The sequence below is a fragment of the Drosophila ficusphila genome, unplaced genomic scaffold (assembly GCF_018152265.1).
Source record: "Drosophila ficusphila isolate 14025-0441.05 unplaced genomic scaffold, ASM1815226v1 contig_84, whole genome shotgun sequence".
NCBI classification, from domain to species: domain Eukaryota; kingdom Metazoa; phylum Arthropoda; class Insecta; order Diptera; family Drosophilidae; genus Drosophila; species Drosophila ficusphila.
The window spans coordinates 1-52,810 of record NW_025064790.1 but is presented as its reverse complement, the minus strand read 5'-3'; the positions used below and the strand labels follow the sequence as shown (position 1 = coordinate 52,810).

The window sequence follows — 52,810 nt, the reverse complement described above, 5'->3', positions numbered from 1 at the left end:
ACCGGGTCCACGGTTCAGACAACTAAAACTACCACTGAGCCGACAACAACGCCAACGAGTACCACCGGGTCCACGACTCAGACAACTAAAACTACCACTGAGCCGTCGACAACGAAAACAACTACAGCAACGAGTACCACCGGGTCCACGACTCAGACAACTAAAACTACCACAGAGCCGACAACAACGGCAACGAGTACCACCGGGTCCACGACTCAGACAACTAAAACTACCACTGAGCCATCGACAACGAGTACCACCGGGTCCACGACTCAGACAACTAAAACTACCACAGAGCCGACAACAACGGCGACGAGTACCACCGGGTCCACGACTCAGACAGCTAAAACTACGACTGAGTCGTCGACAACGAAAACAACAACGGCAACGAGTACCACCGGGTCCACGACTCAGACAACTAAAACTACCACAGAGCCGTCAACAACGGCAACGAGTACCACCGGGTCCACGACTCAGACAACTAAAACTACCACAGAGCCGACAACAACGGCAACGAGTACCACCGGGTCCACGACTCAGACAACTAAAACTACCACAGAGCCGACAACAACGGCGACGAGTACCACCGGGTCCACGACTCAGACAACTAAAACTACCACAGAGCCGACAACAACGGCAACGAGTACCACCGGGTCCACAACTCAGACAACTACAACTACCACTGAGCCGTCGACAACGAAACCAACAACGGCAACGAGTACCACCGGGTCCACGACTCAGACAACTAAAACTACCACAGAGCCTACAACAACGGCGACGAGTACCACCGGGTCCACGACTCAGACAACTAAAACTACCACAGAGCCGACAACAACGGCAACGAGTACCACCGGGTCCACGACTCAGACAACTAAAACTACCACCAAGCCGTCGACAACGAAACCAACAACGGCAACGAGTACCACCGGGTCCACGACTCAGACAACTAAAACTACCACAGAGCCGACAACAACGCCAACGAGTACCACCGGGTCCACGACTCAGACAACTAAAACTACCACTGAGCCGACAGCAACGGCAACGAGTACCACCGGGTCCACGACTCAGACAACTAAAACTACCACAGAGCCGACAACAACGGCGACGAGTACCACCGGGTCCACGACTCAGACAACTAAAACTACCACAGAGCCGACAACAACGGCAACGAGTACCACCGGGTCCACGACTCAGACAACTACAACTACCACTGAGCCGTCGACAACGAAACCAACAACGGCAACGAGTACCACCGGGTCCACGACTCAGACAACTAAAACTACCACAGAGCCGACAACAACGGCGACGAGTACCACCGGGTCCACGACTCAGACAACTAAAACTACCACAGAGCCGACAACAACGGCAACGAGTACCACCGGGTCCACGACTCAGACAACTAAAACTACCACTGAGCCGTCGACAACGAAAGCAACAACGGCAACGAGTACCACTGGGTCCACGACTCAGAAAACTAAAACTACCACAGAGCCAACAACAACGGCAACAAGTACCACCGGGTCCACGACTCAGACAACTAAAACTACCACCAAGCCGTCGACAACGAAACCAACAACGGCAACGAGTACCACCGGGTCCACGACTCAGACAACTAAAACTACCACAGAGCCGACAACAACGCCAACGAGTACCACCGGGTCCACGACTCAGACAACTAAAACTACCACTGAGCCGACAACAACGGCAACGAGTACCACCGGGTCCACGACTCAGACAACTAAAACTACCACAGAGCCGACAACAACGGCGACGAGTACCACCGGGTCCACGACTCAGACAACTAAAACTACCACAGAGCCGACAACAACGGCAACGAGTACCACCGGGTCCACGACTCAGACAACTACAACTACCACTGAGCCGTCGACAACGAAACCAACAACGGCAACGAGTACCACCGGGTCCACGACTCAGACAACTAAAACTACCACAGAGCCGACAACAACGGCGACGAGTACCACCGGGTCCACGACTCAGACAACTAAAACTACCACAGAGCCGACAACAACGGCAACGAGTACCACCGGGTCCACAACTCAGACAACTAAAACTACCACTGAGCCGTCGACAACGAAAACAACAACGGCAACGAGTACCACCGGGTCCACGACTCAGACAACTAAAACTACGACTGAGCCGTCAACAAGGAAAACAACAACGGCAACGAGTGCCACCGGGTCCTCGACTCAGACAACTAAAACTACCACTGAGCCGTCGACAACGAAAACAACAACGGCAACGAGTACCACCGGGTCCACGACTCAGACAACTAAAACTACCACTGAGCCGACAACAACGGCAACGAGTACCACCGGGTCCACGACTCAGACAACTAAAACTACCACAGAGCCGACAACAACGGCGACGAGTACCACCGGGTCCACGACTCAGACAACTAAAACTACCACAGAGCCGACAACAACGGCAACGAGTACCACCGGGTCCACGACTCAGACAACTACAACTACCACTGAGCCGTCGACAACGAAACCAACAACGGCAACGAGTACCACCGGGTCCACGACTCAGACAACTAAAACTACCACAGAGCCGACAACAACGGCGACGAGTACCACCGGGTCCACGACTCAGACAACTAAAACTACCACAGAGCCGACAACAACGGCAACGAGTACCACCGGGTCCACGACTCAGACAACTAAAACTACCACTGAGCCGTCGACAACGAAAGCAACAACGGCAACGAGTACCACTGGGTCCACGACTCAGACAACTAAAACTACCACAGAGCCAACAACAACGGCAACAAGTACCACCGGGTCCACGACTCAGACAACTAAAACTACCACTGAGCCGTCGACAACGAGTACCACTGGGTCCACGACTCAGACAACTACAACTACCACTGAGCCGTCGACAACGAAACCAACAACGGCAACGAGTACCACCGGGTCCACGACTCAGACAACTAAAACTACCACAGAGCCGACAACAACGGCAACGAGTACCACCGGGTCCACGACTCAGACAACTAAAACTACCACAGAGCCGACAACAAAGGCAACGAGTACCACCGGGTCCACGACTCAGACAACTAAAACTACGACTGAGCCGTCGACAACGAAACCAACAACGGCAACGAGTACCACCGGGTCCACGACTCAAACAACTAAAACTACCACAGCGCCGACAACAACGGCAACGAGTACCACCGGGTCCACGACTCAGACAACTAAAACTACCACTGAGCCGACAACAACGGCAACAAGTACCACCGGGTCCACGACTCAGACAACTAAAACTACCACAGAGCCGACAACAACGGCAACGAGTACGACCGGGTCCACGACTCAAACAACAAAAACTACCACTGAGCCGTCGACAACGAAAACAACAACGGCAACGAGTACCATCGGGTCCACGACTCAGACAACTAAAACTACCACTGAGCCGACAACAACGGCGACGAGTACCACCGGGTCCACGACTCAGACAACTAAAACTACCACAGAGCCGTCAACAACGGCGACGAGTACCACCGGGTCCACGACTCAGACAACTAAAACTACCACAGAGCCGACAACAACGGCAACGAGTACCACCGGGTCCACGACTCAGACAACTAAAACTACCACTGAGCCGACAACAACGGCGACGAGTACCACCGGGTCCACGACTCAGACAACTAAAACTACCACTGAGCCGACAACAACGGCGACGAGTACCACCGGTTCCACGACTCAGACAACTAAAACTACCACAGAGCCGACAACAACGGCAACGAGTACCACCGGGTCCACGACTCAGACAACTAAAACTACCACAGAGCCGACAACAACGGCGACGAGTACCACCGGGTCCACGACTCAGACAAATAAAATTACCACAGAGCCGACAACAACGGTAACGAGTACCACCGGGTCCACGACTCAGACAACTAAAACTACCACTGAGCCGTCGACAACGAAAACAACAACGGCAACGAGTACCACCGGGTCCACGACTCAGACAACTAAAACTACCACAGAGCCGACAACAACGGCAACGAGTACCACCGGGTCCACGACTCAGACAACTAAAACTACCACAGAGCCGCCAACAACGGCAACGAGTACCACCGGGTCCACGACTCAAACAACTAAAACTACCACTGAGCCGTCGACAACGAAAACAACAACGGCAACGAGTACCACCGGGTCCACGACTCAGACAACTAAAACTACCACAGGGCCGACAACAACGGCAACGAGTACCACCGGGTCCACGACTCAGACAACTAAAACTACCACAGAGCCGACAACAACGGCAACGAGTACCACCGGGTCCACGACTCAGACAACTAAAACTACCACTGAGCCGTCGACAACGAAAACAACAACGGCAACGAGTACCACCGGGTCCACGACTCAGACAACTAAAACTACCATTGGGCCGACAACAACGCCAACAAGTACCACCGGGTCCACGACTCAGACAACTAAAACTACCACTGAGCCGTCGACAACGAAAACAACAACGGCAACGAGTACCACCGGGTCCACGACTCAGACAACTAAAACTACCACTGAGCCGTCGACAACGAAAACAACAACGGCAACGAGTACCACCGGGTCCACGACTCAGACAACTAAAACTACCACTGAGCCGACAACAACGGCAACGAGTACCACCGGGTCCACGACTCAGACAACTAAAACTACCACTGAGCCGTCGACAACAAAAACAACAACGGCAACGAGTACCACCGGGTCCACGACTCAGACAACTAAAACTACCACTGAGCCGACAACAACGGCACGAGTACCACCGGGTCCACGACTCAGACAACTAAAACTACCACTGAGCCGTCGACAACGAAAACAACAACGGCAACGAGTACCACCGGGTCCACGACTCAGACAACTAAAACTACCACTGAGCCGACAACAACGGCAACGAGTACCACCGGGTCCACGACTCAGACAACTAAAACTACCACTGAGCCGACAACAACGGCAACGAGTACCACCGGGTCCACGACTCAGACAACTAAAACTACCACCGAGCCGTCGACAACGAAAACAACAACGGCAACGAGTACCACCGGGTCCACGACTCAGACAACTAAAACTACCACCGAGCCGACAACAACGGCAACGAGTACCACCGGGTCCACGACTCAGACAACTAAAACTACCACAGAGCCGACAACAACGGCAACGAGTACCACCGGGTCCACGACTCAGACAACTAAAACTACCACCGAGCCGTCGACAACGAAAACAACAACGGCAACGAGTACCACCGGGTCCACGACTCAGACAACTAAAACTACCACAGAGCCGACAACAACGGCAACGAGTACCACCGGGTCCACGACTCAGACAACTAAAACTACCACTGAGCCGTCACAACAACAACGAGTACCACCGGGTCCACGACTCAGACAACTAAAACTACCACTGAGCCGTCGACAACGAAAACAACAACGGCAACGAGTACCACCGGGTCCACGACTCAGACAACTAAAACTACCACTGAGCCATCGACAACGAAAACAACAACGGCAACGAGTACCACCGGGTCCACGACTCAGACAACTAAAACTACCACAGAGCCGACAACAACGGCAACGAGTACCACCGGGTCCACGACTCAGACAACTAAAACTACCACTGAGCCGTCGACAACGAAAAAACAACGGCACGAGTACCACCGGGTCCACGACTCAGACAACTAAAACTACCACAGAGCCGACAACAACGGCAACGAGTACCACCGGGTCCACGACTCAGACAACTAAAACTACCACTGAGCCGTCGACAACGAAAACAACAACGGCAACGAGTACCACCGGGTCCACGACTCAGACAACTAAAACTACCACCGAGCCGTCGACAACGAAAACAACAACGGCAACGAGTACCACCGGGTCCACGACTCAGACAACTAAAACTACCACAGAGCCGACAACAACGGCAACGAGTACCACCGGGTCCACGACTCAGACAACTAAAACTACCACTGAGCCGTCGACAACGAAAACAACAACGGCAACGAGTACCACCGGGTCCACGACTCAGACAACTAAAACTACCACTGAGCCGTCAACAAAACAACAACGGCAACGAGTACCACCGGGTCCACGACTCAGACAACTAAAACTACCACTGAGCCGACAACAACGGCAACGAGTACCACCGGGTCCACGACTCAGACAACTAAAACTACCACTGAGCCGTCGACAACGAAAACAACAACGGCAACGAGTACCACCGGGTCCACGACTCAGACAACTAAAACTACCACAGAGCCGACAACAACGGCAACGAGTACCACCGGGTCCACGACTCAGACAACTAAAACTACCACTGAGCCGTCGACAACGAAAACAACAACGGCAACGAGTACCACCGGGTCCACGACTCAGACAACTAAAACTACCACTGAGCCGTCACAACAAAACAACGGCAACGAGTACCACCGGGTCCACGACTCAGACAACTAAAACTACCACAGAGCCGACAACAACGGCAACGAGTACCACCGGGTCCACGACTCAGACAACTAAAACTACCACTGAGCCGTCGACAACGAAAACAACAACGGCAACGAGTACCACCGGGTCCACGACTCAGACAACTAAAACTACCACAGAGCCGACAACAACGGCAACGAGTACAACCGGGTCCACGACTCAGACAACTAAAACTACCACTGAGCCGACAACAACGGCAACGAGTACCACCGGGTCCACGACTCAGACAACTAAAACTACCACTGAGCCGTCGACAACGAAAACAACAACGGCAACGAGTACCACCGGGTCCACGACTCAGACAACTAAAACTACCACAGAGCCGACAACAACGGCAACGAGTACCACCGGGTCCACGACTCAGACAACTAAAACTACCACTGAGCCGTCGACAACGAAAACAACAACGGCAACGAGTACCACCGGGTCCACGACTCAGACAACTAAAACTACCACTGAGCCGCGACAACAAAAAACGGCAACGAGTACCACCGGGTCCACGACTCAGACAACTAAAACTACCACTGAGCCGTCGACAACGAAAACAACAACGGCACGAGTACCACCGGGTCCACGACTCAGACAACTAAAACTACCACAGAGCCGACAACAACGGCAACGAGTACCACCGGGTCCACGACTCAGACAACTAAAACTACCACTGAGCCGTCGACAACGAAAACAACAACGGCAACGAGTACCACCGGGTCCACGACTCAGACAACTAAAACTACCACTGAGCCGTCGACAACGAAAACAACAACGGCAACGAGTACCACCGGGTCCACGACTCAGACAACTAAAACTACCACAGAGCCGACAACAACGGCAACGAGTACCACCGGGTCCACGACTCAGACAACTAAAACTACCACTGAGCCGTCGACAACGAAAACAACAACGGCAACGAGTACCACCGGGTCCACGACTCAGACAACTAAAACTACCACTGAGCCGACAACAACGGCAACGAGTACCACCGGGTCCACGACTCAGACAACTAAAACTACCACAGAGCCGACAACAACGGCAACGAGTACCACCGGGTCCACGACTCAGACAACTAAAACTACCACTGAGCCGTCGACAACGAAAACAACAACGGCAACGAGTACCACCGGGTCCACGACTCAGACAACTGAAACTACCACTGAGCCGCAAAAAACAACAACGGCACGAGTACCACCGGGTCCACGACTCAGACAACTAAAACACCACAGAGCCGACAACAACGGCAACGAGTACCACCGGGTCCACGACTCAGACAACTAAAACTACCACTGAGCCGTCGACAACGAAAACAACAACGGCAACGAGTACCACCGGGTCCACGACTCAGACAACTAAAACGACCACAGAGCCGACAACAACGGCAACGAGTACCACCGGGTCCACGACTCAGACAACTAAAACTACCACTGAGCCGTCGACAACGAAAACAACAACGGCAACGAGTACCACCGGGTCCACGACTCAGACAACTAAAACTACCACAGAGCCGACAACAACGGCAACGAGTACCACCGGGTCCACGACTCAGACAACTAAAACTACCACTGAGCCGTCGACAACGAAAAACAACGGCAACGAGTACCACCGGGTCCACGACTCAGACAACTAAAACTACCACTGAGCCGTCACAACAAAACAACAACGGCAACGAGTACCACCGGGTCCACGACTCAGACAACTAAAACTACCACTGAGCCATCGACAACGAAAACAACAACGGCAACGAGTACCACCGGGTCCACGACTCAGACAACTAAAACTACCACAGAGCCGACAACAACGGCACGAGTACCACCGGGTCCACGACTCAGACAACTAAAACTACCACTGAGCCGTCACAACAAAACAACAACGGCAACGAGTACCACCGGGTCCACGACTCAGACAACTAAAACTACCACTGAGCCGTCGACAACAAAAACAACAACGGCAACGAGTACCACCGGGTCCACGACTCAGACAACTAAAACTACCACAGAGCCGACAACAACGGCAACGAGTACCACCGGGTCCACGACTCAGACAACTAAAACTACCACTGAGCCGACAACAACGGCAACAAGTACCACCGGGTCCACGACTCAGACAACTAAAACTACCACTGAGCCGTCGACAACGAAAACAACAACGGCAACGAGTACCACCGGGTCCACGACTCAGACAACTAAAACTACCACAGAGCCGACAACAACGGCAACGAGTACCACCGGGTCCACGACTCAGACAACTAAAACTACCACTGAGCCGTCGACAACGAAAACAACAACGGCAACGAGTACCACCGGGTCCACGACTCAGACAACTAAAACTACCACTGAGCCGTACAAAAACAACAACGGCAACGAGTACCACCGGGTCCACGACTCAGACAACTAAAACTACCACAAAGCCGACAACAACGGCTACGAGTACCACCGGGTCCACGACTCAGACAACTAAAACTACCACTGAGCCGTCGACAACAAAACAACAACGGCAACGAGTACCACCGGGTCCACGACTCAGACAACTAAAACTACCACTGAGCCGTCGACAACGAAAACAACAACGGCAACGAGTACCACCGGGTCCACGACTCAGACAACTAAAACTACCACAGAGCCGACAACAACGGCAACGAGTACCACCGGGTCCACGACTCAGACAACTAAAACTACCACTGAGCCGTCGACAACGAAAACAACAACGGCGCGAGTACCACCGGGTCCACGACTCGACAACTAAAACTACCACAAAGCCGACAACAACGGCTACGAGTACCACCGGGTCCACGACTCAGACAACTAAAACTACCACTGAGCCGTCGACAACAAAAACAACAACGGCAACGAGTACCACCGGGTCCACGACTCAGACAACTAAAACTACCACAGAGCCGACAACAACGGCACGAGTACCACCGGGTCCACGACTCAGACAACTAAAACTACCACTGAGCCGTCGACAACGAAGACAACAACGGCAACGAGTACCACCGGGTCCACGACTCAGACAACTAAAACTACCACTGAGCCGTCGACAACGAAAACAACAACGGCAACGAGTACCACCGGGTCCACGACTCAGACAACTAAAACTACCACAGAGCCGACAACAACGGCAACGAGTACCACCGGGTCCACGACTCAGACAACTAAAACTACCACAGAGCCGACAACAACGGCTACGAGTACCACCGGGTCCACGACTCAGACAACTAAAACTACCACTGAGCCGTCGACAACGAAAACAACAACGGCAACGAGTACCACCGGGTCCACGACTCAGACAACTAAAACTACCACTGAGCCGACAACAACGGCAACGAGTACCACCGGGTCCACGACTCAGACAACTAAAACTACCACAGAGCCGACAACAACGGCTACGAGTACCACCGGGTCCACGACTCAGACAACTAAAACTACCACAGAGCCGACAACAACGGCAACGAGTACCACCGGGTCCACGACTCAGACAACTAAAACTACCACAGAGCCGACAACAACGGCAACGAGTACCACCGGGTCCACGACTCAGACAACTAAAACTACCACTGAGCCGTCGACAACGAAAACAACAACGGCAACGAGTACCACCGGGTCCACGACTCAGACAACTAAAACTACCACTGAGCCGACAACAACGGCAACGAGTACCACCGGGTCCACGACTCAGACAACTAAAACTACCACTGAGCCGACAACAACGGCAACGAGTACCACCGGGTCCACGACTCAGACAACTAAAACTACCACAGAGCCGACAACAACGGCAACGAGTACCACCGGGTCCACGACTCAGACAACTAAAACTACCACTGAGCCGTCGACAACGAAAACAACAACGGCATCGAGTACCACCGGGTCCACGACTCAGACAACTAAAACTACCACTGAGCCGACAACAACGGCAACGAGTACCACCGGGTCCACGACTCAGACAACTAAAACTACCACAGAGCCGACAACAACGGCTACGAGTACCACCGGGTCCACGACTCAGACAACTAAAACTACCACAGAGCCGACAACAACGAAAACAACAACGGCATCGAGTACCACCGGGTCCACGACTCAGACAACTAAAACTACCACTGAGCCGTCGACAACGAAAACAACAACGGCAACGAGTACCACCGGGTCCACGACTCAGACAACTAAAACTACCACTGAGCCGTCACAACAAAACAACAACGGCAACGAGTACCACCGGGTCCACGACTCAGACAACTAAAACTACCACTGAGCCGTCGACAACGAAAACAACAACGGCATCGAGTACCACCGGGTCCACGACTCAGACAACTAAAACTACCACAGAGCCGACAACAACGGCTACGAGTACCACCTGGTCCACGACTCAGACAACTAAAACTACCACTGAGCCGTCGACAACGAAAACAACAACGGCAACGAGTACCACCGGGTCCACGACTCAGACAACTAAAACTACCACTGAGCCGACAACAACGGCAACGAGTACCACCGGGTCCACGACTCAGACAACTAAAACTACCACAGAGCCGACAACAACGGCAACGAGTACCACCGGGTCCACGACTCAGACAACTAAAACTACCACTGAGCCGTCGACAACGAAAACAACAACGGCATCGAGTACCACCGGGTCCACGACTCAGACAACTAAAACTACCACAGAGCCGACAACAACGGCTACGAGTACCACCGGGTCCACGACTCAGACAACTAAAACTACCACTGAGCCGTCGACAACGAAAACAACAACGGCAACGAGTACCACCGGGTCCACGACTCAGACAACTAAAACTACCACTGAGCCGTCGACAACGAAAACAACAACGGCAACGAGTACCACCGGGTCCACGACTCAGACAACTAAAACTACCACTGAGCCGTCGACAACAAAAACAACAACGGCATCGAGTACCACCGGGTCCACGACTCAGACAACTAAAACGACCACAGAGCCGACAACAACGGCAACGAGTACCACCGGGTCCACGACTCAGACAACTAAAACTACCACTGAGCCGTCGACAACGAAAACAACAACGGCATCGAGTACCACCGGGTCCACGACTCAGACAACTAAAACGACCACAGAGCCGACAACAACGGCAACGAGTACCACCGGGTCCACGACTCAGACAACCAAAACTACCACTGAGCCGTCGACAACGAAGACAACAACGGCAACGAGTACCACCGGGTCCACGACTCAGACAACTAAAACTACCACTGAGCCGTCGACACGAAAACAACAACGGCGTCGAGTACCACCGGGTCCACGACTCGACAACTAAAACTACCACAAAGCCGACAACAACGGCAACGAGTACCACCGGGTCCACGACTCAGACAACTAAAACTACCACTGAGCCGTCGACAACGAAAACAACAACGGCAACGAGTACCACCGGGTCCACGACTCAGACAACTAAAACTACCACAGAGCCGACAACAACGGCAACGAGTACCACCGGGTCCACGACTCAGACAACTAAAACTACCACTGAGCCGTCGACAACGAAAACAACAACGGCAACGAGTACCACCGGGTCCACGACTCAGACAACTAAAACTACCACTGAGCCGTCACAACGAAAACAACAACGGCAACGAGTACCACCGGGTCCACGACTCAGACAACTAAAACTACCACAGAGCCGACAACAACGGCAACGAGTACCACCGGGTCCACGACTCAGACAACTAAAACTACCACTGAGCCGTCGACAACGAAAACAACAACGGCAACGAGTACCACCGGGTCCACGACTCAGACAACTAAAACTACCACAGAGCCGACAACAACGGCAACGAGTACCACCGGGTCCACGACTCAGACAACTAAAACTACCACTGAGCCGTCGACAACGAAAACAACAACGGCAACGAGTACCACCGGGTCCACGACTCAGACAACTAAAACTACCACTGAGCCGTCGACAACGAAAACAACAACGGCAACGAGTACCACCGGGTCCACGACTCAGACAACTAAAACTACCACTGAGCCGTCGACAACAAACAACAACGGCAACGAGTACCACCGGTCCACGACTCTACAACTAAAACTACCACAGAGCCGACAACAACGGCACGAGTACCACCGGGTCCACGACTCAGACAACTAAAACTACCACTGAGCCGTCGACAACGAAAACAACAACGGCAACGAGTACCACCGGGTCCACGACTCAGACAACTAAAACTACCACTGAGCCGTCACAACAAACAACAACGGCAACGAGTACCACCGGGTCCACGACTCAGACAACTAAAACTACCACTGAGCCGTCACAACAAAAACAACAACGGCATCGAGTACCACCGGGTCCACGACTCAGACAACTAAAACACCACAGAGCCGACAACAACGGCAACGAGTACCACCGGGTCCACGACTCAGACAACTAAAACTACCACTGAGCCGTCGACAACGAAAACAACAACGGCAACGAGTACCACCGGGTCCACGACTCAGACAACTAAAACTACCACAGAGCCGACAACAACGGCAACGAGTACCACCGGGTCCACGACTCAGACAACCAAAACTACCACTGAGCCGTCGACAACGAAAACAACAACGGCAACGAGTACCACCGGGTCCACGACTCAGACAACTAAAACTACCACTGAGCCGTCGACAACGAAAACAACAACGGCACGAGTACCACCGGGTCCACGACTCGACAACTAAAACTACCACAAAGCCGACAACAACGGCAACGAGTACCACCGGGTCCACGACTCAGACAACTAAAACTACCACTGAGCCGTCGACAACGAAAACAACAACGGCAACGAGTACCACCGGGTCCACGACTCAGACAACTAAAACTACCACAGAGCCGACAACAACGGCAACGAGTACCACCGGGTCCACGACTCAGACAACTAAAACTACCACTGAGCCGTCGACAACGAAGACAACAACGGCAACGAGTACCACCGGGTCCACGACTCAGACAACTAAAACTACCACTGAGCCGTCGACAACGAAAACAACAACGGCAACGAGTACCACCGGGTCCACGACTCAGACAACTAAAACTACCACTGAGCCGTCGACAACGAAAACAACAACGGCAACGAGTACCACCGGGTCCACGACTCAGACAACTAAAACTACCACTGAGCCGTCGACAACGAAAACAACAACGGCAACGAGTACCACCGGGTCCACGACTCAGACAACTAAAACTACCACAGAGCCGACAACAACGGCAACGAGTACCACCGGGTCCACGACTCAGACAACTAAAACTACCACTGAGCCGTCGACAACGAAAACAACAACGGCAACGAGTACCACCGGGTCCACGACTCAGACAACTAAAACTACCACTGAGCCGTCGACAACGAAAACAACAACGGCAACGAGTACCACCGGGTCCACGACTCAGACAACTAAAACTACCACTGAGCCGTCGACAACGAAAACAACAACGGCATCGAGTACCACCGGGTCCACGACTCAGACAACTAAAACTACCACTGAGCCGACAACAACGGCAACGAGTACCACCGGGTCCACGACTCAGACAACTAAAACTACCACAGAGCCGACAACAACGGCTACGAGTACCACCGGGTCCACGACTCAGACAACTAAAACTACCACTGAGCCGTCGACAACGAAAACAACAACGGCAACGAGTACCACCGGGTCCACGACTCAGACAACTAAAACTACCACTGAGCCGACAACAACGGCAACAGTACCACCGGGTCCACGACTCAGACAACTAAAACTACCACTGAGCCGTCGACAACGAAAACAACAACGGCAACGAGTACCACCGGGTCCACGACTCAGACAACTAAAACTACCACTGAGCCGACAACAAACAACGCCAACGAGTACCACCGGGTCCACGACTCAGACAACTAAAACTACCACTGAGCCGTCGACAACGAAACCAACAACGGCAACGAGTACCACCGGGAACACGACTCAGACAACTAAAACTACCACTGAGCCGACAACAACGGCAACGAGTACCACCGGGTCCACGACTCAGACAACTAAAACTACCACAGAGCCGACAACAACGGCAACGAGTACCACCGGGTCCACAACTCAGACAACTAAAACTGCCACTGAGAGCCGACAACAACGGCAACAAGTACCACCGGGTCCACGACTCTGACAACTAAAACTACCACTGAGCCGTCGACAACGAAAACAACAACAGCAACGGGTACCACCGGGTCCACGACTCAGACAACTAAAACTACCACTGAGCCGACAACAACGCCAACGAGTACCACCGGGTCCACGACTCAGACAACTAAAACTACCACTGAGCCGTCGACAACGAAAACAACAACGGCAACGAGTACCACCGGGTCCACGACTCAGACAACTAAAACTACCACTGAGCCGACAACAACGGCAACGAGTACCACCGGGTCCACGACTCAGACAACTAAAACTACCACAGAGCCAACAACAACGGCAACGAGTACCACCGGGTCCACGACTCAGACAACTAAAACTACCACTGAGCCGTCGACAACGAAAACAACAACGGCAACGAGTACCACCGGGTCCACGACTCAGATAACTAAAACTACCACTGAGCCGTCGACAACGAAAACAACAACGGCAACGAGTACCACCGGGTCCACAACTCAGACAACTAAAACTACCACTGAGCCGACAACAACGGCAACGAGTACCACCGGGTCCACGACTCAGACAACTAAAACTACCACAGAGCCGACAACAACGGCAACGAGTACCACCGGGTCCACGACTCAGACAACTAAAATTACCACAGAGCCGACAACAACGGCAACGAGTACCACCGGGTCCACGACTCAGACAACTAAAACTACCACAGAGCCGACAACAACGGCGACGAGTACCCCCGGGTCCACGACTCAGACAACTAAAATTACCACAGAGCCGACAACAACGGCAACGAGTACCACCGGGTCCACGACTCAGACAACTAAAACTACCACAGAGCCGAAAAACAACAACGGCAACGAGTACCACCGGGTCCACGACTCAGACAACTAAAACTACCACAGAGCCGACAACAACGGCAACGAGTACCCCCGGGTCCACGACTCAGACAACTAAAACTACCACAGCGCCGACAACAACGGCAACAAGTACCACCGGGTCCACGACTCAGACAACTAAAACTACCACAGAGCCGACAACAACGGCGACGAGTACCACCGGGTCCACGACTCAGACAACCAAAATTACCACTGAGCCGTCGACAACGAAAACAACAACGGCAACGAGTACCACCGGGTCCACAACTCAGACAACTAAAACTACCACTGAGCCGACAACAACGGCAACGAGTACCACCGGGTCCACAACTCAGACAACTAAAACTACCACTGAGCCGTCGACAACGAAAACAACAACGGCAACGAGTACCACCGGGTCCACGACTCAGACAACTAAAACTACCACAGAGCCGAACAACAACGGCAACGAGTACCACCGGGTCCACGACTCAGACAACTAAAACTACCACAGAGCCGACAACAACGCCAACGAGTACCACCGGGTCCACGACTCAGACAACTAAAACTACCACTGAGCCGTCGACAACGAAAACAACAACGGCAACGAGTACCACCGGGTCCACAACTCAGACAACTAAAACTACCACTGAGCCGAAAACAACAACGGCAACGAGTACCACCGGGTCCACGACTCAGACAACTAAAACTACCACTGAGCCGTCGACAACGAAAACAACAACGGCAACGAGTACCACCGGGTCCACGACTCAGACAACTAAAACTACCACTGAGCCGACGACAACGAAAACAACAACGGCAACGAGTACCACCGGGTCCACGACTCAGAAAACTAAAACTACCACAGAGCCGACAACAACGGCAACGAGTACCACCGGGTTCACGACTCAGACAACTAAAACTACCACTGAACCGACAACAACGGCAACGAGTACCACCGGGTCCACGACTCAGGCAACTAAAACTACCACAGAGCCGACAACAACGGCAACCAGTACCACCGGGTCCACGACTCAGACAACTAAAACTACCACTGAGCCGTCCACCGAGAAAACAACAACGGCAAAAAGTACCACCAAGCTTACGACGAAGACGACAACCATAAAACCTAAAACTCCAAAAACGACAACCGAAAGACATATTCACCATCATAGGCCTACTAGGCCCGGCCAGTCCATTCTTCCTCTTCCCAATTTGCCTCCCCTGCCGTTGCCTCCTTTCCCTCCTCCATTACCAGCACTACCCCGTCCCCCTCCACTGCCTCCACTACCACGTCCACCCTCACTGCCTCCCCTACCCCGTCCACCTCCACTGCCACCACTACCAGCTTTGCCAGAACTTTCACTTCCCAATCTTCCACCTCTTCCGCAACTACCGCAACTTAATTTACCAACAATAGAAATTTCAGTTCCCAATCTTCCACCTCCGCCACGACTCCCACAACTTAATTTAACGTCAATAGAAATTTCACTTCCTACTCTTCCACCTCCGCCACAGCTTCCACAAATAGAGATTACACTCCCGCGGCTTCCCCCCCTGCCAAATCCTTTTGCAGCTCTTCCAAGCTTCTTTTGGCGATCATTAAACACTACAAATGTTGCCACTCTTTCCTAATAAAGCTTTTATAATTACTTAAATTCAAAATTGTAATATACCTAAACATTAAAAACCTTATTTTTATTACATTTAAATTATAAATTTCTTACCAACTGAAGTATTACTAAAAAAAAAAAAAAAAATCAAATGTGATATGTTTCGTAATAAAACGACTATTCTGAGGTTGGCTACGATCTGTTTAAGCGGTTGTCTTTTCATTACATTATTGGCTTAGATTAGTCAAGTAAGGAACATTTAATATTCAAACATTGTAATCGTTAAAAAACGCAGTCGATATTGATTTCCAATTTTTTGGAAGGCCCTACATAATGATGTATGCAGTGAGCCAATATCTAAAAAAAGGTTCATTTGCAACATTCTTTATTTCACTATCAATAAAACAAATTGATTGAGTTATAACCTTTATACAAAGAATGCTGCTTCTTCCAAAAATATATAAAACTGTGTAAGTTATCTCATTACGCAACATTTAATTGTTGGAATATTTACAATATCACAAATTTTAAATTCCCCGCTATTCGATCATTGGAGTTTGTCGCTGCGAACCCGCTAAGGCCGGCTGCTTTCTTTGTTAGAAGAGTGGATTTAGTAGATTAGGAGGCTACATTCCCAAGGTTATGAGGGTGCATTCTCAAAATAATCTAAAGAGAAGGTTTTAACAACGCAACACTCTACTTGTTTGGAAAGCGTTGTACTCTGCTTACCCGTTTGGAAAAACCTTGTGCCTGTAAGGTTTATGTTAACCATGTTAAAAATAAGCGCCTCTAGCGGACGAGCTTGACTGACAATCGAAGATTACAACCAATGGTGGATGAATTGACTAAGGCCATTTTAAGCCCCATGCACTGCATAAATATACTCAATAGCTATCTCTTTCGCACCTATGAGAAAACACCCTTTCACTCGCACTCGAGACTACCTTACACTTATTCTACCATGGCCTCGGCCATTTCGTTTTTCTCTCCGACCGAATAAAGTTGATAGACCTACAAGTAAGAATTTTTGGGTTAAATAGTGTGGGAAATAGTTAATAAAATAATGAAATCAATTTTATAGTGCATAGCCATTGCATTCGCAAATGAAAACTTAAAAATTAAAATGAATATTCTTAATAAAGCGTATTTACAACACAATCAATTTTTCGCCTTGGTCACCACGTGTTTTAAAATGGCGACTGCTGAAAAAATACGTTTGTTAAATTATGAATAAGATGACAACCTTTTTGTGGTTGCCAGTATAATGCTATAACTTTAGCCCGGGAAAAAAAGAAAACTATATAAGAAAAAGAGAAAACTATAAAAGCGAAACTAACCTTACTCTTACTTTTTTCCTCCAGAATGGCGGACGCAGCTCCAGCCCGTAGTGGTTTCCGTGGCGGATTTGGCTCTCGTGGTGGTCGTGGTGGACGCGGTCGTGGCCGTGGACGCGGCGCCCGTGGTCGTGGCGGCAAGGAGGACTCCAAGGAGTGGGTGCCAGTCACCAAGCTGGGACGTCTGGTCCGTGAGGGCAAGATCAAGACTCTGGAGGAGATCTACCTGTACTCGTTGCCCATCAAAGAGTTCGAGATCATCGACTTCTTCCTGGGCTCCGCTCTGAAGGACGAGGTGCTGAAGATCATGCCCGTCCAGAAGCAGACCCGTGCCGGTCAGCGTACCCGTTTCAAGGCCTTCGTGGCTATCGGCGACAACAACGGCCACATTGGTCTTGGGGTCAAGTGCAGCAAGGAAGTCGCCACCGCTATCCGCGGCGCCATCATCCTGGCTAAGCTGTCCGTGGTGCCCGTGCGCCGTGGCTACTGGGGTAACAAGATCGGCAAGCCCCACACCGTGCCCTGCAAGGTTACCGGCAAGTGCGGCTCCGTCTCCGTGCGCCTGATCCCCGCTCCCCGTGGTACCGGCATCGTCTCGGCCCCCGTGCCCAAGAAGCTGCTCACCATGGCTGGTATCGAGGATTGCTACACCTCGGCCCGTGGCTCCACTGGTACTCTTGGAAACTTCGCCAAGGCCACCTATGCCGCCATCGCCAAGACGTACGCGTACTTGACCCCCGATCTGTGGAAGGAGATGCCCCTGGGATCCACTCCCTACCAAGCATACTCGGACTTCCTGTCCAAGCCCACTCCTCGCCTGCACGCCGATGCCTAAGCGAGCACCAACCGAGGCCAAGCAAACAGATCTTTTTAATAAAGTGAATAACATCAAAATATAAATATAATTTGCTTTATTACTTTGGGTTTAGAGATGTGTATCCATTCTTATGATCAACAGCAATACTGTTCATTAACTACGGATTGTTCTATATTTTCCTGGTGGTCCAATATTAAGCGAGTTGGTCCAGGCTTTTCTATATTGGAAAATAAGATAGTTTCATTAAAAAAAAAGATAACCCACTGTATTAAAAAGGAAAAGACTATTTCTTGCAGCTTAAATTTAATTTATATTTAAAACATTACAATTACGCCTTAACTCCGTAGGCCTCCGGCATCCGTTCGATCGCGTACTTGTGAGCTGCCACGTACATGATGGGCACACCGGGAATCTTTCGGATTCGGTTCTTCAGGTCCTTGTCGTTGGTGGCCACGATGTAACACTTGTGCTGGCGCACCCGTTCTACCAGGCAGTCGTCCGCATAGGTGCCCTTGTGGAGGCAGGGCAGGCGCTCGAATCTGGGATCGGAGATGATGCGCAGGGCCAGTTTGTACTTGTTGCCGAGCTTTTCTAACTCGGCGCGCACGCAGTCAGAGATATAGGGTATGCACTTGGCGTACAGGCAGTCCATCATTCCTTGCACAATGTCCAGTTTATTCTTGATACTAAAGTTTATGAAGTTCGTATCCAGGACAATGTGGTAGGGGGGTCCCAGCTGCGTGTTGTACTGGAAGAAGAGGGCGGAACTCTGCTGGGTGACCTGGTTCACCTTAATCTTGTGCGGATCCTCGGGTTTCTTCCTTTTAACTCGAATCTGTTCCTTAATGCGGGAGTCCGTGGGCTTCATCAGGCGCTTCAGCTGCGCATTCCGCTGTTTCTTCACCTTCTGCGTTTTCTTGTGCTTTCCCTGAATATATTGAAATGAGTTAGATATCAAAATGTATGATATTGTTATTATAATTACCATTATAAGGTGTAATTCTTTAAAAATGTAAACAATTAAAAAAATACACGTGCGGAAATTATTTTGGTGATCAGCTGTTTGAACAGCGATGAGTGTGGTAACCTATCGATTGAATGTAACTATCGTTAAACAACTAATAGTTTTGGTACCCCGAATGTTTCAAACTAATAATATATTAATACAAACTAAGCAAAATAATTTTTTCGTTCAGCGGTGTTTTGTATTTTATTTTTATTAATATAGGTAACAAGTAAACAGGAATAAATTCAACTGAAGCGAATAAATTTTCTGAATCGATACTTTCATGGTTGCATGCTGCCTTACCGATAGTCGCCGCCATTTTCACATGGACTTTTCTTTCCACGTGCACTTACGGATGTCGCTCACTTTTTCAAAAAACTCCGACGAAATGGTAAGTCTGCTCCAGCTACTTTAAGTTCAAGAACATTTGAAATGTTTTAAATAAAATTAAGTGTTGTGCCTCAAATGATGAAACTGATGACGAGACTGAAGGGACATTTTCTCGACGTTGCGTTGTATTTTTCAATGCTTTGTTGAACAACATTTGTTCATTTAAGATGAATCGGCAATCTGATGGCACATTACTTAAATATTTTGACTAAATACTATTTGAAAGTAGTATTTGAGTGCTAACGATATGTAATTCTTACAGTGAAAAATAACGCCAGACAACCATTTGGTTAAATTGAATTCTATGCATGCCATGTGCATGTGAGACACCTCGGGACATGAGGTTCTTGAGGCTCCTCGGGACAACATCTGAAATGTTCAGAAACCTGGGGACATTAAGACTTCTACGGACAATTCCCATTTTTGAGGTAAGATATACTCATCTTTTATTGGTATTTGCTTTTGTGATGAGTTTTTACACAGACCTGTACCGAGAGCTAGACTCGTGTGGAAAAATGTAAACTGATATCAAACAACTACAATATTTACATTAATAATGTCTTTTATGTCTTAATGGTAATAAACTTTTTGTCTTTGTTTTAGGTTACCACGTGGCTGTACTGACCTTTTTTCTCGGGTTGAAGGGTGCCGGTTTGAGGTTATGTTTTGAGAACCTTAAGTACATGGATAAAAAAAGGTAATTATTTCTCCCTCAACTGAATTCCCTACTTTGTAAAATGCTTAAATGATGATTACTTTTAACACCTTTTGCGGTTTCCACCAGAAGGCTTCGGCCTAAAGATGGTCTAAGGCGTCTGATTACAGCATTTACTAAAAGTTTCTGCTTAAAACCATTGCATTTCCAAATACTAATATGTAATTTTTTCTTTCCAGAATAACTTAATTCGACAGTGAACGTTAACATTCCCAGAGAAGTCGATGGGATTCATTTAAAAGGTAGATTTAAAAGGAATTTAAAGAAAAGGAATTAAATGATGATTACCTTAAACACCTTTTGCGGTTTCCACCAGAAAGCTTCGGCTTAAGGATGGTCTAAGGCGTCTGATTGCTTTTCGTAAAACTAAATATATTTATTTTTGTTTTAAGAGAAATTCAATGTCTATTTTATTTCAATTTCAGATTAATGGTGTCCGGAAATGCAGTACAAAGATATGATTGGATGTTGTTATAAACACAAAAATATAAATAAAATGCCAAGAAGCTAAATGTATATTTAATTGAATTTATATTTTTCGATGGGGTGTTGGGCCACATATAAGCAGTAAATTTTTTAAAACCCTACTGCGTTTATTTTTAGATGGCAATTTTAGTTGGATCAACTACAAATTAGTTGAGGTGAAATGCTTTTTTCAACATTAACATGAACCATAAGCAATTAGGATTACAAGCTATTGGCGAAAGTATGCTAATAATAAAAGTAAATACACTAAGTAAACATCAGCGCGGCGTGATGGGGAAACTTAGCGTTAGTTATTGTTAGTATCTCTTGTGGCTTTAATAAACAAATATTTTAAATATCGCGCCTCATTACCATCCCTATTTCACCCCCCAAGATTCGATATCGATAACATGGAAAATGAGACGCGAGATTGCCGGTTTAATCAAACCGTTGTTGCGTATAAATAACAACAAATCCCGAATCTGGAGGCAAACTTACGCAACCCAAGTTGATTTAAACTTGGAAGAGCGTTCCCTAGATCCCAAAGAGTTCGTGGACTTCAAGCGTCATCTGCGACAGCTCAATTTGGCCCACAAAGATGGACACACGTGCTTGCAGTTGGAGTGTCGCCTGTGCGAACGCAACAAGCAGCCGGCAACAAACGCCCAAAAGGGCGCCGATCAGGGGCTGTTAGCTTACGTAAACAAGCGGACGGGTGAGTAATTAAAATAAAAATTGTGAAAGCATTCATTATATAGACATTACCATGCAGGAGCCTTTATCTGCCCCAACTGCGATGTGAAAACCTCACTTTCCAATGCACTGGACGCCTATCAGTTGCCTCCGCCGGCTGGATACAGAAAGGCACCGCAAATAAATTCGATTTATGAATCCCGGTTTCCCCACCTCACTGATGTTACCGCCGAAGCCTGCGAAGCTTTAGGAATCAAGGGTTTAAAAGAGGACCAACTAAACGCCATTGGAGCTCAGTGGGAGCCAGAGCAAAAGTTGATTCACTTCAAATTACGCAATGCCGCGCAAAAAGTGGTGGGCGAGAAGGTTTTGTATCTGGGCGATCGCCGTGAGGAGACCTACCAGGGCAGCTCGAGCTCAGGATTACTAATTCATGGCTTGGGGAACAAGTCCAAAGCAGTACTAGTCAGCAATCTTTTGGACTTCATTGTCCTTGCCACACAGAACATCGATACGCGTAAGTAATTTTATAAAAAGTATATTTTATAATTTATGTTCTCATATTTCATGTTGCTTCAGATTGCGTAGTCTGCCTACCTTACGAGTTAAAGACGCTCCCCCAGGAGTGCCTGCCCGGCTTGGAACGCTTCAAAGAGCTGGTCTTTTGGCTGCACTACGATGCCACTCACAGCTGGGATGCAGCTCGTGCTTTTGCACTGAAGATGGACGAAAGGCGCTGCCTGTTAATCCGACCCACCGAAACAGAACCTGCGCCTCATTTGGCTCTCCGTCGTCGCCTCAATCTGCGGCACATCCTTGCCAAAGCGACGCCAGTGCGACACAAAGCCATCACCACATTTGGGGCGATGCGAAATGATATCCTAAGCGAGCTTCAAAACATCGAAAAGGTGAACGGAGTGAAGTGGAAGCGCTTCCCAGTGCTGAACAAACTACTCAAGGGCCATCGAAGGGGCGAGCTGACCATTCTCACGGGACCCACGGGCAGCGGAAAGACGACATTCATGAGCGAGTACTCCCTCGACTTGGCCATGCAAGGTGTGAATACGCTGTGGGGTTCCTTTGAGATCCGGAATACCCGCTTGGCCGCCACCCTGCTCCGTCAATATGTGGGTTATCCATTGGATGACCGGCTTCAGGAGTTTAACCACTGGGCAGCGGAGTTCGAGCGCCTGCCGCTATACTTCATGACCTTTCATGGGCAGCAACCTCTTAAGCCTGTGCTGGAGGCCATCGAACATGCATCCTATGTACACGATGTAATGCACGTGATCATCGACAACCTGCAGTTTATGATGGGAGTTTCCACATATCGAGGCGACAAGTTCTGGGAGCAAGACTCCATAATCGCAGCCTTTCGTGCCTTTGCTACGAAGCACAATGTTCACGTAACACTGGTCATGCATCCACGCAAGGAGAGGCAGGAGGACGAACTAACCACCAGTTCGGTTTTCGGAACAGCGAAGGCGACTCAAGAGGCGGACAACGTGCTGATCATTCAGGACAAGCGTTTGACTTCTGTGAGGGGCAAGAAGTACCTCCAGATAGCCAAGAATCGGTACTCCGGTGATCTAGGCATTATGCCACTAGAATTCGACAAAGATGGATTAAGCTACTCTTCCCAAATTCAAAGTGCCAAGCGAAAGCGCGAAAAGACGTCCTCAGAGACTTGACTTTTTTAGGCATTTGTAGTACTATACAATATAATTATTCTGTTGCTTATGGCTAGTTTAGGCTTAAGTGAAATCCTTAATAGACCACATCACGTTGAGCTCTGCTTGTAGTTCTTGATGTTCATGATCTTCTTGCCGCACATGGCGCAAATGGCCTTTTTGTAGGCACACGCCTGGCAATAATGGGCTCCCATCTGGTGCACCTTCTGCCGACAAATACTGGAAAGGAAACCGCTTGGATTTTAATGTTCAAATTATTATTATAGGATTTTTTCTCACCGACAAGGCGCCAAAGCGGTTCCGATGGGATTGTAACGCTCGCGGGCCGAAGACAAAGCCTTGTTTTCGTTGATTTTTCGTCCGCCGGCGGGAGCCGTACTTGTTCTCCAGGGATTGGGGGCCGAAGTTTTGGATAATTTGGCTTCGCACTTCTCGCAAACCATTTTCCTTATCAACAATATGTTTTTTATTTACGTTTACAAAAACAGTGTGACCCCATGCTGTTAAGGAGTTGCTATCGATAAGCAAGCAAATCTCTTTTACAAATACCCCATATATTTCCTTAAGATAAGGTACCGATACCGGACCGTAATTTTAATCGAAAACTGTGTTATCGACCATCTCAATTGCAAATTTCGGGCGAAAACCACACAAAATGACAACGGAAAAGGGCGAGCAACTAAGGTAAATTACAATAAATACATATTCAATAAATTCAATAGAATTCTTATTCGTACTGTTTTGCAGGCAACAGCTTATTGCGGCGGTGGTGAAGAAACGCGCGGCGAATGCCCGGGCTCATGAAATTGTGGTGCGGCTTTTGGAGCCCGGTATTCCGGAGCCCGAGTTCCTGTCTCTGGTAAAAATAATGCAAATTAAAAGCAACAAGATAGGATTAAGCATTTTCGATACTTGCAGCTTTGGGAAATCGGACCGCCAAATTATTCCGATATCGTGGATGAGCGAGAAATAAACAAACTGTGTGGTTATCCGCTGTGCTCCAATCCCCTAGAGAAGTTAGTTTATTGTTGGAGCCCAGAGCTTTCATTTTTATTTCTTTAATATCCCATATATTCTAGCATTCCCAAACAAAAGTACTCAATCTCCGCCTCCAAAAACAAGGTTTACGATTTGACCGAACGCAAGAAATTCTGTTCCGGATATTGTTTTAAGGCCTCAGAATATATTAAATCCCAGGTGCCCACATCACCATTATGGCTACGAGATCGGGAGACGAGACCCAACTTCATACTTCTGCCCCGAGGTACTTGACGAGCGATATACATATATAGCTCTCAAAGCGTTTATTTATTTCGTATAATAAGCATTAAGACCATTTTTTCATTACATTACTGGATTTTTGATGTGGGATTATACACCCTAGGGAATATTACTTAAAGAGCTAGCTGATCTTGTTTAGATCATGATTATATTGTCGCGCTCCAGCGTCAATTCAGCTTCGCGCTTGGCATCTTCCTCAGACCACTCGCCGCATTTGCTGAGCACGTCGGTTTCCCGCGGCGGCTCGGTCTAAAGTTCGTTAATATTTGCGTGGTTTGAAATTAGCGAAGAAGACGCGTGGGGATGATATATAAGAATGTTGTACTTTATTTGGCTTTATTCGGTTATGAAAAGTGGCTATACCTCTTTGTCGTGGGCAGCCAGTTTGGTGAACATGTTCGCGTAGAGTTTCTTTTCCTTGTTCTTGCTCTCCTTAAGCTTCTGCTTGCAGATGATCACTTGGTTGGCGGCCGCCTTGTTACCTGGTTCCAGTTTGATGACCTTAAAAGATTACAAAACTGTATAATAAAGCCAATAAATTTGAGGCAATCAAGTTTACCTTTTGGAAGTCCTCCAGGGCATCTTCCAGCTCATTGATGGTTAGATTACATTGACCACGACGATAAAGAGCCTTTACGTTGTTCTCGTCCAATTCCAAAACGGCATTACACTAAATCATAAACAAAAAGCCTGATTAAGTACTGCATTTTAATGGGTTAAATGGAAAAAACGTACCTCCTGCTTTGCCTCGAAGTGATCGTTGGACTTCTGGTGGCACAGGGCAATGTTGCTGTGTGTGGCCACCTTAAGTTTCTTGACCTCCTCATTGGAATCGGAAGTGTTGGGGAGCAGATTCTTGCACTTGGTGTACATCTTGATGGCCAAAACCCAGTTCTCCTTCTTGAAGTAGTTGGTGCCCTTCTCCTTGTACACCTTGGCCTCCGCCAAGCGCTCCTCGTCGCTCAGCTTCCACTCTTCCAGTCCTTTGCCGCAATCGTTGAGCTTCACTGTATACTCTACCGTGGCATTTGGTGGGATCTTAAACTCCTCTTTGCCTTCGGATCCAAATGCATATTTGGCTTGGATTTTGATTCTATTTTAAAGGTTTTTTTTTTTTTTTAGTTTTGATAGCTACACTTGATTAAAAGGTTCTACCTTGAGGTCTCTCCAATGTTCATCTTCTCTAGGGCGATCTCCACTCCCTCGATAATGCCGATGGCCCTCCCCTCGCCATAGTCAAACTCCACATCGCGGTCCTCAAACACGCGGCCCTCGAAAGTTCCCGAAATGTGAGCTGCGTTTAGAAAACCAAATGAGATATAGTAAACCATAGAAATATGATAAACGAACCCTTCACGAAAGCTCCATCGCTGGGAGTACGCTTCTTATCGCTGGCCTCCAAAATGGTGCGGTCAATGCTGCCGTCCTGATTGGGGCTCAGATCCTCGCCTTTCCAGCCAAGCATTTCCAGCTAAGAAGGAAAGTTCAAAGGTTAGCTCTGTCGTATGGTTTCTATATAATTAAGCAAAGTTTTAAAACTTTTAGGGAAGTGAACGAAACCTAAAGAGCAAATTGAAAGGTAACAGTTTTTCTAGAGTTTTCGAAATCGATTTCCTGTTAAAGGGTATCACTAACTGCTTTAACAAATATTCCTTAAAATTAGTGGGTGAAACTTTGTTCTTTTAGTTATGATAATAAGGGGAAACCCAGATACAATCAATCCTACCTCGAAAATCAAAGTGGCGTCCGGAGGAATGGTTGGCGGGCTGCCGGCAGCTCCATAGGCGTAATTGGGAGCACATGTGAGGAAGCAGCGCTCGCCAAGCTTCATGGTGGCCACTCCCATGTCGAAGGCCTTGATTACATTGCCTGGATGAGCCGAAATTTAAAGCATTAGACTGGAATTTTCCTGAAAAAGAGGGCACTAACCTTTGCCGAGGGGAAATTCGAAGGGTTCGTTGCGGCTGACGCTGGAATCGAATTCCGTGCCGTCGGTCAGGCGACCCGTGTAGTGCAGGGACACGGTGCATCCACTGTGAGGGGTCTCGGTGCCCTGGCCCTCCTTCAGGATTTCCTTCAGGACGCCGCCATCTCCGGACAGGTCGATTTTATTTTCTTCCGGCATTTTTCCGCTGTTCAATTCGCACGATTCGGTAAAAAAGTGACCGTTCTTAGATAAAATTTGTTAATGAGACCACTCGAGTACAGCTGCTAAAATAGCGGTAAGCGGATTTCCCAGATTCTATAGAACGGTCCATCATGTCGTTCACCCATGGTTGTGAAATTGGATATAATATTAGCAAAGTCTTAACCGTTTCTTTTGATACCTATTATTCTCTGATTTTTAACTGTAAAAGTTGCTATAATTGGCCAGTAAATCAAAAGGCAAGAGGTAAAATTATATTGAAAAGCATCACAAAATGTTCTAATATCTATGTCTAAGAAGACTTAAAAGACTTGAATACATTATAATTAAGAATAAAACTTATTAATATTAAAATTGTTGTCTTCAACAACAAGAAGCTTCAGCCTTTTAAGAAGAACAAGAGAAAGTTAACAGTAAAAGGGCATTTTTTAAAAATTATACTGCTTATGTTAGATAACAAACGTTAATTTAATTTAACTATACATCTTGAAAATGTTCTGACTTATTAACTTTTCCTACTTGGCAACAATAAGTAATAGCTATGAATGGATATGTCTTTTTCATGGTTAATCCGTTTAAACCCCAATTAATGAAATGAAAGCTTGTTTGTTTCTTATATTACTGTGATGGCTGCGACCTACACACATACTCTCATACAAATGTAAGCTGCCCAGCGGCCTTTAAATGCACGTGCATCCTTATAAATGTGTGCAGTTCGCATCAAATATAATCCTGTTATCGTTTTTGTTATATTTGATTATTTTGCCCTTGGCTTTTGGCAGTGCCATGTTCCATTTTGCGTTCCAGCACGAGCAACAAAATAAATTAATGCACTTAATTTTATTGGTTTCTATAATTCATGCTCGTAAGCCAGCTTTCTATAAGCTCTGCACAGTAGGCCAATTGGGCATTTGGCGATTTCAAGGTCAACTGAGATGATAAAAATGATTAGTGTGCATTTGCTGGCAGATTTAAGCCAACACGCTGTGACGATATTTTCTTGTTGATTTCCGCGTGTGTCTTTATAAATCGGTGCAGCTGACGTTGTCCTACGCTGAATAAAATATTGGCCAGTCATCAACTAGCGCTTCATTCGAGCTTCGGCTTCTAAAAGTCCAGAGTTTGGCACACTTGTCGCTCATTAATTAGAGTTCGCCAGGATGGATGATTACACTGTAAGAATACATCGGAATATTTTAAATTCAAATATGTAAATACTTATAAAATTTCAAGTGGTTTGTATCATAACATTCTTTTGTAATTTTTTGACAATTTTATAACTCTTATTTTCATAATCTTTGAGGTTTACAAAAATGAATTGGTTTTATTTAATCAACGCCTTAGTGGATTAAAGTTCATCAAGCAAATAAAGCTTAACGAATTGTCATTGCCTTAAAGTTTCTCAGATTCATCTGTTTATATCAACAACACGAATCAAGATAATATTGTCTAAAACACTTCATACCTAAATATTTATATAAATAACTGACACCATAGCCAAAAGCTTTGCAGAGTTAGTTATATGTATTTCAAAATCGTTTCTTTCTTTTATACATAAATAAATAATAAAAATGTACATCAATAAAATATTTCAAAGACGTATACGTAATTTTTTTGTTTTATTACGCATACGCCCGATTTTGTGTTTGGCTTGGTTTTATTATCATTGAAGTGCTGAATATTTTACACATCATTTTATTAGCTTATACTTAATTTTTTTGGAGAATATAATTGTTAAATTAAAAATGCATTTTTGACTTAGTCTCCAGCAATTATGATTTGAAATATAAGAATGGTCGACAGAAATATTTCATCGTTTTTTAAAAATAGAATTGTTTAATGTTTTGTAGATTATTTTATTATTTAGGAACGTTTTTATGGCCACTCTGTGCTAGCTTAATAACATATTTTTTGAAACTTATATTTAGTATCTTTTCAGATTTTTCCATTACTTCCCCAAAAAGATACACTTTTTTTTCTGAGTGCCTGATGCCGTGTCCATGTCCAGGCCCATTATTTTTTCAGGTATAGAGACATTGACCAGCGACGGCCGCCCACACGCTCACGCTGCCTCCGTTGGCAGCGAAGTCGGAGTCGACGTCGCTGTGGCTCGTTACTCGACTGTAAACATTCCAGAACAGCTTTCACTCGGCCCGCCAGGAGCCAAAGCACACACAGGTCCTCCGAATCTCGGTGGCTTTCCACTCAGGGAGGGGGCACCGAGGAAAAGTCACTCGAACGCTCGGCGCCGCTCGGCTGGAAGCTTCGTTTTCCGTTTTCCGTTTCGGATCGAGCCACTGTGGATGCTGCGTGGTTCGTGGTCCATGGCCGTGTGAAAAGCTGCGTTGAGCGCATTAAGTCGTTAGGGTACAACCAGACAGGACGCACTTTCTCCGAGCTGCCGCCATTCGCCTGCCTTGGCGTGTGTGTACCGTTTCAGTTCAGCTGCCTGTGCAGAGAGGGAATTTAGCGGGGACGTCCCGACGACACCAAAGTCACCTATCCAATATCAAACTAGAGTTGAGAGCAAAAAAAAGAAACAAAAAACACACACAAATTATATTGACTAGTGCGTGGTGGAAATGAACAATTAAACTCCAATCTCCCTCGGTGGCAGCTTTCGCGCGTACAAGTGTTTGTAAGTGTCTGTGCGTGAGTGTGCGTGTGGGTTTACCAAAACTTCAGCTCGAGTGTGTTCATCAACAAAAAAAAAAAGAAGAAATAAATTAAATTTAAATTCAACAAAAAAAAATTCACAAACAACAACTAAAAATCGCATTAAATAATATCCAATTAAAAATGTTTGCTTAAACGAACCAAGGTAAACAGAACCAGGAAAATTGTTGCTTTCCTCGCATTCCTCTACCCACTCCGCTTTTCCGTTTTTCCACCTTTCCACAATTTCCCACACAGAAACCAATGCACTCGCTCTGGTGCAACAGCTTAAAAGTATGCTACGATTTTCCCACTCAATATTTCGTGTAATTGTTGCGCCTGCTGCTGCTGCTTTTCATGTCCTGCATGTCCTGTAACTGGGGATTTGTTGCCTTTTGCCAAGGAAAATGGCAATTTAAAATTACTTAACGAGCATCCAGTGAGCAGCTCATATGGAAATTTTCTGTGTAAATTCCATATGAAACACCGCAAACTGCCTGGAAATTTATTTGGCCCAACTTGGTTTTATTATTTCCGAAATATTTTCATATGCCAGGGCCAAAGAAGATATCTCGAATTCGGTTAGCTACAAAACCGATTTCATTTACTCGTTAAATTTAGTTTGATTTGTGGTGAGCCACAAAGAAAATAACTGCATTTTGTAGAGTGATAAAATTGTGCAAACCCGAACAACGGAAAAAGCATAAAGTTTCCCCACCGAATTACCAAATCGCCCAACGAAGTGCATTTCAGTTTTTCGGGCTCGTATTTGGCTTATAAACTGTTGCTTCTGACAGTTATCTCCACGAATCGGAGCAATTTTCCCAGGCTGGCGGAGGGAAATCCCAGGCGATTTCCTTCTTTCCCTTTAGTTCCACTCGCTTGCTCGTTTTTTGCCTGGCTTTTTTTTCTTCCTTTCTGTATTATTATTTTTTTTTTGGCTGAGCTTTGACTGATTGTTTTATTGGAATTGAAATCAGAGCGACTTGAGCGCGCTTTTATTACGATTTAAAACGCAAATTTTTGTGGCTGATTGTTTGAAGGGGTTGTTGGCTTTCGATTGCTTTCGGAATCGCTGTTGCTGCGATAATTAAAATTTAATTGTACACAACTTAAATTGCGAATCCATTGTTTCATTTCGGGATTGTTGCCAGTGATTCTTTCTCTTTCTCTCTTTCATTCATATGAAATTGCAGTTTTGTGGTTTTCGGTTCTGGTTCTGGTTTTTGTCCCCCGAAAAACTCTCGTCCTTTCGCTGTCCTTATGCAATTAACATTTGCACTGTTATCAATCAGTTGGCCAAAAAAGAAAAAAAACTTTTCTTTTAGTCATTTCCACCCACATCCTTCGGGTCTCCTTCCCCCAGACTCCTTATCATTCAATTTGGCAAAAGGGAAGAAAACTTTTCTGCCAAACTAACAACTGGCAAGAGCAGCAGCCATACACACACATATAAAGAAAAAAACGCAAAAAAAAAAGAAAACAGAAAACAACCAGAACGCGGCGTGTCTAAGTGGGCGTAAGTGGTCATGTATATGTGCGCTCCTGTGTAAGTGTGCCACATGTGAATGTTCGTATGTGTGTCTGTGCGTTTATGTATATGTGTGCGTCGTGTTGAGTGGCAAGTTGTGTACACACGCAGATTTTTCATCAATCATTTTGCTTGACTACGCCTAGTTCACATTTTAGGGCATGTAGTTTAAAAATTGGGCCGCAGCCCATCGATAGTTGTTGTTTGGCTGATGGGCTGGGGAATTCTGCGGAGCGCGTGTGTTTCCATATTAGATGGTGCCACATGAGATGGTGGCACTCGGAAACATGAGACGAATGAGGCAGCTCGAATGGCGCCTCGAGCGGGAAAAGGCGGACACCCAAGGGTTTTTACTTTAAGGCCTTTAAAGGTTTCGCTCGAAAGAGCAGAGACACATTTTCCGAGGGATGCTAGTAATTTGAAAGCACTGAAATTGTTGTGAAAGGTTGTACATATTATTAAAACATAATTTGTATATCAAAATACTTGTTATTATAAGTATATTAACACAAAGCAAAGTAATTTAAATCAATTAGAAATTGTTTTATTGTTCAATTTGTGATTAGTCCGCTTGTGCTTATTTTCTTTGGTGTTGAGCTCACAACTCAATTAACATAAGTCATTTAACGAATCGAATTTATTACCTTATTTATTAAACGCCCACGGCATACATACAAACGTAATCGCCACTGTCTTTGATGAAGTGAAATATAAATCCAATTTGTGCTTTGTGTGGATCATTTTGCTTTGTTTGATTGATAAATCTAATAACCAAGCAAATTTTCGCGAAACTTATTTAGCGATAGGCTTAATAGAAGGTGACCATAGAATTATTTCTAATTGTTTATTGAGATTTAATAAAGTTTTTTATTTATTTTATATCCATTTGTGATAGACTCATATAAAATGTACACATTGACTAGCTTTAGGCTAAATAATTGCTTCACAATAAACAATTATTTTTTTTTGATATTTGTTGCCTGAGGCTGTGGTTAATAAACAAAGAGTCGGTATAAATGAAAATCTAATAAATAAAATTTTAAATCGACCATGGGAATTCGCTGCATAAATAATTAACTTTCTATACAATAGTAGAAAAATTATTTTTTTGAGCTTTGTTAGAACAAATCGAAATTCAATTAATATTGATAAACTTTAAATTAATTAAAATTTAGGGGAATTGTTGGTGCTATTCCGTTTTAAATATATTATAACATTTCAAACCATTTTCTCCAAAATTTAAACGAGTTTCATTAAAATGTAACATAATTTTCCCGAAATGTATTTGCACTTAGACCTGCCTCAGGATTGTTTATGATGATTTCAACATGGACATCTTCAAATCGTATTGTCCTTTTCTAGTTGGCTTCTGCCCCCAAGATTCCTTTCCTTCTCTTCGTCCTGTTCGATTTAGCATTTGTGTAGACATAATAAAGAGCCGAAATGGAAAAACGTGGTCTGTGTGTGTGTGTGGGGTGTACCTTTATTCTAAACGCTAAAGACACAAAGACACACAGACACAAATAAATGGAAAGCAAATACACACACACACTGGCACACATACCGATGCAAATGGAGTTGTCGAAATTGCTCCACTTTGCGTGTGTATACACTTGGGTGTGGGTGTAAGTGTGAGTGTATGGGTGGGTGTGTGTGTATGCGTGTCTATCTGTCTGCGAGAATCCGAAATCCAAAATCCCGAATCCAACCCCCGTCATCAACCTGCACCGAAACACTTAAACCTAAACACGTTGTCTGTGTTGGTGTCGGTTGTTGGTTGTTGGCTGCTGGATGTTTGTATGTGTGTGTGTGTGTGTTGGTGTTGGTGCGTCGTCCTGTTCGTCCTTTTTACTGGCGTCTACGCACAATATGTTTCGTCTTTAACCCAACCGAAAGCTTCGTCTGGCGAGAGCTTCAAGGAGTCGCAGCCAGAGTCCTTGCTGCTTGTTTCTGGATCCTTGTGGAAGTTTTAATGTGATTCCTTCGTATTAATTTCGACATAGTCATCGTTGCTCCTGCTGCCGGCTGCCCTTTTGCCCTCTCTCCCCCTCCATTCCCATCTCCCACATTTCTTCTACCCCCCTCTTTTACCGCTTTCTCTGTCATTTTCTATTTTTCTCCTTACGCACTTTTTATTGCTCGTCCTGCGTTTGCCTTCGTTTCTATTTTATTTTAACAACATCTTCGTCGCCAGCATGGAATTCTGTCGAGCTCGGCGCTTTTCCCCAGCACTAACTTAACCGTTACCCACCCCGCCCTCCCACTCTCCCTCCCTCGCTTCCTCTCTCTGCCTCCCCCCACTTTCTCCACTTTCTCTGTGTGCATGTGTGAGTAAAGTTTTGTTTTTTTTCCTCTGCTGATGCTCACTCTTTTATGTTCATCATACGAAAGCGCGACTTTGTTGCACTAAACGTAAGTTGGAAGATTTACAACTTTTTGGTTTAACACATGCAATGGATGGAGGAAAGTGGGGTAAAGTGGGGCGAAAAGGGCGGGTGCGGCAAAGTGGGGTAGGCTGTCGGATAGACAGATAGTTGGGGGTGAAGGCCACACTCAAAGTCTCTCAGGAATCGCACGAAAAAAAATAAAAAAACTATATGAAGCCATGGGGAATGCATAAAGTTGAAACCTCATCACTCTGGGGAGTGAGGTAACCTTGCTGCCTTACACCTCAGAAACTTTTCCTTAAAAGAAAAGTTATTACGCATAGAAGCGGAGAATTAAACGTATAAGGTGCATATTTTTTGCAGTTTCAGTTTTTATTAACCTGAAATGTGAAACAGGTGCAATTAGCAAAAGTCGGAAATGCTCGGGGGTCAGCAAATATAATAGTTTATGGACGGGTGGGGAATTATACCTGAAGGTGTGAAGTTTTAATTGCTTAGTATGCCCCTTAAAATACTGAGGAACAATAAGAACAACTTCCGTTTGCTGTAGAGTAACACCTAAATTTCTTTAAATTCGGTAAAATAACATTTCACAAGTGAGTGTTAAAAGCATAAACGTGTAACAAGTAAAATAAACTAGTTGCAACTCTATTAATTTTGTATATACACTTATACTTAATCGCATCAATGCAGCTGCATTTTTTTTGTAAATTTGAAAGTAAGTCGTAGTAACAAATGCACAAGCTCGAATTAGAAAAACAAACTTTCAAAATGTTTAAAAATGAAATGAAAGTTTATTTGATTTTAGACGGAATTTTCATATTTTTCCGCATAACAAAATACACCTAAATGAATTAAAAACTTTTCCAGCAACTTTTATCAGGACATGTGTTCGAGACACGTAAAAAAATTAAGCTTTGCAAATTTTAAAGCTATTATTTTAATCCCAACTTTAGATCTCGGAAATTTCACCCGTTGTCCAAGTTTCAATTGGCAAACAAAGGGGGGAAAGTTTTATAAATTGCTCATTACGTCTGAATCAGGTTGCTGCACTTGCTGCTGTGGAAAAGCCGCAGATTTTCATCATACGTCGTACATCAAAAGCGTTTCTAATCAGCAGGCAGTCGGCAAAAAACAACCACAGTAACAATGGGCGAGGGGAAAGCGCAAACAAGTTGCAAGTTTACTTTTGCTTCTTCTCTGGCATTCCTCTTTCCCTCTTTTTCCTCTATTGTTACGTTTATACGCAAACGTGCACGAGTGTGTACACCGAAAAAAAATGTATATTTTTCCACCTGTTATCACTTCAATTTGATCTCCAAAACTAGACTGTTCAAAAAACAAAAATGGTTTTCTACCTTCTTTTAATGCAATCCCTGTCCAAACAGAAAAATCATTTTGAAGTATCAACATTTTTTCCTGTTTGCTTGTGTATGTGTGCGTGGGAATTGGAGCACGTAACAACAAAAAAAAAAGCGAGCAGAGACACCGCACAGAAATAGAAATCATTTGAAATCATGCCGCACTCATAAAACACTTAAAGGACAATTTTGCTGTCATACGGAATAAAAAAGGGGGAAAGCTGCTGCTCTGGCTGGTGCTTTTCTCCGGCAGTCTGGGGTTAATTAAATAAATTCCTAAGCCACTTTTGCCCGAGCAGAAGCTTCATAAATTTTTGAACAAATACTGCCAAAAAAAAAGGAAAGGAAAAAGGAATACGAATTGGTTATACATAAATATTGCGTGTGTGCGTGTATCTGTGTGTGTGTGTGTGTATGTGCGGGTTTTCAGCAAGCTTTCACCCGCAAGACAACAACAAAGGGCTTGCAACAATTGGCAGGACTCCGTTTGGCGTGCTCTTCCAAGTGTAAACAGAAGTTGAGCTGCTCGAGTCCCTTTTCAATTTCTCTCGCTCCCGCTCTCTCCCTCTCTCTCTCTTTCGCTGTATCTCTCTTTTTTGCTCAAAGCGAGTTTTTGGCGAAACTCACTCAAACGTTCCATCAATGGACCGATGAGTCCTGTGCCACTGATAACAGCCGCCCACACACTCACACATACACACGCACTCAGACAGGACACACGGATAGAGCTGTTTAAAAAGATGTCCTAGTGCGACGGGCAAAAAAAAATACACCGATTCCTAAGAGTAACAGCGCGGAAAACGTTTGATAACGCCGCGCGCACAAATGTATGCTGCACAAAAGCAAGCTCGCTCTCTCTAACTCCCTCTTCCTCTTCTTCACACTCACACTCCCCCCGTCTGTGTGAGCTTCCTGTGGGTTCGAGTGTGTGTGCCTGTATGTGTGTGTATGGGTGGTAGTAAATAAGCAAAAGGCAAAGACGGAAATAAAAAGGGCAGCAAGTGGACAAGACAATGAAATTGTCATAAATAACAACGTTGTCTACCAACAACAGGCAAAAAAGCAACAGCAACAACAAAAACAACAACAACAACAAAAGCAACACCAATAGGATAACCAACAACAAAGGCCCAACTAGCTGAGTGACTGGGATTCTTATTTCAGTATCATTTTTTTCTTTTTTTTCGGTTGCTGTTGCTTTTTCGGTGTCTCTTGGTCAGTGGCTCAACTCTTTTTATCATTTTTAGCAGTGCCCCGTCCCCAGGGTATTATTCGGGTAGATTAAGTTGATGGAACTCGACGAGAACAAGAGCGATTCGGAGCTCTGAGGTGTATTTTATGAGAGAAGCTCAGCAGTGTTTGTTGGACAAAGTGAAAACGGTTAACTGGGATTAGGGAACGTTTTTGGCAATATACTAAAATGTGGAAGATTCTGGGAGGTTGAACCATACAAAGAATTCCGATTAGGATTAGATATTTGAAATCTAATTAATATACGAGTATACATATATCTTTTGGAAAATAAGATTGTACTTATAATGATTTTTTCTAATAAAATATAAATAAACATTAAATATTACTTTATGTAAACTCCAAAAGATGCTTGAATGACTTTTAAAAAACTTGCCTTCCCAAAGTTTAGACTTAGCCTAAATCCGATTTGGCTTACTGGATCGCTCTGAGACATATATTTCTTGGAATCTAAAGTTATCTAATTTCCAGGCCATCGATAACTGATTGATTTATGGGAAAAGTAAAAAGAAAACAAAACTTTTGCTTAGGAACTCACTCGAGGGACTCTCATCATTCGAGAACCATTGCTTGGAACTCTTCTATATTCGTTTCCTCCTCTTCACTGCTATTCCCCATCTCCACTTCTGCTTCTTCTTCTTTTATATCAGATTCTTTCTTTTTATTTTCATTTTTTTTTTTTTTTTTTTAGTTTGCCCTCTGCTCTCATAACGGATATTCGAAATGGCTGCTGCGGCGGCTTTAAGTGACTTTTGTCAAACTTTGTGCGCTCGGCTATCCAAACACTAGTACTTATAGTTATCGAAGGAGTTCAGAAGGGGTCCTGAAAAGGGGGAGGGGTGAAAAGGGGGGAGAGGAGGCAGGAGGATACTCACATTAAACTAATGTTTAGTTGGCAGTCGCAACAGTTTTGCGAGTGTTGCGACCCTCGAAACTTTGACCGTAAATTGTGGCACGTGATGGGCGTTTGCAATGGAATGGGATGATGTCGTATGAATCTCAATGGGGGGAAATATCAGGAAGTGCCGCACCATGATTGTCCAGAGGGGCGTGACCGGGGCAATTGTTATTTCTTATTGCTCCACTCCAGCTCTGGAATCGAATTGAATTTTTATGGCCTGTGACAGTTTGGAGTGGAGTGGCGCGATTCCACTTTTTAGAATGGGAAAAATATTTATTTCTGCACATTTTCGGCAGAGATATCTACCAATCTGCTTCTCTGATTCTCATGCAACAGGCCATGAAGCGATACAAATGTATTGGCAATGCGAAAGCAGCTCCTTATTAAGCTGATTGCCTTGCGAATTTCGATTATTTGGTCTTTTGTGCTCGGGAATTTGGCTGGGAAATCAATCAAAATGGTCGGCTCTCAAGATCCAAAGGGATAAAGACGAAAACAGAGTCTGCTTATTGATTGACTTGTAGTAAATGAAACGAAAATACATATTCCCCTCATAGTTAATATCAATAAACATTTAACTGCGTAAATATTCACATCACTCTCTCTCTCTTTTTCTCTTTCTCTCTTTTCTATCTCTTTCTGTCCCGCCATACAGATAAAAATCCAATTTAAATAAAAGTTTTTTCGTAACACTCACCACATAAAGGCAATATGCAAATATTAAACAAAAAGAAAACACTCTGAAAATGTTAAACAAAAATAAATGAATGCAAATTAAAAAGCACGAGGGAAAGCCAAAACAAATAACAACAGCAACAATGTGTTCATAACTATTAAAAAGCGGATATTTAAAATAGGAAAAAACGAGAAATAAAAATAAAAACGAAAAAGAAAGGCTTTAAGTAACGCATTATGCTAAATTGAATTCAAACTCATCTGAATCTGAATCTGAATCTCTACTCTCGCATCCATGTTTCTGCATTCGTATCTGCATCTGCACCCGAACCCGCATCCGAATCTGCATCCGTATCTTTGCATCTGCTGAGCCGAGCGAATGCGACGATGCAGCAAACATGCCAGCTAAATTCCAATCCAAAACCCAGAAACAATACATCAATCAGTTCAGCAAGCAACCAATCAAGCAATTCCATCATCAATTTGCAACTGCCATCAACTCATCAACAATAACAACTGCAACCAGTACTGCAACAAAAGTCCCAACCTAAATGCCAGAAATTAAATGCATCCAACTAAGACAAACCAAATAAACCTAAAATAATTCTAAACAATAAAACCTAAAAAAAAAAAAACAAAAAATAGCTTAACACCACTCGAAGGCAAAACGAGAAGAAAAAGAGTAAAATTCAATTTTCATATTAATTATGGAACATTCATCAACAATTTTGTTGTGTTTGTTCCATTGCAAAAACGAAAAGGTCGCCGATTGTTTGCAGCTGCAGCAACAACGACCACTGGGAAAGTCAACAGCAACAACAGCCACAAAAGCAACAGCAACAACAACTTCGACAACAGCAACTTTGGGAGAGACAGCAACAAAATCAAGCAGAAGACCAACAACAATAACATCAACGGAAGCAGCAGCAACATCAGCAACATCAACTAGCAACAACCAACAGCAGCAACTTCTTGGACAGCAGCAACTTCTAGCTTCATTTCGACCAAATTGCTGGGTAAGTGGAATTGGGGAAACAATTTGCGAGTGAAACGAAACGGAATGGAATGGAACTGACTATAAATTCAGCAAATTAGCAAATGCAGAAATTTAATTTCCACACAATTCTCCCAGCAGACGAGTCAACTCAACTCGCAAATATTCATAGATGCACGTACGAGTTTATAGTATGTAGACAAAAAATGTGAGGAATTGGTGCCTTTAAAATAGATTCAGTGGAAATGGGGAATACTCTAGCTTGTTAAAAGTGTGGAAAAGGGATAAATGACAGGATAAAACGGAGAGACTAAGGGTAAGAACTAGGAGGGGATTTTTCAGCGAGGTAGTAAAAATTGGTGTAAAAAGAGCGATGAAACAGAAAAGTAAATCCAATTAAGTGCTTTTGCTCGAACAAGATAGAAAATTATATAAAAAAAAACTAGGTATAGAGGGTTTGGAATAATAAAGAACAGAAGAAACATGTATCTAAGGGTTTATAATTTTTAAGGATTTTTTTTTATAATTTTTATTTGAGCTGTTGAACAAACTAAATGCATTTAAAGTGAGTATGTTCTTTCCAAAAGTTATTACTTATTAAAAGGAATTATTCATAACACAATTTAATGAAGAAATATTAAACGCTTCTTGAATTCAAGACAATTATTAAATTGGTTGCAGCAACCATCTGTGGCAAGTTGTTGATATGCCCCAATCTCTGAGACTCGTTAGGGCAATGGAGAAACTTGCAACTTGTCAGCGTGACGACTCGGCCAACCAGCAATCAAATAGTGTCGAGCTCAGCGTTGTCGGAAAAGACTGAAAAAAGAAGTAAACTAGCTGGAAAATTTAAAATGGCATCAAGGCAGAATCATGAAAAACTGCAAATCGTCGCCAACGCAATTGAAGTCTACTGTCTGTCCTCCAATTTTCCCTCCTCTTTTTTATTTTTTTTTTGGACTGATGCTGACCATTCGTTGCTGGTTGTTATGAATTTCATATTACACACGAAAATCCAATAAAAATCACCGAAAGCAATTTTCCATCCAACGGAAAGTGGAGTTTCGTTGGTTTTGGGGGAAAGAGAAGATGTTTTTGAAATTCCTTACCATCAGCTGCATTTTGGCTGGTTCTTTTCAGCCGTTTTGTTAAATTTTCACCACACACATTGCTGACCGAAAAATGTGTTTTATTTACTTCGTTTTTTATTTTTTGATGTTGTACGTCAACAACTTTTTTAAAGGATGCCAAACACGATGCATTTTGTAGCCTTTTAAAACCGAATTTTTTTATCGTTGCAAGTTGTAACTCTGTTCCTGTCGCAGTGCCAAAAGTTTCTTAATTTGATTTTAATTCATGGCGAAACAGAAAATGGTTACCACTCAGAAAAAAGTGTGTGTTGCGAATTTGTGTTGAGAGGAAATTACGAATTGTAATTCGCTGGCTCAGCATCAATTAAAAATTCAACGAGTTTTCCACTCAAATTGATCATGATGATGCGTTATTTTCTCTATTCGGGGACACGAGTTTGAGCGTTATAAGGAAACTTCTATCAAAACAGATCAAGCTGTTAATTCACGGATTTTCAACTGAGCTGGCTGGGCATGTGACGCTTTGGCTGAAAAGTCCATTTCCCCAGTTGTCAAGGGCTTATAATAGTTTTCCATACTGTGTCCTCCGTATCGCCGGCTCCCTCCATTTGTTTGATGTATTTTCCCCTTTTAGCTGTAGGATGCTCTGGTTATCTCTTGGCTGCCCCCTTTGGATTCCAGTTGGTTTATTTCATTGCAGCCAAACTGTCGTATGCAAATCTGCTTTGCTGATTAAACCTAAATAATGTTGCCTCAGTTACGAAGACCTTCCTTTGGTGCGGCTCCTTTTCCCCTTCTGCAATCCCCTCTGCAGTCCCTTGAGTATCCTGTTTTCCTTGGCTTCTCTGGGTCTCCGTTTCCATTTCCATCTCCCATCTTACATTGTCTTGTCTGTCGCTTTGAAAGATGGTGGATGCTACTCTCCTTCCGGTCAGCACTAAAAGTTGAACAAGTTTGCATTGAACTTGGCCAGATGCAACTTGGCAAAAGGATCAGGAATTTATATTTACACTAGGTTTACTTGCTGCCATTGGTAGAAGTGAGGATTTGCTTGTAGAATTATTGTTTATTAAATTTCTTTGAAATGGGATATCTTCCTTGTTGCATTCGAGGGCATTCGTCCTTCGTTTCCTGGAAAACTGCAGTTGCCCTTATCCTCGCTTCAATGATGCTGCTGCTGCTGCTGGTTATTTTTCCCTCGTTTTTCTTCCTGCTAAATCTGAGACAATTTCCAACTTATAAGAGGCCGCCTCCATTTGGATAATAACACAGGGTCCTGCATCCTGCAGCAACAGCTTCCGCTTGCCGTGTCCTGGCCACTTGTTGTTGCCCACATATACATACACATACACATATACATACACAGCTGCAGACAGACACACAGACACCCACATAAAGGCCGAGTCCGGATTTTTTTTGTTTTGCATTGCAGGATGCCTTTGGTGTATTTCCTTTTAGCCTGTCTGCTGCACGTAGTACAACATTTTCAATTTAATTTCTGTCTCAGTGGCCCCCCGGCTCCTCTTATCCGCATCCCATATCCTGGCAGACCCGGTCGGGTTTTCCTGGCCGTGGCCATTGTCTTTGCCTTTGTTTGCAGTGCCATTTCCTTTTTGCGCTACGAAATTAACTCGCTTCTCCTCGCCGCCTTTTTCTCTCTCTCGCAATAGATTGTAGTTGAATATATATTTTTGGTCGCCATTTTAATTAAACTGCGCCAATGGCTGCGAAATTGTTTATAATGTCAGCTGCACATCAGCCCCATCATCGTCGCCATCGCCATCGACATCCGCAGCTCCATTCTGCTCCGCCTCATAATCGCTGTCATCCTCATCCGTTCACCATCACCATCGGCGACACCATCACCATCACCATCCCCATCGCCATCGCCATCATCATCTTTATCGGCAGCAGTGGCAGCCTCATTATCGAGGCGATGTCTGCTCCTTTTTAGGGGGCAACTGGCTGCTGGGGATGGGTTCGTGGCTGTGGCTCAGAGTGCAAAGGTCACGAGTCATCTCGCGGTTTAACCTTATAGATATTGGATTCGCCACTGACTTTTCAGGGCAGTTTTTGTTATTTTTTTGGTTTGAAATTGATAGCGCTTTTTGTATAAATTTCAAACTTTAAACTCTCCGACAAAAAACGCGATAAAAAATGAAAATAATCCGACTTAGGCTTTCAAATTTAATCTCGTTTGTCTGTTTTTAAAGTAAGTTACAATCATGAATATAAAAGGCCAAATTAATCTCATAAAATAATTTATAAACCTTCACCGGACTTATCGTCTGATCAAAATGAGTAAAGCTTACGCTTTACGCTTCGAATGGTTAAATGTAAAACATTTTATGTCATCTTTAAACGATTAGAATACAAATACAATTAGGAGTATTTACCTAGCTGTGTTTTTGTGAAAAGGTATCTTCAATGATGGCAAAGCATACTTGAGTTCAGGTAAAACTGACAATTAAGAAACACTCAAAGTCATAAAAACTGCAAACAAATCCGATTATATTTTGCGCTTCGTGACTGCTCACGAGCCCATTTCCATTTCCAGCGGGCAAATCAACAAATAAGCTTCTTTCTCTTCGCCAGTTTTGTGTTCGGTGCACTTTTGCATTTCCCTTGTTGTAGATGCTGTTGTTTTTGTTTTTGTTGTTGTTGATGTTGTTGTTGTAATTACATAGCACTTGTTGTTTTGGCTTTGTTCTAACAAAAGCCTTGACTCCGCCGCCCACTTCAGCGAAATGTGCTCTCAAAAACGGGGAGAAGAGGCGCCAATAACTTCACTCGAGCGCCAGCGCCCCAAAGTATGCAGCAGCATTTTGTCGAAATGACTTTTGACGTTCGCTCAATGGCAATATTTGCAGGGTCCACACAAGTGCGCCTCTGTGTGGCTGTGTGTGAGTGGGTGTTTGGTGTATGTGAGTGGGTGTTGGTGCGTATTCGATGTATGTGTTTATCGTCAAGTTGGCAGCTGAATGAATGAATGAACGAACGAATGAATGGCAAAGTGCGTCTGTCATTTTGAACGCTTGTCAGTCGGCGATCCAATATCGAAATCACTCCAAATTCTATGCTGAAAGCTCATTTTACATGCAGTTTTACTTTGATTGGCTTTCGAATTGCACTTAGCCGCCTGATTAGCCAGCTCGACGAATATTTCCAAGTCAATCAAAGTTTGAGTTTCCACACAGAGCAAAACTGCAGCGAAATTGCTAAATAACTAATATCAAATCTTGCTTTTGCCTAAATTCAAATCCAAATAAGAAGTAGTGGAATTGAAATAAGAAAAATACCTAAATCTAAATAAAAAATTACATTTTGGTTATTCATTCTTTTATATTTAGTAATATTCTGAAGAATATTGTTCTTATTTTTAACCAATAAATGCAAACCCCATTGAGGAAATCTGTTTTCTGCTTCCTCATTGTTATGTAAAAAAAAACTTGTTCTATGCCACGAGTACAGGTGAATTTTTAACGTGTGTATTAAGGCTGGCATTGTTTAAATCCCTGGCAACTAAGCCGCTAAGTGGATTCCCTTGAGCATAATTTGCAGCGGGCTAAAGCAAATTTGTGCAGCAATCTCCTGGCAGGCGAAGGCAAATTTGTGTGTGTGTATGTGTGGCCACCAAAGGGTTCAATTATGAACCGGCGACCGCAAAAAGTTGAAACCTCAAAGCGGATATAGTGAGGCACTTGTGGCACACATCGGGGGCAGCAGCAGGTAATTTGAGGCCTCGTGGAGTGTGCTAAAAAATGCAGCCACCAGATGTGCAAAGCTCAGTTCACAAGGGAGCTGCACCTAAAGCCAGATTCTTTGCGGGATTCGATTTTTTTCCAACCCAGAACCAAACCCATACCCCTCTTTCCACTTTTTGTCGCGCCTATGTGGCTGCAGTTTTATCGAGGGAAAAGGGGGTGGAGGTGGTGGGGTAACTATCAGAAAATGAGTGGTGTGAGGGCTCTTACTCTTTCAATTTCAAGGCTCATTGTGTACGACGGCTGCCTCTCATCATTGGCGAAGCATTAAATTGACTTTGAAACTTTTTACCTGCCAGCTTTGTGCCAAAAAACCTCCGCACAAACAACAGCAAAATGGGAGCAAGCTGAAACTAAACTTGAAATTAATTAACCGCGACAAGGACGAAGGAGCTCACTGCTCACTCACTCCCCGAAATCTCAAAATGCTTTTCTACACATTTTTGGGAAACCCACGCACACGGACATAACTCATAAAACCTCTAATTACACAAACAGCTGACGCAGCCATAGACAAGGATATAGAACTTGGGGGGTTGGTGGTGTTTGCCGGAAAAGCACGAGCACACTTCCTTTTCTTTTGGGTGATGGGTGCCAAAGGGAAATGCTTTCTACTCAGGACTCCACCGCTAGGGAATCAAATAAGTTGAATATTTTAATTTTCCATCATAATTAATGCCCTTTCAACCTTCCATCCCCCGGACTAAGTTTATACCAGATGATGCGGTTGCTAAACCTTCTCGTCCTTTTCTCACGCACACTTATCCCACTTACACACATACAACACCAGTCACTCTGTCCTTTTCCCTCTGCGACCATCGAGCACGTGTAAATTATTGTGGCTTTCTACGGCACTGATGGCCGGCGCCTGAAAGCATGCTGCGATATTTACATCCAGTAGTTTGGGTTGAGTGGTTCTGCTCTGCTCGTGGTGTCGTACGTAACAGGTGGATGAAAGGACCCCATGAAGGACACTTGCTGTTTTGCTTTAGATTTTAATTTCGTCTCAAGTAAAGAAGAGCATTTATAACTTGAATGAGCGAGCTTTAGTGCCAAATGAAGGTTAATATAATTGTGGACTTTCGCTTGATAAACTTCCATTTATCTTAAGGACTATTTAGCTCAACTGAACACTTTTAAATGAAATTTTGGAACACTTTGAAGGGGGTTGAAATCTTTAGACATTTCTGGGGCTTCAACATATATTTGTTTATTATTAAAAATAAAGATTAGATATATTATATTTATAATAAATAATATTTATTTGATGATTTCAACAAAAGTACATTTCATGTTTATTTTTTTTTTAAAGGGTATTTTTTCATTTCATTTTGTATTAAGAGGTTTTCATAGATATTTTTTAGGGTATCATTAAGTGCTTAACCCTAGGCGCTCGTTCCTATTTATTTTCACGTTGTTTTGTGGAATCGCGGCATTCGCAGCTCATGCCACACGCAGCGTCGATGCCGCCGCCGCCGCATGTATTTCAATTACTGCATTTCTCGGCCCAATGCCCTGCCACGCCCCCACTCGTCCCGCCTCTGGGATGGCCACCCCCAAACCCCTTTCCCGGCCCACCCCCATCCATTTCACCAAAGCCAGTAGCCACTGTTTTAATTTGCGCTTCGCCTGCTTTTGTTATTTTTCTGCTTCGGTTTTTCCCTTCTTTTTTTTTTTTTTTTTTGTGTTTTTTGTTCGACTCGCGTTTTTACGCAAATTCATTGTTTTAATTTACTCAAGTTTGTTGACCGAAAACAAAAACTAATCAATGACTGGGCTCGCAACGGGTGGCTCAGTGGATCGGTGGTTCGGTGGTTTCGGTGGGTTCATCGAAGGTTTTCGAGGTGACAGGCCAGCTGCACCACATCCCACACTAAAAATTGGGTTAGAAAAACCCTAATGGGTCTGGCAGTATATATTTTTTAATTAAACATTAACTCAGCTAAACTTGTTGTTGCCACTTTTTTTTTTTTTTTTTTTGTTTTTGCTCGTGGTGTTCATTTTGTTTTTCAGGTATTTGTCTTTGCGGTCCTTTTGCTTTGCGGTAAGCAGTTCGCTTCGCTAAGTTGTGGCAAGGGATTTGATATCAAAGGACTAAAACGAGCAAGGATTGTGTGCGTATAGGGAAACCTCAAAAGAGTAGAATATTAAGGCTAAGGGAATTAACGCAAATCGCGTTAAATGAGAAACGGTGTATCATCATCTATTGAAAGGGTTCTAGTACTTGACTCAAATAAATAAAGGGGAATTCGAGCGGGATGAAAAGCTTAATACTCTTGATATGAAAAGCTGAGGGGTATAAATAAAATGGGTATTCAACTAAAATTATTTTAAACACAAAAAAGGTGTCTTAAACTCTTAAAATAAATTTTAGGAAATTATTTGTATGAAAAAGTCAAATTTTAAAATCATCGAGACATATATAAACTGAATCTTTTAAAATGATATTATTTATATAATGAATTATTATTATTTAAAGTACTAATATTTAAATTTTTTTTTTTTTTTACAGCTAACATCTTACAACTGAACGAAACAACGATACTAAGCTGTACTAAAAAGTTAAGGATCACCGACACCGGAAAATCAAACAGAACAACAACAACTGCTACCTAAGGTTTCTCAAACTCTGAAAACAAATAACTCAAACTAAAAAAAACAAAAAACAACCAAAGCCATATAAGCAAACCAGAAAAAAGTGCAAATTATGTAAATTATAGCAAAGGCAAAACGCAAAGGGAAAAGCGAAAAGCAAACGAAAAAGAGAATTAGTCAAATAGAAACGGCGGAAAAAAAAGATGCAGAAAAAATATCTGTAACCAGGCGAAACCGGAAATTAAATCTGCAACGCTGAACCAAAGTGGAAGAGGAAGAGAAAGCCGAGCCGCAACCAAAAACCGCAGCAAAATCCGAGACGAAAAACGCGTGCCAAAATATTTGCCCAAAAAATACGCAGAAATAAAATAATAATCAAAGCGTACGAAATTAAGAGATATTTCAGTTTTTTTTCGGGCAAAAAGATAGTTTTAAGCGTTGCGTTGTGAGAAACTGGAGGTCTTTCTCCTTCCATCCGTTCTTCCATTGTTGAACTCTGACCCGCAAGGAACATTGTCTCGGTCTTTTGTGCTAATCATCGCTAGTTGTTGGCAGCCAAGGGAGCAGGAGCCCTGGCCAACAACTATTTAGCCAAGGTGACGAGGCAAGGATTGCCAGGCACTTTGCAGCAACTCAACCACACCAGCGGCAACAACAACAAAAACAACAACACCACAAATTTTCAAAGGAGGCGGCGAAGCAGGAGCAGGAGCTGAAGAAGAAGAAGCAGCAGCAGGAGGAGGAGGAGGGTTCAGGAGCCACGCGATACAAACAAGCCAAGGACATGGACTCCCCGCTGTTTGTCCTGTTGATCTTTCTGGCGATAATTAAAGGTGAGTGCTCCACGACAACTATTCAGTGCGACAAGCCAAGCTCCAAGCTCCAAGCTAAAATCCCTGCTCCTTTTGAATCTCGCTGCCGTTTCTGTTTGTCTTGCAGCAACGTTTACCTTGGCCAACAACTTTCCCTTTTTTTGCTTGGCTCGGGGGTTTGCTTAGGTGGCCGCTAATTAAATAATTGTAAATATTAAAGTATGCGGTAAAACTCGGTTCGAGTTTTGGGGGAAAAGTGCTCTCGCTGTAATTAAAAACCCTTGCAGCTTTTATGAGCCTTCAAAAGGGGTGAAGAAAGCAGCTTTCAGTCCATTCTCTAAACCTTTTTGCAGTCTTTCAAAAGAACAAAGTTAAGATGAAGACATTTTCAGGGTGATTTAATTACATTAAATACAGCTGCATTTTGCGATATAAAACTAATTTATTTACGAGTATATACATAATATATCTGGGTTGCATATTTACAGAAGACTTTTTGAATAAGTAAGTCTTGCAAAAAAATCAGTTAAAAATAATCAGAAATGAAAATATATTAAATACCTAACAAATTAAAACATTTAATATAACAATATGAGGATAATCACTTTAATTTTAATAACCTAATAATTTTTTTTTTCAAAAATAGAATAATGACCTTTAAGTATCCGTAATGTTAAAGGTCAACTATTATCTATGGACTTGAAAACCCATTTCTCCACTGTTGGTGTTGACTCTGCCAGTTGTTGAACGTGACGCCTTGCCACAGACAAACATTTGCGTTAACAAGTGCTCGAGATTCTTTCGCTTTTCGCCGAGAGCAGCCCGAAACTCGAACAAATCCCACTCATGTCGCACTATCAATTTCAAATGCGGAATCTCCTCGACTCGCTCGACCCCTTTTCCCCCTCCTTCTCTCCTATTTCCCGCCCATTTTCCCTCCTCCCTGTGGCATGCATAAATCTTGCGGCAAGGTGACACTGCGTGGCCTTGCGGGTTGAATTGCGCCCAACCGCCCAGCCGACACATTATTCAATTCCGCATCCGATTTTTCAATTTCCTTGCGAGCGTGTTTTCACGGCGCTTTAAGCAGGCCAAGAAAATGCCAGCGGAATGTAAAAGTAAAAGCCAAACTCCCACTTACAAAAACACAAAAAAAATGGAAGAAAGAAAGAAAAAGCACTCGACTACAGTCATGGCTATATCTATTATATTGGATGGTGTGTGTGTGTGTGTGCGGGAAATTCCCAGGCAGCGGACCATAAATTCACATGGAGATCGCCCTGAGCCAAACTTGGCCATATTTTTAGTTTTCACTGCTCGCTGAGCTCCGCAATTGCCAGAAAAGCGGGAAAAAGTTGAAAAAACAAAGGTGGGAAGGGAAGTGGGGGTATGTGGGGGTATGTGCAGCAAGGAGGCGGATATTCAAGTAGAAAAAATAGAATTGTCATGCGGAGAAGGAAGGAAAGAGCCCCGGGAGGCCGCACTTCAAATCCACATTCTTTTCCCCGGAGTCACTCGAGCACTCGCTGGAAAATATACACGCCAAAAGAGTGGAGAACAGGGAAAACAATGCCCCTTCCCCACTTTCCACTCCCCCTTCCACTTTTACCAACGTTATATAGTACACAATATCTGTCTTTTTTAAGTTGCATCGAGAGTTGAGAAGTTCTGTGTGTGTGCCTTTTTCGATTCTCATGTGCCCCCCTGTTGACAAAAATAACAACTTGCGACGCGGGTCGGCGCGATTCAACTCAATTCTGGTTGTTTGCTTCAAGTGCTGCCACTGCCACACACTCTGCAGCTCCGAATGCACAAAATTAAGTTCGCGTTCAGCGCGGAACAGCGAAAAAATGTTTATAGACTCAACTGAAAAAAGAACATGTTTTTATTGGAAAGAGTTCACAAACATTTCAAGTAGGAGAGAAGTATTCTAATATTCTAAAGTTTTTCGAAGCTATTTCTAGTCTCTAAAGTCATCTTCTGAACTTTTATTTTCACAAATGCTCGAGTTGATCAAATTCATTATTAAACGTTTCTCTAAAATTTTATATATGCCAATTTATTCAAGGAAATTCCTCAAAACGACTTGGCAAGCTGAAACAAATGATCATTATTGGCCCTACAATTTCACCATTTTAATCAAAGAGACTTAACACTTGAGTAGCCTTAAGTGCGTAACAATAGTTGCTTGGCCTTATATGCATTAAACTAATGAAGTAAATTAATATGGTAATGAAATGGCATCAAAATAGATAACACTTTGTTGGGGATTTAACAATCAATTTGAGCCAGATTGCTTCCTGTTGCAGGCCACTGAAAACGCATGAAAATCCAAAGCGACCCCTGCAGTCTTTCATTTTCCGCACTGGTATTTTCCGGATCCTTTGAAGGACCATTGTTTTCTGGCAGCTGAAAAGTTATTACTTAAGCATCGCTGGGGGAGTTGGCGGGGAAATCTTTTGACTTTGTCTCGACCCGCCTTGTTCGATTTCTGCTCTTTATTTGGCCACCCATTTTCCACTTCCGATTTTCCACATTCCACGATTCGTTTGAGAAGCTCCGACAGAGACTAATGAAGACGGCAGCTCGGAGTTCGCTGCTCGGGGATTTGGGATTGGGACTCTAGATTGTTCGGCCAAAGACAAATATTTTCAATAAGCTGATATCGGGAGTGTGCACTGATTGGAAAATCAGCAGTTGAAAATTGCCGAGGAGGACAGCGGCAGCAGCAACACGCAATTTTTCAGGAGTCGGCCGGCTTATTGCTTTTGTTGCCTGCCAGTTGGCAAACGCATAAATTGTGCGAAAATTCGGAAATTCGAGTCTGCACCTTGAACACTGTCAGCCGTTACCCGGTATATATGGCCGGTCATATATTTTATTTTAAGACATTTTACGCATTTTCGTACATTTAAATGACATAAATTCTTATTGGATTTGCCTGGCAAAGCTTCGCCGGACATTTTCAGCTTTAATTCGCTTTGGCTTCCCAGTTCGCAGTTCAGTCCATTTCACTCCGAAATTCCCGTTGATGGGAAAAGGGAGCTGGGGATCCCGGCATCCCGGCATCCTGGCATCCTGGCATCCTGGGATTACTGGGCCACAATGTATTTGTTAATATCCCTGTTAATATCCTGAGAACTGGCGCAGAACTTCTGGCAATGAGGAAAGTTCTTCCATCTTCCATCGGAATGTCTTTGGCCCTGTGCTAAGCCAACTTTCGAAGTTGGCCCACCCCGTCTGTTATTCTCGGCCAGGTAAGTCGGATAAATGAGGCTCGGCTCCAGACTGCGACTGTAATTCTGGATCCCAATCCGAATCTGAATCTCAATCTGGATCTGAAGCTGAAACTGACTGTGTCTGTGTCTGTGACTTTGGCTTTGGCTTTGGTTGGGGCTTCCGGCTTCACTTGTTCCCCCGTTTACCGCACGTAGAAGTAACTTTCAAGGTTGTATCTGCAACTGAAACTGTGGCTGAAACAGTATCTGTAGCTGTGTATCTGTGTGTCTGTATCTGTAGGCCAGCACAAAGGCGAAGCAAGTTGCAGTGCAAGGAAAACAAGTTTCTGTTACGCACGCTGCACTTCCGTGGCGCCACCGAAGGACTAACCTTGCTCCGCTTATGACTTCCTTCTGCTGAGTTAGAGGTGTGCTTTTGCAAATATATGTAAGGACATGTGTAAGGATTCGATTTTTATTGGCGAGAGGTGGAATATTTATTTAAATATTATGCAAATCGTTTAAGTCTCGAAACCATTCTAGAAAAATATATTTATAAAGCTTCTGGTGTGCAATCCTTTTTCTTTAGTAAGGTGATAATGCCTTTGTGAAACAATTTATGAACATGTAGTTTAAATATTACATAGTGAAGGACCTTTTACATAGTTTATAAACAATAAAAGATGCTGTTGTAATTTTCACTCGAAACGTGCTATAAAACTTTTTTTGCTCAGTGCATTCGTGACTCACGAACTCACCCTTTTTCATGGTTCGCCGCAAATCCGCGCCCCCTTTGGCGGCACCTGTAGGCATGAGCTCCGCCCATCTCCATCTCCACCTACATCTCCATCTCTATCCGTAGATCCGGTTCCTCCTCATTGTCATCCTTGAATGAGTCAGCGATGCCGCCACAAAAGTTTGCAAATAAGTATTTTTTATACTGCCAATCCCGGCATCTCTACCCCGTAAAATCGTAAAAGAGAAAAAAAAAGTAAGAGAGCAAGGAGGAACTTAGTGCCTGCGCCTAAATAACCGTAAACAGCACTCGTGGGCCTCCAAAAAAAAAAAAAAACAAAAAAAAAAAAGACAAAACCGAGGGTAGATAATACCGGCAGCTGGGGAATGAAGAAAAAACAGAGCAGAAACAAAAGTTGATAAGCATAAATTTGCTGTAATTTAACGCATTCAATTACAAAAACAAAAAAGAAGATGGCGCAAGCGGAGAGAAGGGGAAATAACGGGAAAGGGGGAGGGGAGGGAAAGACAGGAAGATAAAATGGCGGAGGGAACGGGAATTTGTGACTTGAGACTTGCAAGCTGCGCGCGGCGACTTACTTAAAAATGTCATAAAAACGAAACAAGTAACGGGAGAGGACTAAAAAGGAGACGGAAGTCTGGAATGGGGGAAAACACCTCAGTATTTTCCATACCTCATACCCCACCACCCACTTCCGTTGGGAAGTTTTCATTCACTTTACGACCTTGGATTGGATTCCAACGACTTTGTGATTACGCAAAAATTCCTTACTTAATTTCAATCAGCTGTTCGGGGCTGTTTATCTTATATCAGCTTCCCATCATGAAATGCAAAAGTCTCTTATTTTTTTAAGGCCTTAAAGAAAATTATTGATTTTAAATAAAAGTTTATGAATTGCGTTGGCGTCTGAAACTTTTGTCTTCCAATTTATGTCGTTCTTCTTATTTGGATAAAACATTTTCACTCCAATAAAGGAACTTTATAGCTTTTAAATTGAGCGTGGTTCTTTTTCGAACGCAAGAGTACACTCTTATTTAAAGTTGCATAAATATAATGATATCATTAATTAACTGGCATTGTACCCCACAAAATGCTTCTTAGCGAGTTGTTAGCCAAAAAGCCATAGGCAATGATAATGGAAGTGTTTCCCCAAAAATAGTTCTCCACCCGCAAAGGGGCAACTAAAGTATCTT

General features: G+C 44.5%; 6 protein-coding genes, 1 long non-coding RNA gene and 1 other non-coding gene across 10 annotated transcripts; 5 read left to right on the top strand and 3 right to left on the bottom strand.

The window, feature by feature from the left end:
* Nucleotides 1–18,088: 18,088 nt before the first annotated feature.
* LOC108101232 (40S ribosomal protein S2) lies at nucleotides 18,089–19,321 on the top strand. The gene is made up of 2 exons (XM_017205482.1): nucleotides 18,089–18,104; nucleotides 18,449–19,321. The coding sequence occupies exon 2, from the start codon at nucleotides 18,450–18,452 to the stop codon at nucleotides 19,254–19,256; it is 807 nt and encodes a 268-aa protein (XP_017060971.1). The 5' UTR covers nucleotides 18,089–18,104; nucleotide 18,449; the 3' UTR covers nucleotides 19,257–19,321.
* On the bottom strand, nucleotides 19,318–20,337 carry LOC108101233 (rRNA-processing protein FCF1 homolog). 2 transcript variants are annotated; one of them, XM_017205484.1, is made up of 3 exons: nucleotides 20,224–20,337; nucleotides 19,565–20,166; nucleotides 19,318–19,455 (listed from the first exon to the last, which is right to left on the bottom strand). In XM_017205484.1, the coding sequence occupies exons 1-2, from the start codon at nucleotides 20,224–20,226 to the stop codon at nucleotides 19,567–19,569; spliced, it is 603 nt and encodes a 200-aa protein (XP_017060973.1). In that variant the 5' UTR covers nucleotides 20,227–20,337; the 3' UTR covers nucleotides 19,318–19,455; nucleotides 19,565–19,566. The 2 variants fall into 2 exon arrangements, with proteins under 2 accessions (XP_017060973.1, XP_017060972.1); XM_017205483.1 differs by lacking the exon at nucleotides 19,318–19,455 and having other exon boundaries at nucleotides 19,509–20,166; nucleotides 20,224–20,336.
* Nucleotides 20,338–20,574: 237 nt separating this feature from the next.
* LOC108101231 lies at nucleotides 20,575–21,865 on the top strand. The gene is made up of 5 exons (XR_001772060.2): nucleotides 20,575–20,635; nucleotides 20,897–21,062; nucleotides 21,238–21,331; nucleotides 21,529–21,591; nucleotides 21,775–21,865. It is a non-coding gene; the product is annotated as an uncharacterized LOC108101231 (long non-coding RNA).
* On the top strand, nucleotides 20,705–20,820 carry LOC122320819. The gene has a single exon (XR_006245859.1). It is a non-coding gene; the product is annotated as a small nucleolar RNA Z5 (small nucleolar RNA).
* Nucleotides 21,866–22,231: 366 nt separating the features above from the next.
* LOC108101247 (twinkle protein, mitochondrial) lies at nucleotides 22,232–24,296 on the top strand. The gene is made up of 3 exons (XM_017205503.1): nucleotides 22,232–22,529; nucleotides 22,587–23,024; nucleotides 23,087–24,296. The coding sequence occupies exons 1-3, from the start codon at nucleotides 22,232–22,234 to the stop codon at nucleotides 24,196–24,198; spliced, it is 1,848 nt and encodes a 615-aa protein (XP_017060992.1). The 3' UTR covers nucleotides 24,199–24,296.
* On the bottom strand, nucleotides 24,184–24,696 carry LOC108101248 (cysteine-rich PDZ-binding protein). The gene is made up of 2 exons (XM_017205504.2): nucleotides 24,478–24,696; nucleotides 24,184–24,417 (listed from the first exon to the last, which is right to left on the bottom strand). Exons 1-2 carry the CDS (start codon nucleotides 24,639–24,641, stop codon nucleotides 24,288–24,290), a joined length of 294 nt encoding a protein of 97 aa, XP_017060993.1. The 5' UTR covers nucleotides 24,642–24,696; the 3' UTR covers nucleotides 24,184–24,287.
* Nucleotides 24,697–24,813: 117 nt separating this feature from the next.
* Nucleotides 24,814–46,826, top strand: LOC108101182 (putative RNA polymerase II subunit B1 CTD phosphatase RPAP2 homolog). 2 transcript variants are annotated; one of them, XR_006245857.1, is made up of 6 exons: nucleotides 24,814–24,882; nucleotides 24,946–25,057; nucleotides 25,117–25,214; nucleotides 25,278–25,462; nucleotides 38,367–39,402; nucleotides 46,748–46,826. XR_006245857.1 is itself a non-coding variant. In XM_043209325.1 (4 exons), exons 1-4 carry the CDS (start codon nucleotides 24,854–24,856, stop codon nucleotides 25,468–25,470), a joined length of 432 nt encoding a protein of 143 aa, XP_043065260.1. In that variant the 5' UTR covers nucleotides 24,814–24,853; the 3' UTR covers nucleotides 25,471–25,545. The 2 variants fall into 2 exon arrangements, 1 of the variants encoding a protein (XP_043065260.1); XM_043209325.1 differs by lacking the exons at nucleotides 38,367–39,402; nucleotides 46,748–46,826 and having other exon boundaries at nucleotides 25,278–25,545.
* On the bottom strand, nucleotides 25,480–27,651 carry LOC108101181 (FK506-binding protein 59). Its single transcript, XM_017205417.2, has 8 exons — nucleotides 27,409–27,651; nucleotides 27,206–27,348; nucleotides 26,830–26,950; nucleotides 26,635–26,773; nucleotides 26,215–26,572; nucleotides 26,039–26,149; nucleotides 25,843–25,980; nucleotides 25,480–25,728 (listed from the first exon to the last, which is right to left on the bottom strand). The coding sequence occupies exons 1-8, from the start codon at nucleotides 27,602–27,604 to the stop codon at nucleotides 25,615–25,617; spliced, it is 1,320 nt and encodes a 439-aa protein (XP_017060906.1). The 5' UTR covers nucleotides 27,605–27,651; the 3' UTR covers nucleotides 25,480–25,614.
* Nucleotides 46,827–52,810: the final 5,984 nt, after the last annotated feature.

Coding starts and splice junctions, on each gene's coding strand:
- LOC108101232 (XM_017205482.1), top strand. CDS start 18,450: ATGGCGGACGCAGCTCCAGCCCGTAGTGGTTTCCGTGGCGGATTTGGC.
- LOC108101247 (XM_017205503.1), top strand. CDS start 22,232: ATGAGACGCGAGATTGCCGGTTTAATCAAACCGTTGTTGCGTATAAAT. Junction 22,530..22,586: donor TTACGTAAACAAGCGGACGG/GTGAGTAATTAA, acceptor ATTACCATGCAG/GAGCCTTTATCTGCCCCAAC. Junction 23,025..23,086: donor CACACAGAACATCGATACGC/GTAAGTAATTTT, acceptor ATGTTGCTTCAG/ATTGCGTAGTCTGCCTACCT.
- LOC108101248 (XM_017205504.2), bottom strand. CDS start 24,641: ATGGTTTGCGAGAAGTGCGAAGCCAAATTATCCAAAACTTCGGCCCCC. Junction 24,418..24,477: donor ACCGCTTTGGCGCCTTGTCG/GTGAGAAAAAAT, acceptor TTTCCTTTCCAG/TATTTGTCGGCAGAAGGTGC.
- LOC108101182 (XM_043209325.1), top strand. CDS start 24,854: ATGACAACGGAAAAGGGCGAGCAACTAAG. Junction 24,883..24,945: donor GAAAAGGGCGAGCAACTAAG/GTAAATTACAAT, acceptor ACTGTTTTGCAG/GCAACAGCTTATTGCGGCGG. Junction 25,058..25,116: donor AGCCCGAGTTCCTGTCTCTG/GTAAAAATAATG, acceptor CGATACTTGCAG/CTTTGGGAAATCGGACCGCC.
- LOC108101181 (XM_017205417.2), bottom strand. CDS start 27,604: ATGCCGGAAGAAAATAAAATCGACCTGTCCGGAGATGGCGGCGTCCTG. Junction 26,951..27,205: donor ACGCCACTTTGATTTTCGAG/GTAGGATTGATT, acceptor TTTCCTTCTTAG/CTGGAAATGCTTGGCTGGAA. Junction 25,729..25,842: donor TGGCTGCCCACGACAAAGAG/GTATAGCCACTT, acceptor AACGAACTTTAG/ACCGAGCCGCCGCGGGAAAC.